A 71,340-nucleotide genomic window follows, 5' to 3' on the forward strand; every position below is an offset into this window, starting at 1 on the left:
TACCAACAGTAAAGGACACAAGGGCATCCACTCAGAAGATACTTTCTAAAACATACAAGCGTTTGAGGGTGATAATGAAGTAGTTCTATATTTGATGGAAGAAACATGAATCATTTCCCCATGATAGTGAGTCATTTCTGGTTGTTTTTCAAGATTGCAATCTTGTTTCCCCAGAGTTGCAATAGCACAAAAGACAAGACAGAACATGGTTTAACTTACCTCATCAATGTGGGTAATGGCAGCATAGCAAGTCATGGTCTGGCCTCAGTGGCCAGCCTATATTCTTTTGTTTTCTAAAGATCTTATGTTGTTCTTATATTGTAGTATTTGTATACTCAGCCTTTTTGACAGACAGTTAGAAGCTTTACAAGTGCACTTAAGGGCAAGAGAAAGAGAAAGAAAGAGAGAGAGAGAGAAACATTGCTGATAATATAAGGGTATAAGGGTGTGGATAAACTAAAATGTGAGAGATGGGGGAGTTGACGGATGAGATGGAACGAGAGAACATATGAATGGCCAGAGGGAGAGACCGAGGCGTCTTGACAAGTGACATAATGCACAGACATGTCTCATAAGTAGGATGGATAGAGGACGATAAAAACACTGTGTCTCTGCGTAACAAGACATAAAACTGAAATATGACAGAGAACTTCCTGCACAGGTGGTGGGCGTCAGACTTCTCCCACAGGGGGCAGCCTCGAGCTTGACGACGCTGGATGAGAAGTGTTTCAAATACAAAACTGTGTCTATTGCATATAAACAGTCTTTTCTGTACTTTATCTTAAGTTTTCTTTTTTTTAAATCAAAGTAAACGAAAGTGCTTCACAAGGGGAGCAAAATTAATCCAACTGTTCAGTATGCCATTGTAAAAAATATGTTCCAATTAAGCGTTTTTTCTGTATAATATACCAGTGTAGCCATTAAATAATTATGGTAAAATTAGGTACTAAACTAAAATGGAAACAAACGACATGTTTAGTTCTGTTTATATGGAGCTAAATGCGACCAAAATTATATTTAGTAAAACAGCAAAGGGTACTGTTAATCTTTTCTGGATGTTAGATGATGTCTAGATGTATTTATACTTCAGGCTTTTAAGTGTAAAAAACAAGTTAAGTGAAAAAACTTAAACCTGAAAGGTGAAACTTGCAAGTGGGGAATGGTTTAGCCTGCAGTGTAAGCTTTTGCAGGGCTTATTTCTGGGGGGAAAATAAGGCAAAAGAGAGGGAAAAAACTAAAATGTTCTACTCTTATCTTGATATATTGGTGGTTTGGTATTTTAACGCATGATTATAGAGACTAATCATCAACCTCCACTTACTGTCGTAAATGATGAACTTGTTAATGAGGAGGAGCTGTTGTCTGTTGTCTGCATTCAGCTGTCAGGTATTCAGCGGGTATCACCTCGTCTTCACAGCTACAATGGGATTTCAGTCCCTCTGTCACTCCTGTCTAAATACCCACAACGCAATCTGTGTGTGTGTGTGTGTGTGTGTGTGTGTGTGTGTGTGTGTGTGTTTCAAAAGAGAAAGAGAGAGAGAGTAAGAAGTGAACATGCCTGAAATTCAAAGACTGTGATGTTTCATTCATTATGTTGTCAACATGAATAATAGATAGCTAATTGATATGCAGTACATCACACACACACACACACACACACACACACACACACACGCACGCACACACAGGCACACACAGGCACACACAGGCATCCATGTGGGATCGAATTCTGAACTAATATTTGTAAGCCTCAGCTGTCATTTCATATTCAAATATATCACAAGAGAAAAAAGAACAGGAGACACAGTGTCAAGCGAGACAGAATGATCAAAAGCTGGAATAAAACAACACACATTCACACACACACAATACACTGCAGAGCCCAAAAACTGTACTTCTGTCTCAATCATTTTCTATAGTTTTTGCTCACTGTCGTTTTAAAACCTTCACTTCATCCTATTCAGCGCAGTTGCCAAACTCCCCCTATACACAATATTAAAACAGCAGCCAAAAAGCTCAAATGGCTATTTATGTCGTAGCGGTTGCAAATAGTTGTCATAGGGAAATTTACAGATTATCATTTCAGCTCTTATCTGATCAAACAACTTAAAAGACAATGGACAGTAAAAATAGAGAGAAATCGTGCCATATTCTAAACCAGGGATGGGCAACTTCGTTCACAGCAAGGGGCCACATTCATTTAATTCTGACTGCCAGAGGGGCCAAATTGTAGAATACAAAAACGATAACAGTCAATTATGTCTCAAATTTAACTCAACATACACCAGTGATCAAATATTATTACGGAAATATTTCTGGTTTTCATGATTTCATGGCAGATTTCGTCATGTTTTCTTCATGTTTTGATATATAAAAATTGACCTGAGGGCCACACTGAGGGTTGACGAGGGCCGCATGTGGCCCCCGGGCCGCCAGTTGCCCCACCCCTGTTCTAAACTATAACATAATATAAGATCATTCACCAGCTATCATTGTAGAACAGCTAACGTTAGCATTAAACTACAAGAGAGCAAAGGCGTAAAATTCTAAGCAAACTTTGATTGTAGCTGGCTAATCGTAAAGTTAGCCAATAAACTAGCTAACTTTAATGTAAGCTAGCTAAAGAACAACCACCGACGGAGACTGAAAACTGGGAATAGGCGTTTTTGTTTGTTTTCGGACAGTCCCTAAATGTTTAAGTGGCATTATCAGAGTCAAAATAGCCTAACTAGTAAATTTGAGTCACTGCTTCTTCTTTACCCCTCTTAGCATAGAAAACACTGAATCATGCTGTTGGAAAGAAAGGACTTAAAAGCAAACAATACTATCAACGAGATGATTAATTACATCTTTCTTTTTTTTTCTTTCGGCTATGTCAACACCGCTGTCGGTTATGTGTCAGTAAGCGATGCCAAAACTGCCTTTGCTTTCACCACTTCCACATGCAGGACAAGACTGGCAAAGAGATAAGACGTGGCCTACCGCATAAAACAAGCTTCTCGCAGGAGCTGTGAGAGCAAAATAAATAAATAAATATAATAAATTCAACCACAGAGATGATGGGAACAGAGGATGTGAGGAGGACGTTGCATCAGATCAACCACAACGAGCAAAAACAAAAAAAAAAATGTGTTAATGCAACCAAGAGCTGAGGAGCACTGTTAAGATGTGGTTGATATTTCTTGTTAGGTTCATGCCTATTTTGTGAGCCATGATGACATTATTTGCAGTAATTTGAGCCATTTAAATTGTAAAAAAAAACATTACAGCAGGTTTAATGTTCTGAAAGAAGAGTGGTGTCAATCTCATCGACTAAATAAAACGCCTCAAACACATTTCCGCATCGTATTTTTGAGCAGGGAGAAAATAACAAGAAACATTTCCCGGAAGAGTAATTTTAGTGAAATGGCTAACAGAACGACAGAAAAAGAAAGACGGAAACATGAGCCGCAGAGCTACTAAGGAAATAAAATTCAAGAAAACTCTTCTTTTTTTTCTTGGTGACAAAACACAGTTGAAGGACAAACACCGTCTTCTCAAAGTCTGAGAGCAGACTGCAGTCTGAATAACAACCCTTTCAAACACTTTGTGCTCTGTGTGCATTTGAACGCCCCCTCACTTAGATACCTGTCTCCTGGGAAACTGGTGTGTGCGGACCACTCACACCCCCACACACACACACACACACACAATAAAGGCACACTAACACACATACCCTCACACACACACACACACACCAAACACACGGTCGCCTGGAAAAGCTAAGGAGTAAACAATGAAAGAGATGTGGAGCAATACAACAGTAATGAGTTCAAACACTAACATACACACAGGTGCACACACACACACAAATACACACACACACACACACAAAAACACTTGTCTTACCTCCCTGTTCTGCAATGAAGCCTCAGCCAATAGAAAGCCTCTGCTCGTGTGATGCTGGCAAATCAGAACACAGCATGCTGACACTCCCACAGGAGGGTGTGTTGGGCGCCGCTGAGGTAGGATGGAGAGAGAGAGAGAGAGAGAGAGAGAGAGAGAGTGAGGAGAGTGTGTGCCAGTGTGTGTTTGTGAGGATGTGTAGAGGGCTTTCTGTGCTGGTGTACTGTATCGGTGTTTCTATATGTGCGTGAGTGCACGTGTGTGTGTGTGTGTGTGTGTGTGTGTGTGTGGCGGCTCCCAGCAGATTCTGGTGTTATGCTGATGTTGGTCCTTAGGGGGAAACAGGCGGCCGAACCCCTGACTGCTGCTCTCGCTGTGAAACAGGAACACACACACACTCAGCTCATGTCAGCAAAGATTTAATTACACATGCACTGCACACACAGGAATTCAAAAGCCACACACACACACACACACACACTCACACACACACACACACCAACACACACCTTTGCCAGCTCTTTGAGGGCAGAGTCATGAACGGTCAGCAGTGGAAAATGTGTCTCCTGCGGTCAGCTCTGCAGAGGATGCTGAACTTTCCTCCATTTTATCACAACCAGCAGCTTCATTACTGAGCTGCCAAAATGGAGGTCTGATGGAGTCCACTGTTGATTAAAGGGGCAGTCCACACAAACTGAACCCAGGCACACAAACACCATGAGAGCAGCCCATTTGGATTGAGTGAGCTGCTAACTCTGGCCATGCTGAAAACTGCTTTAGGCTAGACGAAGAGGTGGAGGAGAAAAGGGGAACTTGAAATTAGAATCCAATATTCAATGTGTGTTGCTCAAAACTGAGGACAGGTTTTTGTTTTCTGGCAAAGAGTTGGAAGGAAAGATTGATTCCATCCTATTGTACCTAATGAAACCCTAGCTAGCAAGGTTAGTTTAGTTAAGCACGAAGACCAAGTGTACATTTTATACAGATTTTGAGCTACACAACTCAATAGGTATCCTAGAATGACATAATTCATCTTAAGAGTGAGTCAAATATATTTTAATAGGTCCCCTTTAACGCTTCTTTTTCCTTTTGTCATGGGGTTTTAATGTATTTGATGTGTGAAGATCCTTGAATTGTCTTGTTGCTGAAGTTTGCTCTAAAAAATAAACTTTCCCTGGCTTTCCTAAATTATCTATACACATCATGTAAGACTTTCTAAAATGTAAATTGTAAGAAAACTGTTTTTGATTTTCAGTAAATGTGACTTAAGTGAATATAACATGAGAGGAAAGGAAATCAAAGATGTGTTCACACAAGAGACCCACAGATTACATTTCATACAGTTCCATCTGTTTATTGATTAACTATAAAATATTGAGTTACTAAAACAATTTAAAAGAAACACTGATAAACGTGGTTGCCGTCTGTAAAAAAAAAAAAAGAAGGAAAAACAGTTCCTTACACATATAGTATAGGTTGACAGAATATATCCGCGTCAGATTTCTCTCTAAAATGTATTCTTTTTGCATTTTTACAAGATTAGACATGTGTACAAAGTATATTCTGATAGCTTTATTCACCTCTCGACAGTGAAGGATCATTTACAAAACTTAGATGATTTTTACTTTTTTATTTTCAAAATAATCTTTTTTTTTAAAAATCTGTAACAGGACGATAACGATACTGAATGAACAGCAGACGAAGAACCAGCCTCCAGTCCACCTCTCTCTCTCTCTCTCTCTCTCTCTCTCTCTCTCTCCCATTCTCTCTTATGCTCTCTCTCCCATTCCTTTCTCTCTCTCTTTCTAGCAGCTAGCTCCAAATGCCTGTCAGCAGTATTGCTTTAGAGGCCTGGACGATTGTTCAGAGAGGGGAAAAAAGGGAATTTAAAAAATAAAAAGAAGAGGGAAAACATGCAAACCAAAATACAGAGTAAAAAAATAAATCACAGCAAAAACAAACATTTTGAAGACAAGAAAAAAGTCAAACCAACGGTGATAAAAAAAAAAGAAAAAAGAGAGACAACATCAGGCTCTGAAACAAAATGACGAATGAAAATGAAGGCGCAGTGGGCGATGTGTGTTGGCGTGTGTGTGTTTGGACCCTGTTTGAAGGCCTAAGGCTGGGCTTTGGATGGAGATAAGGGGCAAATAGAGATTAGAAGGCAATAACACACACCTTTAACGGTTACAAAGGTGTGTAGGCGAGTGTGTGTTTGTGGTCATACCAGGGAATAAGAGAGTGATGTCTTTTCAGCCTCCCTCCCTCTCACACACACACACACACACACACACACACACACACACACACACACACACACACACACACACACACACACACACACACACACACACACACACACACACACACACACACACACACACACACACACACACACACACACACACACACACAAAGTGCTTGAGCAGCTCAAGGGGTAAACAAACATTCAGATGGGGGGCTTTCACAAGTTCACTTCTGTGAACAAGTGGAAAAAAAAAAAACAAAGTACCCATCACACGCCCACGCCGAGATCCTTTTTTCGGCCGACAGTCACACAAACTTTGAACTTTTTTCGACAAAATATGTTCCAGGCAGAAGCTTGAGCAGCAGGTGGGGGGGATATCAAATAACATTTTCTGGTGATCCACCGGATAATCTTAGAAAACAGCACATGTAGTCACTCTGTACCGTGTTAAAACTCTTTCAATAGAACTTTTTAGCAGCTTTTTTTTTTTAATCGAACATATCTTTACTGTGTGGCTTTTTTTGAGTTTTGAGTTTTAAGTGTTCTTAAATGATTTTCTGTCATTTTATCGTTAAAATGTTGAATTCTTGGGGTCATCCTCCAGTCATCACACTTCAGAGTGATTTAAAATATGATACATCCTCGAAAAACGATCCCAAAAGATTAGAAAACATGAAACCTGTTGAGTATCAACAAGACAATCCTCAGTCTCTGCAGCGAAGCCGAAAAGAGGGAAAGGTGGTAAAAGAAACATAAAAGAAGATCAACATGATAAACCAACGTATTAACTACGGTATTTGCAGAACTCCATATACTCTATAAGGATTCTGATACAATCTCTACACACCAAAGTGTAGCTAAGTGAGTTAAGGGCTCTGGAACGGACACGTTTACACGCTATATCATCAAGAAAAAGGCGTTCCCCGTGTCATGCAGACTGGGGAAAATACGGATCTTAAGATGCAGGGGGAAGGGGTGGGGGGCTTAACCGAGATTTGGCGAATCATCTTCATCGTAAGGCCGCCCAATCGCTTACCAATCCTGAGCATAACATTCAAAAGTTTCACCCTTTTTAAAAAAACAACACAAAAAAACAAAACAGTTCAAATGAGGCACGTAGAACAAATTATTCTGAAGCAGCTAAGAGAGGCGAAAGGTTGAAGAGTGACTTAACGGTAAGGTGTGTTTGTTTATCTGCCTCTAAGAAGGGGGGGGGGGGTTAGTGAATACTCTAGGAAGACGTATACAAAACTCCTGCACACAGAGTTTCCTCTGCAGGAGGAGCTCGATCAAAGTGCACTCATGTCTAAGGTGATTGTTGAGAGGGGGAGAAATCTGGCCCAAAAATAACAGGGTAAAATAAACATCCATTAAAACAGCAGAAGCAAAAAAACAAATACAAAAATACATTGAACACAGGACGTTTAGAGGTTGAAAACACTGCAGTGCTAAACGGAGCCAAATAAGTGTTAAAAATTGAATAATGTTTATGATCTAATCAGTGCTGGCAGCGTCATTACTGATGATCAGCGCCACGACCTTGGTGCATCCTGGACACACTGCAATGTTTAAAACCATCCCAAAACATAAAGGAAGAAGCCACCCTTTCAAGCTTCTACACGCTCAGTGATTAAAAAAAAAAGTGTTGTTGTTTATTTTCCTTGGGTGTCCTACATCATTACAATAAAAAGGTGTCCCGTGTTTCCCAGAAAAATAATTTGTGTCTCTGCCTCCTCTAGAATCCATCTTCCCTCAAGTTCGACAAAAAGGACAAATAATCAGCAGCTTTCTTGTTTTATAGTGTCTGAGTGTTCTTTTAAGGGTGGATTTTTCCTTGAAGACAAAACTCTGGGATGAAAACAGGAAGTGCTTTAAAAAGTACAAAAGTCCTTCCCCTCTCTCTTTAAGCCTGAGTCTCTGAGGGAGTAAGAAGTTTGAGTAGCATGCGGACATTTGTTTTTCCTGCACAAGTTAGGATTGTCTTGGGAAATTTTAGGAGGGGGGGGGGGGGGGGTTACATTTTCAGGAGAGTTTTAAGTGTTTTTTTTTTTTTTTTTGTTAGTTTTTGATTTTTTAAGTTAAGTGCTTTCGGTTGGAAGGAGGCTCCACCTCGCTCTCTTCGCTTCTCTGCGTCTCCTTTCTGTCTTGGCGTCTGTTGTCTGTCGCTCCTGCTGTTCTGTAGATACATTTATAGGACTGTCACATGACTAACATCACCATGGCAACATCATAATCACAACGTCACATCACCGGCGTGCATGTCTGTCTCTGTGGGCTCATCCAGAAACGGACGGAAAACGTGCTTCTCTCGCTCGCTCGCTCGCTCGCTCGCTCTCTCTCTCGTATCTTCTTTCACAGTTCATTAAAGCTTCTCGGCTGTTTTTAGAAAAAAGTACTCTGACATAAATCTATTACATGAAAATAAAACACTCAAGATTTTCCTCGATATAACTGTGTGTAGTACACGGAGGTGTGTATTTACATGTGTCTGTGCAGGTGTGAGTTTATGAAGGGTTTTTATTAGCATGTTAAAGGAAACTGAAGGGGCTCGTGTTTGCTCCGACGCTTTTCCCTCCGATGAACACAACAGGCAGGAGTTTGTTTGTGGACTTTGTGTGTGTGTGTGTGTGTGTGTGTGCGTGTGTGTGTGTGTGTGCAAACGTTTCAGGAAGAAGTGTTGTAATATCGTCTGTAGATTCTCCCGTCTCCGTAGTAGAAAATGTTTGTGACAGTCTGTCAGTGTGTGTCGTTGGTGTCGGAGCGGTTGAGTTTGTTGAGCTGTGAAAGATCCCTCATGAAAAATAAAAAAGACCCCCCCCCCCCCCCAGACTGGTTTTTTGAGAAGTCCACAGTCGAGGTCCTGATTTTGGTTTTTTCCCGGGTTCCTGCGTTTCGTTCAGCAGATCACCGGGACTCCGTCTGTGTTGAAGATCATGCCGGTGGTGGGTTCGTAGGTGCCGGCCAGGTAGTAGAGGTCCTCGCTGTCGGCGTAGCGGCGTGTGTGCGTCATCTGCTCGTACTCCTCCACGCTGACCACCAGGCACTTGTGGCTGACCGTCTGCACGTCGTTCTCGTCGCTGTGAGACGACTGGTACAGGGCCCGCTGTGACAGAGGCAGAGGAGTTTATAAAAAAACTTCATTCATCTATATTTGGCATTAAACATCTGCTTCTTCTCTGATCAAACTCGACATTTTACTGCAATGTCTTGTCATCTAAAATACCTGAAAACACAGACGGAATGTAGTGCAACAAAATCTAGAGCCAAAGATACAAAACCAGAGGACTTTATATAATCAGTGTTTATCATTTATTATTTTAATAGAGTAAAAAAAAGTGTATGTAGCTTCAAGGCAGGGTTGGGAAGTTTCTCTAGGTAGATTTTGGTTGAAATGGTCTTTAGGGTTAGCAGTTGTAAGCCTGTAAAAACTTCCACCAATGTCTGCTCCAAGGCACCAATCTGATGAACCAATCACTGCCTCCCTGCTCGCTCTCTACACCTTTTGTACACTAGAACACGCTCAAAGTGCGTCACAGATAACAGAGTTTACACTGTGAGTTTTGTCATGGCCCGTTGTGAGTAGTAAAATAGTCACTTTATTTTTCACATGTATTATGATTTAGTAGTTTCTACACAATGCCAGTGATGAGCACGCTCTCGAGGAGTAAATGGGGCGCACGCACTAACCATTAGGCTCCTGGTGGCGCCCGCTAATTAGCTTTTTTATATAAATATTTAATGCCCATTTCATTAATTTAACAAATTGCATTTCTTGTGATATTTTGGTACAGTCAACACATCTTAGAGTCTGCTTTGTGACTCCGTGTTGTCTAACCTCTACATTCAGGTACTTTGACAAATTAATTTTGGGTTTTAAACCGTGACGATCAGAGCTGATATACACAGGCAAATAAAATAAAAACATATAATAAATATAGTAGATTTATTCGTCACCTCCATGAAGTCTTTCCTCTGGATAGAAGAGTGCAGAGCTGCTGGTAGAGACTGACCACACATCTGATCCCAGTTCTGAAGAGAGAAGAAGTCTTAGCAAAACGCCTCAAATGTATCGCACAGGAAAACATGCTTTCAGTGTGAAACTTCATTCTGTGACTTAATGTTCACATGTAACTCTTACATTATTATTATCTTGCTTTTTTTTTTTTTTTTTTTTTTTGATGATACAGCAAAGATGAAAGGATTGTGGTGTGACTCTTGTAGTCATAAAACTGAATCAGATGATTCAGTTTTCATGAATCACATGTCCTGAAAAGTAATACTGGTTCAAACATGTTGTGAGCATGAACTGATCCGATGATCTGTTTAGTCACATGAAACTATTCAACAACTATGAACACGCGGCTGCATGTTTGCCAGATTATTCTTCAGATTTTCATGCGAGTCATGCGAGAAAATCTTGACTGTAAAAGGTGTGAAGCTGTTTTGAAATATGAACTCTAATTCGATCATTTCAAAGAAAATCAGCCTGAATACTGTGTATATTCAGAAGCTGTTTCAAAGCTCCTACCTTCTTGTCGGTGAGTTTCTTGCCGGGGTTCGTCTCCTCCGGATGATAAAACCAGTTGACCCTGACCACCATGTTGCTGCCCCACGACTCCCACATGCTCTGGATGCGGCCGATGAAGGGCAGGTTGGGCCGGCCGGCCGAGAGGAACACGGCACAGTCGCCGATCCGGATCATCTCTCTGCCTCGCACGATGGCCTTGTAGAAGAGCTTCTTAGCTTTTCCTTTCATACCGCGTCTCTGAGGGGAGCAGAAGAGGATCATCGCACAGTGTCAACACTTCAATCAAATGTATTTTATTTGTATCATGGCTTTAATTCACGACAGATGTTCTCTCTGAAAATAACTAAGCTGGTTTTCTCATTATTAAGGATTAATTTGATCCAGCTTGTTTTCACTGGATACTTTCTAAGTCGGAATAGAAAACAAAAACAACAGGCTGATCACTGAGAGGACAGCTGAAGAGAGACAGGAAACATTGGGAGGGGAGAGCGTGGGATGAAATGCAGCAAAGGGGCCGAGGTCGGATTTGAACCCTCCGTCCCAGCCGCTAAGCTATCGGCTTGTTTCACACGCTTTCATAACGCTGAGGACACGAGGATAAACACGTCGATATCTCGGAAAATTACGCGGAAATGACTTGCTATCACGGGACACTGGAGTAAATAAAAAGTAAGGATGAATGTCCGCTTAGGGCTTCCGTACTCACTCTATCAAAATATCAAACAACACATATTAAAAAAATTAAATAGGCTGTAGTCTTCCATGCGGGCGGCCCAGGTTTGAATCCCACCTGTGGCTCCTTTCCTGCATGTCATTCCCCCCTCTCTCTCTCTCTCTCTCTCTCTCTCTCTCTCTCTGATTTCCAACTCTATCCACTGTCCTATCTCTAAATCAAAGGCACAAAAAGCCCAAAATTAAATCTTTAAAAAATAAAAAAATTTGACCTTCATGTCTCTCACCTGTGTCGGTTTCCCAAACCACTTCCACAGCTGCCTGGCTGGGAGGAAGGCGGAGATTTTGGGCCGGTTCTCCACGCTGGGGAGCCTCTGACGCTTCGCGAGCTCCTTGGTTGTGGGGAGGTGAACGCCCTCTCTGCGCTTGGGTCTCCCCACTTTCCCCTCCCCTCCGCTGGGCTTCGGTTTGGGAGGCCGCCCCCTCTGTCCCGACCCCTTCCCCGTCGCTGGTTTTGCAGGTTTGGCCGGAGTATCGGGGGTCGGAGAGGATGAAGGGGAGGTAGAGCGTGAGGGTGGAGAAAGCTCTTCTTCGTCTTCTACTTTTAACTCCGCCTCCTTCTCCGTATCGTCACTCTCTTCCTCCTCCTCCTCCTCCTCCGGTCCTTCCTTCTGTTTCTCCTGCGCTGGAGCAGAGGAGGCGGGGGCCGGAGTAGGGGTCGGGGTCCTCTCTTCGTCCGAGCTGCAGGAGGAGTCATCGGTGGACGACGACGACGACGACGAAGACGACGACGACGAGGAGGAGGAACCGGAGCAGGATGAAGAGGAGGAGGAGCAGCTTGACGTGCACTTCTTCTTTTTCTTCATCTTCCCTTTCTTTCCTTCCTCCTCCGACTCGGAGCTGCTGCTGCTCTGAGACTCCTCCTTCACCTTCACCTTCCTCTCCTCTCGTTTCTCCGGCGGCTTCCTCTCTTCCTTTTTCACTTTCTCCTCCCTTGCCTCCACCTCTTGTCCTCTTCCTGCACCGCCACGACACTCCGCCTTCTCTTTAGCCAGCACGGAAGCTTTGTAGGAGGAGTCTTTCTCCGGAAGGACGGCCCCGTGATCTGGAGCTCTCGGTTTGGCCTTTAACAGCTTTTGATTGGCCGTGGCAATTGGGGTGTGGTCTCGCCTGACGCCCCGCCCCTCCAGCAGCATCAGAGCCTTCGTCTTCTTGGTTTTCGGGGAGGTGACGCCTTCGTGGTCCAGCTTCACCAGGGGCTCCGCCGACTTGCGCCTCACCAAAGAGCCCATGTCACTCTTCCCTGATCCAGATTTGGGTCTGGAGACGGAGGAGAGCTGCTCGGACGGAATCTTCAGTTTGGGTCTGGGGGCCGACGAGGAGGACAACGACGACGATGAAGGCCTGTGAGTCAGCGAGGAGGAAGGTTTGCCTGCAGGGAGCCTGGAGATGGAGCCGAGCCCAGAGCCGAGGCTGGGTCTGGAGCTGCTGTGGTGGTCCAAGGAGGGTTTGGTTTTGGAAGCAGAAGAGGGTCTGGGTAAGGATCCAGGTTTGGGTGCAGATGATGATGTCACCAAACTGGGTCTGGATATTGGCCTGTTATTAGACGGACTGACGCTGCTTAGGGTTTCTCTGCGCTGGTTGTTGTACGAGCTCAGGTTGGGCTCGCTGTACAGATCCACAGTCAGGACTTTCCCGTAGGTGTTTGGATAGAGGGACGGAGGGAGAGAGCGGGTCGGCTTAAGAGCTGGAGGCTGGGAGGAGCTAGACTTTCTGGGAACGAGGTTGGGCAGGGTGGGGCTACTTGTCGGGGTCGGGGCGGAGTTGGTGCGGCCCGGCTTTGCCTGCATGGTCGGCCGTGACGCTGGACGGGGCTTCTCGTTAGCTGCTTTCTGGACAGAGGAGGACCGGTCCTGAGAAGGTTTGGAAGCAGTCGGGGGTCTGTCGGCCGGCTGGATGGAGCAGGATGGAGGCTCAGATTTCTCATGGCTTTCTTGGATCATAGAGGTGTCTAGAAAAAAAAACAAGTAAAAAGGACACATTTGAAATCTGAATGGGTTTACTCCAGATGTGCTGACGTTTTCATTGCGTGGCTGCATGATTTCTTTATTTATTTTTTCATGTGGTTTGCAGCGCTCGACAAATGAAAACTGCTGATGCAGTCGAAACAAAGCCACTACTGCAAAATCAGACATTCACCGTTGCCATATATCATCACAGCTAAAGTAATCAACCCTGAGCTACAACAACAAAAAGTGTTTCATTAAACATGACGGCCGCGGTCCAATATGAGACGTTGGATGAAAGAGCCGTCTGAGCCTCGATCTATTTTAGTGCTGTTGTTCTTTAAAGACCACAAAGACTCGTCAAAACATGAGCAATGAAAGAAAAGTGAAGTTTAGCTCTTTAATGGTCTCTATGATATCTTTAAGTTAAAATCGGGGGAAGAAAGAAACAGCATGTAAGTACTTCTATTAATACATCAACACAAATCAAGTCCATTTGGAGCACTGAGCCAAATCATCTGAGTGAAATCTTTCTCCCTTTTGGACTATGTTTAGACAATTAATAAAAATAATAATAATACATTGAATTTGAAGAGTTCACTTGCATAAACAGATAAATGCCTTTCTGATAAGCGGCTTTCTGATCCAAAATCTGTTCTGGTGCAAAACCCGAACACATTTCTGCCATCAAATTCCCCCGATGCTAAAGAGTTAGCTAAGCTCAGACTCAGAGGTTAGTGTTTGTTAGTGGGATAAGCAGCTGGATGATAACAACACGTAGAAAGTGAAGTAATGACGGTAACTTGCACATTAAAAAAAAAAAAGAACTAATAAAGTCGTTGCAGAGCGATCGGGCTGAGTCGCTCACCTGGTTTAGGTTTGGGTTTGCGTCCAGGTTTTCCTTTGATCTTGGGAGCGCTCTCCTCCGGCTTCTTCCCCGCCTCTTTGCCTTCTTTGCTGCACTTGCGGACTCGCCGCCGAGAGCAGCTGGCCACAAGCAGGGCAGGGGACGGCTCCGCGCCTGCACACAAGCACAGAAGCACAGAAGACAGCGGGCTTTAAGTTTCTCTGAAGAACTCAACCTTTATGCTTTTCATGCTTTCATCTCGGGCTGCAGGGAATTTCAGCTATTCCAACAAGTGAAAAAAAAAAAAGAAAGGGAATAAAGGCCTGCCCTTAACTGTTACTGCAGAACAATCATTTGGACCAAGATGATCAGCTCTGTGTGCGTGTGTGCGTGTGTGTGTGTGTGTGTACTCTATACTGTTTATACAAAAATCAACAGTTTGGAAGCACTTTTCTTAGAAAAAGAGAAATATTTATATACTAGCTTCTCAAGGCTGAAATCAACGAAAGCTTTCCCAGAGAGAGAGGACTAATGTTGTTCTTTTAGGCAGAGTGTTTTTCTCTCTCCACCTAGAAGCCTTGTTCTTCACTCTATTTGATTTGAACCATGTGAAACCAGCTTTAGATCTTCATTTGCTTCATTTACATCTACATAAACATAGATACCACAGATGTTTACTTACTGTTTTGTTCTTTCCCATATCATTTAAATACCTTTACTTACAGACTCTGATTCCAGTAATATAAAAAAAACAAAAACATTTTATCTTTTTTAAACAGCTGCATACGATATACTTAGCCATTGCTCAGAACTCTGAAGAAATTCTAACCAAGAAACAAGCAGTGCTAAAGTTAGCGGTTGCTAATCTGACGATAGTGCGTGTGTGTGTGTGTGTGCTCACAGTGGATCTTGTAGTCTGGGGGCAGCAGCCTGATGTGGGAGAGGGGGATGCGTCCCGTGTCGCCATCGTCAAACTCCACCGTGATGAGGTCGTCATTCTCATCGATATCCGAACTCCCTGTTTGCAAAAAAAGCAAAAAAAAAGTAATCAAAAGATGTTTGACATGTACTTAAAAGCCACGTTGTTGTAATGCACATTTTATGGTTTTTATACATGTTTTATACAACCCTAAGCCTGCAAAGTGGAGTGGTATGAAGGTATGCTGTATGGCATTAGCAAAAAAAAACACAAAATCAAGATATTTGTGAAATATCGCTCAAACATCCAGAATCTGTTTGGGTTTCATGCTCTTGTTGTTATTATTTTAGGGGTGCTGAGATGGAATTTAGAGCTGCCATAGAACCCTGACTTAAAGTGACAGCTATCGTTGGGTTACATTAACTAGCAAATGTTAGGTAATTAGTCCCCACATTTACTTTAATGATTAAGTATTTCTAACCCAGTCACACCAAAAATACAAATAGCTGTCTGTACTTTTGTAGGTTTTCATTTGAGCTAATCTGAGGCTAATTTTGTAAAGTTTTCTGTCTGCTATGTGGTTGCTTTTTTTGCACAATAACTCTTGAGATTTGAGTGGAAAAAAAAGCATGAGCAGACTCTTCTTTACCGATGAGAACACTTGTTGAATTCTTATTACTCATTGCAGTAAATCTTGCTGACTGGAACAAGAACAGACCTTCAGCGGTTCATGTTTCTCTCACATCTCTCTGCCCCGCACACTGAACGGGCAAGCTCTGTTAGCTTCGTTCACGTTTGTTTGCGCTGCCAGCTACGATTAAACGGTAAACATGCGAGAGTAATAATGAATCATAACATGTAGGTGTTGGGTGTGTGCGTGTTTGCATGTTGCTGCCGTACCGTTGACAACAGTGCCGGGGTAGAGGCAGCGGTACTGCTGGCTCCAGTAGGCAGCGATGCGGGTGCCCTCTGGGAGGTAGCGCACGGACGGAGGCTTCACATCGATGATCTGCGCGCACACAAGGAAGAACTTTTAAGATGTCAACACAAAAACACAGCGTCCACCCTCCTCACGCTCAGGCAGAGATTATTTCAACAGGGGCCGACTTTGGATAAAACGCTTTTTCTAACGCCTGTTATGTCTCACAAACATACGTCACAAAAACCAGAGATGTAGAGGCTTTGGTAATCTGACTCACCGCCTCCTGCAGCAGTTGTTCCAAGCAGTAGATGTGCGGCCGGTTCCCTCTCTCCCCTTCCACCACCACGCTGTATCTGCACACAGATAAAATGTGAGAAAAGGGGTCACTGGGAGGTCAGGGACACAGCACTCAAATCTGATCTTTGTTATCCGTTTTGACGTGTGGCAGGCTGGGTATGTGTCGTCTTCAGTTTACAACCTCCACAATACTTTGGCTCTATGGAACATGTTGTCCACAGCAGAGCATCGGTAACACCCTCCTGTTTATTCTGAACACAGTTGAACTCTTTTGGTGTCTTTTAATTGAGCCAGTTTGATTTGAACGTCAACTTTGATTGGAATGTAAATATGAAGCTTCAGACAGCATCATGTTCGCAAAAAAAAAAAAGAGTTAGCCTGGCTCAGTCTAGATGGTAGCCTCCTTAACTTGTTTTGTCCTTTTAGGACAGCCTGTCGCTCAGGGTCTAGATGACTATAGATGACATGCACATTTATATTCCTGATTAGAACAGATATGAGCTGCTGATACCAGATTTTGTTTTTTGTTTTTTTAACCAGACTGTTAACATGTTTATTTCTCCTGCCAAAATGGACATTTTATTATGGTTGTTAAAGCGACTTTTGCAGCCGGCTTCAAGTGGACAGGTGAGGAAGTGCACCACAATTGTTTACTTTTGGTATTTGTAAGCAGTACACCTTTCCAACGTTTCATCGGTGTGTGACACTTCCTCCTGTTCAGTTGAAAATCCCTGCTCTTTGTCTACTCACATGTCGGGGGAGTGCACGGTGTTCACATGTCCTGCATACAGCAGCTGGTCGTCCATGGGGATCAAAACTCTGAGACCGTCCACCAGAGAATCTTTATCCAACACGCACTGCACCGGAGCTAAAAACAAACACAAAACACATGTAATAGATGAGCCTCTCAGTGCTGAGTGTGTAGAGGAGGTGTTAGATTTTCGTCTGGTGTCTGTACCAGGTGTGGAGGAGCGCTCTGAAACACTCTTCCTGCACTGTGGAAGGAGTTCATCCTCGCTGAAGCTGCTGTCCTGGTTCGGCTCGAAGTCTTCGTCTGCCGCCATGCTCTCCATCAGCCGGCTCACCGCTCCTCTGGGCGGCTGCAGAAACACAAGAGGGCTTTCATCATTAACTACTAGTAATTATCCGTTTTTATTTCAATAAATTTGATCTGAAATTCACTTCAACGGAATGTACTTTAAAAACCCACAAACTAATTAGCTCAAGACATATATTCACACATTTTGAAAACACCAACTCATTCATCACACACACATGTATCCTTCAAATAAAGGTAAGGTAGTCTTTTTTCTTTTACTTAAACGACTATTAAAAGGGGAAACCTAATTGCCTGAAATGAGTTACTTAGTATCTAACAACCACGTACACGTTTCTTTCCTCCAACACTATTAATTATCCATTTAAAGGGGTAAAATTATCTTGTATCCTGAAATGTGTTCCTTCATGTCCCAAAAACGAATAAAAAATGATGATGTTGAAATGATCCTGCTACTTAAGGTCAATTAAAAGCGCAGTTACACACCACTTATCAACGTATTACAGCACTAATGCTGTTGAGTACACATTCTTCTTCCACCACCACAAAGAGCTGTGCACACACACACACACACTGTAGCCGCCTCGAGTGTTTCCAAAACAAACTCAAGTTGTGGCTGCTGGCAGATGGAGTTTATTATTTTTTCTATCACTAACACGATAAAAGCAGATCTGAACAGAAGCTAACAGTTAGACTTTCAGGGTTTATTGTGTGTGTGTGTGTGTGTGTGTGTGTGTGTGTGTGTGTGCATGTGTTTGCAAGCCAGTCAGTAAGGCAGAGTGTGAGCGTGCCAATGCAGCGCTAATAAACTGAAAGATTCTGGTCTTGTCCTTAACCAGGGTAATTAAGTTCACATCTATAATGGTTCTGCAGCTGATCCATCATCCCACTGACCTCTCTGGTCTTGGTTTTAGCTTTCGGTTGGCTCTTGAGTGCCGGGCTGAGGCTCAGTGGCGCGGGGACGTCTGTGATTGGACTACACAGAGAGGATGGGCTCAGAGGCAGAGGAGAGTCCTTCAGCTTCTTTTTCTGAGTTTCACAACACACAGAAAGGTTTGCATATGAACCACTACACTGAGGATGTACCAGATAGATTTATGTCTTTAGACACACACACACACACACACACACACACACACACACACACACACTGAGGGTGGGACGCTGCCTGCAGTTGTCCTTTCTTGTCAGCAACACGACACAGACAGCAGGGGAGTGCTGCAGTGACTGAAGTAGTGGGAAACCCTGCTGGCACTCTGACACACACACTTAAACGCACACTCTCTCACACACACAGGGGTGTCAGGGGCATCGTGAGGGTAGCAGAGTTTAAGGAAGGAGGAGGAGGAGAGAAAAGGAGTAAGAGGGAAGAAAAAGGAAGATGTCAAAGAGAAGAGGAGATCAAAAACACCGCAGGCTCTTTGTTTTCGTCTCAGCTGGTGCATAACAACCCAATAAATTATTGACGTACTTTCACCACATCTTTCCCCTCTCTGCTGGGTGCAGTGGGTTTGGATTTGGAGGCGGGCTTCGGCGTGAGAGACGGGAGGCTGGAGGAGGAGGTAGAGGAGGACGAGGAGGAGCTCTGGCAGGTGGAAGAGGAGGAGCTCTGGCTGGTGGAAGACGGGGTCGGTGTGGACGTATGGCCGGCCGTGGTCGTGGCGTCGTGAAGGAAAATCCTCTCGCTGCGTCGCCTGTTCCACCCCTCATCCTCGCTGAAGCCCCACAGCCCGCTCGCGTTCAGGTCCAAGCTAAATCGCCGCGGGGAGCGCGTTGAGGGGCGGGGTTTGGGTAAGGGCTTGCGTTTGATTTCGTCTCTTTTTGTGGGGCTGGCCTGGTCGTTGCGGCGGGTCACGGGGGGCAACAGGGGGAGCTCAGGGGCGGAGCGTTTGCCGTGCATTAGAGAGGGGAACTTCCTCAGCCGCAAGTCCGACCCAGAGTCCGACCACTCGCACTCTGAAGACCCTGAGGTAAGAGAGCAGAGGGTCACGTAATGTTGTCACACACAAACACACACCGTACAGAATACAGGCCCCTCCCTAAAACATGCAGCCAGCAGTAAAGCCAGGTGTTAGATTCTCTGAAATCAATAACCCGGGAACAGGAGTATTGACCAAATTTCAAATCCATACATAATTTCAAGCCCGGATCGTTACACGCACCCTCGTGTGACAATTAGAAATAAATTAATATGTAGCCGTGAATCAATAACACAATCCTGGACAAATGGTCAGGCGGAGAACCCGCTCAACCGCAAAAAAACACAATAATGTGCTAAAAGCTGTCGGGGGGGAATCTGTGAGAAGAGTGTAAACAGGAACACACTCGCCTATAGAATGTGATGAGGAAAACCAAGATCACTGTGTTATCTATAATTCTCCAGGTATGTAATTGAATAAATGTTTTAGATTTTCTTTCATTCCAGCTACTTAAATGTCAAAAATATGTTCCTTTTTGAGAGTACACTGAATATATTTGAGTGGTGGAAAAAAAACAAGACATCTCGTTATGATCTTGTACGGAAGCCTGAAGAGGACACGCGTCCATACATTTCATTTATTCCCATTTATAGTGGGAGTTATCTCTGGTTGTTTTCTCAAAATATTAACTTATTTATCTTGTATCGTCAGGGAAACAAGCATTGAAAAAGTACGGTGGCTGGGAAGTGCAAAACAAAATTACAAATGTGAGACAAATTTACATTTTGAAAAACATTTTTACATTTTTAGGAAACACTTACACCAAGGAAAAAACACATTTACACTTTATAAAACAGATTTACAAGATGTGAAACACTTTTACAATCGATGAGACAAATTTACAAAACGTCAGAATCTTGACAAAATGGGAACGTACCAAATGTCGGAAGTGACCCGGTAGGAAGTGATCGAGTGAGGGGTCATTTTGTTTGTTTTGTTTTGTTTTTATTGCGGTACATTCCCTTTCCGTCAAGATTCTGTCGTTTGTAAATTTGTCTCAGCGATTGTGAAAGTGTTTCACATCTTGGCACATCAATTTTGTTTTGTCCTCGATAAGTGTTTTTGGTTTTGCAATTTTGTTTCATAAAATGTGAAAATGTTTTTCAAAATGTAAATTTGTCTCACATTTTGTGAAAGTGTTTAACACTTTGTAATTTTGCTTTGCACTTCCCAGCCACCGTACAATAGCCTTTCTATTGGGTCTTAACACTCACCCGCCCTGAAGAAGAAACTGGTCAGCATTTTTCTCCTGTTTGTGTTTGATTTTTATTGACATAAGCCCTCGTTTATTAAAGTCATATTTACATTATCCTTGTCTCTAAGCCAGTGTGCCTGAAGATATCCTTCCTTAAGTTTAAATGCATGTCTGCTTCGGGCTTCCGTAGATCAACTTTTTTTTAAACTTTTTTCTGACATTAGTGATCAAACATTTCATTAAGACGATTGAAGCCGGATTAATCAACCACTAATGCTCCAGCTTATTTACACAAGACACATTTGGATCTCTCTTGTGTTTGAGTTACCCAGAGTGCTCTGCAGGCTTCGGTGTTTACCATCGTGGAGAAGGCTTAACGGCGTGGAGCTGACAGGGAGCGCGCTCGCCGCAAACCTAGCCAGCAGACCCAGCCCGCTCTCCTCACAGGCGCCGTCATCGTCCGAATCTGTCTCGTCTTCCTCATCATCATCATCTTCCTCAGAGGTTTCTGAGTCAGAAGAGAGATTTTCAGCTCAGAGAGACATGTGACTGGAGAACGGGTCAGGGTTAAGAGGCCAAAAAAAACACTTCCTCGACACACAGACTGGACCGCGGAGACAAAGAATGCAAGACTGTCAAGATATCACTTCTTTTTTTTTTAAAGTACAACTACGCCTGAAATGAACACTGTAGAAAACAGAAATACAGTAGCCTAGATATTGTAATACCAGGCCATCTAAAACACACACACACACACACACACACACACACACAATCCCATTAATCTGTGTCTTACATGTAGGCTGAACAGACAAAAAAGTGGAAAGAGAATAAATCGACTGTCCAAACCACTGCAGCTTCCACTTGCACTTAAACGCTGTGTTGGCAAGATACAGCAGGAAGAATTGAGATTTACACACACTTACACACACACACACACACACACACACTAAGCCACACACACCGAAACACACACAAACAGAGTCTGGAACATTTCAGCTGAAGTGGACTCAGATGTATTTCATTATTTAAGAGGAAAAACATCAGAAACTGCACAACAAAACACACATTAACATGCTGCTGTTAGCTCTGTCTCGCTAGCAGTTAGCAGTTAGGTTCATGGCAGCAGAAGAGCAGGAGGAGCGTCTCCACAGGGGTTAGTGTTAACATCGAGGGTGGATACACAGTACAACACCTTTCAACCACTGGCTGGCATTCACTCGTATTGTTCTTTAGTCTTACTGTGGGGAAAAACTAGGTTGTTGTAAGTTAGCCACATTTCTCTTCAAGCAAATGAACAATACTCGGTGTAATTTGACGCTTCAGTCAAGTCAAAAAAAAAGTAGAATTTGAAGGTTTTTTTTTGACATATTGTACTGTGAATCCACTTTGTGTTAACGGCAGCAAGCAGAAGACAAAAGGAGGCAGGCACTGAGAGGACAGCCCTGTGAGGCCCCCTTGACATAATGTTCAAATGACGTTTGAGCCATCATGCTTGCACCCTCAGTCCCTTTCAAAGCCTCTTTCTTCAACTTTAAAAAAAAAAAAAACATGGGACAGGGGAGTAACCATGATTCTTATTAGAGAGCTTTAATTTGTGAGATCAATAAAAAAAAAAAAAAGTTTTATTCTGTGTGTTCAATTTCAGCATAGCCCATGTTAGCGGTCAATAAAGAATAGAGGGAGGGGCACTTCCTACTTACAGAGCAGGTGACAGGGGTGTGGCCTCAGACAGGGCAGGGGGGCAGCGCGGCGGCCTAGCCAGTAGCGTAGCTTGGCCTTAACGCGGTCAAGCTTAAGCAGAGCTTTAGCCACGGCAGCGGAGACTAGCCGTAGCGAGGTAGCGCTAGTCAAGCTTCTGTAAATGTTGCAGCGGCACAAGCACATGGAACAGGAACAAGAGACACTCAAAGCATCATGGGTAGGAGCAGGAGGTGGGGGGGGGGGGAGGGGGGGGTGAAGGTGAGAAGACAGAGCAAGGTGTTTCTGAGAGCAACGTAAAAGGGGAGAAGGGTTATTTGAAGGTTTAGTAGACACACAGGAGGAGCTCTATTGTCCAAATATCCCCAAAAATCCAAGATTTAAAAGTTTGAATTGAGCTCTAGTGCTTTTATATCAACAAAAATAAACTGGACCACATCATCAAAAAAACAAACACTTAATTGGATTTGAGTTAACCAAACGATGCTTCAAATGAGAGTTATTTGTCTTTACTTACTTGCCAGGTTACATTCAGCTCTGTGTTCTCTGAACTAATCGCTTGCATGTGTTTCAGTTTACCCAAATGTGAACCTTAACCTGAGGAGCGTTTTTCTCTGGAGGGATATTTGACAAACAGAGCAGCCTAAAGGATGTGTGAGGTGCTGCTGGACAGATCGAGACAGACAGACAGATGAAGCAGACACAAGGACCACAGCGCTTCACTTTCTGTGCCAATCAAATTAACACCTTTAATAAATCTTATAGGTACCAAAAAAACTGCAATACAACTTTTATGAAAAAAATCTCACAATTCACACAAATAGTCAATGTACAAATGCTACAAATTTGCAATCCAGGCAATAAAAAAACACCATAGAAATAGGTCAATCGTTTTTTTTTTTTTTTTTTTTTTTTTTTTTTAAAAAGGCAGCTTTGCAGAAAAGCAATAGAGGTAGGGACGGTCGAGCTAACGCACAGTCTGAGAGAAGATGCCATAGCGAAAATGAAAACAAAGACACAAGCTGTGACAAGGCTCAGACACACACTTCTGTTTGACTCTACAGCGTGGGGCGGGGTCAGGGGGAGCGGGAGGGGGAGCGGGAGCGGGGGGGGGGGGGGGGGTGCTGTGAGATTTGGTCAGTAACCTTGGTCGAAGGAGTCGTCAGAGGAGCTGAGGCCAGCTTCCTCCAGCAGCAGCGATAAGTGCTTGTGTTTCTTCTTCTGAGACTTCTGCCTGGACAGCAGGGAGGTTGGCGAAGACTCAGGCCGCCTCTTCCTGTTCGGGTCTCCGTGTGGATGCGTCCCTGAAAGAGAGGGCCAGCCCCCTCGGGCAGAATTGTGCTCCTCTGAATCTGAGTCTGGTGCAGAAAAGGTTTGGTTAGTGATGGAAATCCTTAACGGAGACTAATCTTCAGATTTAACCTAAACTCACTTATTCTGATTTAAGATCAACCTAACTTGAAGTTCACATACGTTCGACCCTGCCATCGAGTGCAGACATGAACGTTTAAAAAAAGGATAAATAAAAGAATAAATATTTGTCATTAACTAGCCTCAAATGTATGTTTAAAACACATTTATGATCTGTGTTATTGTCTACTAACTTTGTCACATGGATTTTGAAAAAGATCTCTAAACAAAAGGTTACAAAATTCTTCATCAGGAAACTCAAAGAGTGTTTGTCAACTTTAAGAGGATTTGTCTTGACAAAAAAACTCTGCAGCTGAGGACAAATGAATGTTTTGGCTGCGTCTGAAGAATGACTTTGACTCAATTAGTTTGCATCGGGAAGTGCGAGATACAAAGCTGTCGTATCAAGATTGTTGCTCATTGTTGTGTACTCACTGTTGGAGCAGCTGCTGAGCTCTGACCTCATCGGAGAGAACAGAGCAGTCTTCTTCTGACCTTTCAGCTTTCGGACGTTCTCCGAAGACGAAGGAGAAGGAGCCTTGGCGGCAATCTTGTGTTTCCCCGCCTTGGCGGACGAATGGACGCTGCGCTCCTTCATCCGACTCTCCGTCGACTTGCCTTTGGACTTGTCCGACTTCGAGCTGGAGGAGAGCTTGCGAGGCACGTTCAGCGAGCTGAGCTGCGAGAGGGAGAGTGCTCTGTTGAGGTCTGACGCCAGCTGCTCTTGCTCACACAAGTGGCCGTGCTTCGACTTCAAAACCTGACCACCAGTGAAAAAAAAGAAATATTAGTAAATTGGATTAAAAAAAACAACACTATGATAAAATATGGACCTGAAAAAGGCCTACCTCCAAAGCATTACTGGTTGACGGCTCCTGGTCGTTCCAGCTCTTCTTCTTCTTCTTCTTTTTCTTTTTCACCTTCACTCCTACACTTCCCGTCTCGGTGTCCTCTTCTTCTCGGGACAGCCCGAACCTTTTCCTCTGTCCATCCCCAGCTTCAGAGTCCTCAGAGTATTGCACTGTCCTACTGACCCTGAGACGAAAGAATATTTTCACTGTGTTGCACACGCAAAAAAAAAAAAAAAGACCATGCAATAAGAAACACTTGGAAGAAATGGTCGAAATTGGGGAAAAAAAAAATCTCACTCACTTTGCAGGCCTGCTTTCCAGCTTGGGGGGTGTGGTTAGGTGTTTTCTCTTCCTGGGTCGTCCTCTGCCCCGTCTGGTCAGACTCCGCCTCTCATCCTCCTGTTGGTGCCGCTCACTGGAAGCACAAGAGTCAGGGGGAATGATTGAGTGCAACGTGAATTTCCAGGTAAAAGCAGCCATGTGAGAGCGTTAGGATTTACTCACCACTTGTCTGTGCGTCTCTGCAGCTTGCTCAGATCTCTCTGCTTCTCCTTGTACGTCTTCTGCAGCTCGGCTAGGCGGACGCGGTATTCCACCTCCACTGCGTCCATTACGTCCAGAGACATTTTACTGAAGAGCTGCAGAGAGCGAGAGAGAGAGAGGAAAAAAAAAACCAGTGAGGACATTTCACAAAAAAACTATGACACATGTTAACTTCTCTAGTGACTGTGACGTTTGTCTCCATCTTACCGGCTCCTCCTTCCTCTGCCTCCAGCTGTACTTCTTGTTGGGGTCCAGTGTTCTGGACAGGTCGATGTGGGACTGTTTCTCGATGGCCTCCAGCAAAATCTGTCTGCTCGCTTCCAGAAGACAGTCCAAACCCTCTAAAGTCAGATCTGAGTGGGATGCAGACGATAAATCAGAAAAAAAATAAGCATTCACAATATTCATAAGACTCGACTGTATTTGAGCTAGGTACCCTGAGAAATATGTCCATGCTGTCAATCAAACTTAATTGCCTCTTTTAAAATGACCATAACAACAACATTTTCAACATATCTTCTGGACTGGCTTCATTCCTTCCTGCTGTAACGCCTTCAAATGTACTCACCTTGCCCTTGGTTCATTTGCTCCATCTCCTTCTGGGCCATTTGGCTGAGCAGCGCCATCCCTTCCAGTGCCACCAGCTCCAAAGCACCCGTGCTGCTGCAGTCTAAGCCTAAAAGAGAATTTTCTATGTGTGGTAAGGGTGCCGGGGCGGGCGGCGTGCTGGGGTGCGCCTGGGCCATCTCACTGGCTGTCAGCAGCGCGAGCATCCCGGCCATGGGATCCTCTGGACTGATGAGCAAGGGGAGCCGGGAGTTGGCGTGGTGAGGAGGGTAAACAGGAGTTTCAGTGACACTTTCTTTCTGAACGGGAGTTTGCGAGTTGATGTGCGTGTCTGGCTGTTCTTGTTCACACCCACTGGATTGTACCAGCGGCAGAGCCGACTCCTCGCTGTCAGGGTCTGAAGCCATGCGGGGATATCGTTCTGGGTTCTTGTCTACCTCTGGTTTAGGCTCCTCTACGAGCAGAGGAGGCGGGGGGAAAGCTGCCTGACAGGAGTAAGATAAAACCTCCACTTTGATTTCACCTCTGTCCTTCTCCTCCTCCCTGTGTTCTTGAAGTCTTTCCGCCTGCTGCAGCGGAGCGCTCGGAACAAGCAGAGGTAGTGGTTGGGGAAGAAGGGGCTTCGGGGCGTCTCTCCCCCTGTCCTCGGCGGCCAGAGCTGGACTGAAGCCCCGCCGGAGAGGACTCCTCATGTCGAGGAGCTGCTGCTCGGGGATGGGCTCCTGCTTGAGGAAAGATGCCGTCTTTGAAGGCTCCAGTTGCTGTGGCTTGACGTCTGCGTCCAGCTGCCGTGGATGGAGGTGGGCTAAAGGAGGAGGGGCTGAAGGTGCGGGGGAGCGGGAGTGATGCGGTGGTAAAACCTCTGTGTTTGCTCCAGCGGGTGCTGGGATGTGATAAGGGGGGAAAGGCGAGCCAAATGGGGCAGTAATGGACTGGTAAGGGTAACTTGGAGAGAGATCTGTAGAGTGAAGAAGAGGAAACAGAAAATAGTGAACGACAGATCAATCTGACCAACAAGACCTCTGGAGCTTTTGCTGCCAGCCTCCTGTGAGACGATAATGTTCCTGCATTTCTCAGGTAGTCAACAAGCTGATAACACATCAGTCAGTAATTCAGCGTCTCTACACTTCTCATGCTAAGCTAACGCGAGCGTAAGCAGCCGTCTCACCAGAGTAGATCCCTTGAAACGCCGCCGAAGCCGACTTCTGCCCACACCTCTGCTCCCGCCGCCCCGCCTCGCCCTCCTCGGTCGCCTCCTGTTTAGGCCGCCGCGGCGAGGAGGGGGGCGGGGAGGCGGAGCGCGGGGAAGGCGGGTGAGGCAGGGGCATGGTCGACGGGCGCGACAACGCCCTCTGCCCGCCCTCCTCGGACTTCAGGGTGGTCACGGGCGAGGGGAGCAGCGGCGGCAGCGGCGTGAGGGAAGAGGACGACGGGGTTGGAGTGCGAGAGGGAGCGGGGTGCTTGCGGGGGTGCAGGATGGGCGACGGGGAATGGGACGATATGGAGGAGGGGCGGGGCTTTGGCTCGGCGTTCCGCTTGTCGGCTTTGTCTTCCATCTCCGGCCGGTGCTCGCTGGCCTTTAAACGCTCCTGAAAACACAGAGAAAGAGACAGTTCGGTGTAAGCTGTTTGGATGATGTGACAGATTCTTCTTCTTCAGGGTAAAAATATCACACTGTACTTGCTTTGTTTAGACTCCCTTCACTGGATGAATGACCTATTTATCCGACAATAAAGGATGTGCTAATAAAACTTTACAACACAACCAAACCATCAACTATCGCTCATGTAGTGTGTATGTGGTATATATATATATATATATTTGAAACAGAAAAATGCACGTGTCACTTCTGTGTTTTTTTTTTTTTTGGGGGGGGGGGGGGTTGACCTATAAACCAAAAAGTCCACTTACGACAAACTGTGCGTTCCTCTGCAGCTCGAGGACTTGCGCTGTGTGCTGTTGGATCATGAGCAGCTCCTGTTGTCGGAGCATCTGCTGCTGGGAGAGGAGCTGAAGCTGGGCCGCGTGCTGCAGCGAGCTGCTGGTGCCGTAAACCCCAGACCACACCGGGGCTCCACGCTCCAGAACGTCACCTCCTACAGAACAACACAGAATATTAAAAAAATAATAACCTACAGCTACCTAAACCCTTTATCTTTGACTTTTAGCGAATGTATTTACACTGTTGGCCTTTTTTACGTTTTCGCTCACTGCTTCAGCTGTTTGGCAATAAGCACATGATGATTCTGTAAGAACTACAACCTGTACTTTAGGCTGACTTCCTCTATCCATTTACAAGGTAGAGTAGACATCTGCAACTATTAACAATGACTTTCAGCTAACTATTAACACTTTTTTTTTACCGACAACATGTAGCTAACCTTATCTTCTATTTAAACATTACTCTTGGCTAACTTGTGTAGTCATAACTTTAGGTTACTTCTTTTTTTTTTTTTTTTTTACTAAAACTAGCTAATTATTGTGGATATTTATCCAATTCTTTCAGCCAACTATTTCCACTGTTTCTCTATGACTAACTATTTTAGACAAACATCTCATACTTTTGGCTTCAGGTCTTTATTGACATTACTTTTATAAGCTTACTACTTCCACTGTTTATCCATAACATCCATAACAACTATTTAAGCAGTTGTTCGCCAAGTATATCAGACTAATGTGCAACCTTTTTTTTTTTTTTTTTAAATATCAATTGTTTAAAATTCACAAGCGCATTCATATAAAAGAGAGATGAGCTTTTCACACCGTAGTGAGGAAGGTGTTCAGTGGGGATGACTATTAGCTGTCCGGATTGAGGGTCCCTGGCAAACTGGTACGGCGGGGGCATGGAGCCTTGCAGAGAGGGTGGGTATCCTGGGGGGAGGGACTGGTGGAGTGAGGACGGACCCAGGCCTGATTGAGAGACGAGAAGGAGAAAAAGTGTAAAGAAATACATTTAAAAAAAAAAAATGGCACCGACGACAACAAAACAATAATCTCAGCCAAGTTAAAGCATCCATTCACTCAGCATCATTCTTCAGTCAGTATTTAAACACATATTCAATCCATAGTGGAGTTACATCAGCAAGAAAACATGCTGGATTAAGCTTCTTTTAGAGCTTTTCTTTATTCGACATCAGTGTCTAGACAGAGCAGGCCCTTGGGGAGTTCTGTGTAAGCATGCGTGTTGTCTTGATACAGTTTCTTATTTTTATTTGACTTTGACAGCGAAGCGCTGAAGGGGAAGGAATGTCCTGCAAAGATCAGGAATGTCCGAGCAACTCAACCCCTGGAGGCTGCTGCTGGACGAGCCGCTCGACAGTCAGACGGACAGAATTTACAACCTCTTTCTGCTACAACAATCACAACAGGCTGCAGAGGTTCAAGGGGAACTTTGAACATAAACCTCTCCATGGTGTTTAGAACAGAGGGAAGGAAAAAGATGCTAACTGAACAGGGCAAGTGCTGCTGGGTTTATTATATAACACACTGTACTGCTAATGGCATAAATATATATTTGTTTAATTCACAATTAATTCTAAAGAGGAGAGGTCTAAAAACTGAATATATAGACACAGATATAAAATCATCAATTTGAGATGCATACAATCTTACAGATGAGAACATGTTACAGAGTTGTTGATCAATATTTCAGCTGATTGATTTCTCGATTCTGAACTGATTGGATAATTTATTTCACCTATCAATATTCCCCAAATACAAGCGGTTCCATTTTTTGACATTTAAGGAGAGTGAAAATATCTCCACATACTGTACGGTGAGCCGGGGAGCCAGACTGGAGGGGCTCCAGGCCGGGTCATCCAGGGATGAGAAGTCAGATTTGAGTGGTCAGGAGGCCATCGCCCTGCCCCTGCCAGGGCGGCCCCTCCCGTCACCATGAGGTTAGGGGTCATGAGGCTGGGCGTCATTATACTCGACGTCAAGCCATTGGACAACGGGGTGGGGTGCATCTGAGTGAACTCTGCCAGCTCCTTGGACTCACTGGAAGGTTAAAGACACATCTTTATTTAATACAGTGAGTACAAATGATCACAAACAGTATCTGATAACCTTTCAAGCCTAAGGTTCAAAAAGTGGATTAAAAAATAAAATCCGCCACTCCCACACACCTGAGCACTTTCTCCTGCTCGCGCTCCAGCCGGCCTGCCAGCAGTCGCTCATCGTGGTGGCGAGCTCGCTCCTCTACTCGCTCCTCGTCTGCTCGGGCAAAGACGGCGAGAGAAAAATAAAATAAAATACAATAAAAGTGTTGAATGTTTATTCAGAAACTTCGATGTCAGTCACAACATTGGTGCAAATGGACAGCAGTCATTCGCACTGACCGGGTGACGAGAGGGTTCCTTAGAAATTGTCAAGAAAAATTATTGCTGAAGAAGTTGGAAATGTTTTTTTTTTTTTGTTGTTTGTGGACAATTTTTTTTATTATTTTAACAGAATAAGAAGTTGGAAACGTTAATGTATACTACACATATGGGACCAGGGTTTTACGTATGTGCACCCATGTGCTGAAAAGAGGAAAAAAAAGAAAAAGGATGACACTGGCTAGATAAGGGTGACACGGCAGAGCAAAGCTGGTAAGAGAGAAAAGCTAAAAAAAAATATATACAGTACATGTCGGGCCAAAGAGCGTGTGCACACACTCTGTACGACACGCATACACAGAAATAGAGTGACAGCTCTCACTCTGGGTGTCAGCTCTTATCAGTTATTAGTCTAGAGCCACAGGAGACGTGTGAACATGCCACTACTGCCTCACTTTACACACACGCGTGCACACACACACACACACACACAGAGCCTTAAACCCATCCAGCTCGGGTTATAAAAGAAGCAGCACTCAACCAAGCACAGCAGAATAAACATGAGGAGCTTCTCTTCCCCCGTTATTCCGACTCATCCACGCAGGCTGAAGGTCCCCGAGCAGCTGGAAGTGTGCTCAACCCATCAGTTCTGCTCTAAAAGTGTGCGTGTGTGTGTGCTTGTGTGTGTGTGTGCAGCCTGTAAAAGGGACAAGAGACTTTAACCAACCCTGACATGCTCTGCAGGAAAGGTTTCAAGACTGTTTCCAAGGTTACGGGGAGCCTGTCCCACATGCTATCCTTTCTGCATCAGAAAGCCAGTGATTAGCGCTGCACGCCCCCTCTCTCTCTCTCTCTCTCTCTCTATCTTACACACTCTTTTACGCTTCCTGACACACCTCTCTCTTCCTGTCTATCAACCAATCGATCTACGTCTATCTCTTATCATGAGCCTAGCCTTCTTTTCCTCCGTCCATCCAATCCGCTCATTCATATGCTTGTTTGTGTCGCTCTGTAAACCCGCCGCTGTTTTTATTCAGAGCTCCTCTTAGCGTGATAGTCTGATGCTAGACCAATCATTCTGCTCGAGCAAAGGAATGAATAAACGCCCACAAACACAACAGCAGCTCTTTCACACTCACACACACACACACACACACACACAGTCCGTCAGTCTCAAGACTGATCCATTGCTTAGCAACACACCCTTTGGTCTTATTGTAATTCAAAGCTTGTTTGTAGCTTTTAGCTGCACTCGGTAATGATATGTTTAATGCAGAGAGGGTGGAGGTGGTCGAGCCGGAGAAAAGAGTGGAGAGGGGAAGGGAGGGAGAGAGAGAGAGAGGGGACAGAAAGGGGAGAGTGAAACAGAAACGAGTGGAAAGACAAGAGATGGAGCGAGAGCAACGTCGCTGAATGACCTTGACGTCCAAGAATAGAGCGAAACAACACACCGGTCCAAAAAAAAAAAAAAAAAGAGCGTTTCAACGACTAAAATCCAAGACGCAATCAGTAGTGTGGAGTGGAGGGGAGGGGGGGGGGGGGGAGGGGGGGGGGGTGGTTCTGCCCTCCAATCATCCATAAGCACCTCAAAGCCATCAGTGCTGAGGAAACACGACTTTGAATCCAAAACAAAATGAATGGTTCATTATTCATGGAAGCCAAAATGAGGAGTCATTTGCTCTGGGTTCATCTAGCTGTGGGGATCGACGCTCCCCACAGTGTGATGCAGAGGAGCTGAGGAGACGGAGAACGAAAGCAAAAGCTGCAGAAAACATATTAAAAAGGCGTCTCGAATGAAGAAAAGTTCCCTTTATTTAGCTTCCCAGAAACGATTAAAGATTAAAGGAGACAGAGTGAATGGTTCCCTCGAGCATTTCAAACCTCTCCTCAACAAACCAGCGGCAAAACATCAGAACTGTTTTCTTTTTTTTTTAAACACGATTATAACAAATAAATGATCCTTTTTTTTTTTTTTATCAGTTTCTTTGCACCTCTTCTATTCAAATGAAAAAAAAACAAGATTTTGGGAGATATATTCTTGGAGCGTTTGCAGAAACGGACCGAATGGAAAACAAGCCATGTGAAGGTGTTACCTAAGACATGAGCCAGAAAGCTAACAGCATGTTAGCGAGATCAAGAAGACCGTCTACAGTTTTTCAGCACATTAGTGTTTCCAGCCTTGAAATTCTCCGTTTCTGTTTCATACTCTTTCGTAAAGTGTTGCTGGCATCAAATTCCAAAAATGGGCATTTCGTTTTCCCACAAACAAAAATCGTTTCTCAGCATCAAAATTTCACATGTGGCTTTTGTGCTATTTTCAGTTAAATATAAGGTTTCAATGTTCTGCCAATCATCACAATGTGTTTTGTTTACGTTTTGCACAACGTCTTAACTTCTTCTCAGGAAACAGGGTTTGTATTATTTGACGGTTTGTTTAACAACAATGACTCGCCAGCTTATCCGGCCGTGTCTTTGTCCCGACTCTCCTGCACAAATGATCGGCCGTGTTTACTGTCAACGCAGCCTGGAGTAGCAAGTGATAGTACGGGTATGTTTAGTGTGAGCGTAGAACAGCTTAGGTGTTCTCATGTCGTGCATAGAGGAGGAAGTCATAAAGCACTGCATAGATTAACTCTGTTTGTATTTCTTCAGATGAGTCCAAGACATCAAATTTCTCATGATCTCAAAAATAAGCTTAAATATAGAATCAGTAGCTTTTTCCTACAAAAATAAAATATAGATTAACGCTAAAATAAAGCCGTGCAATCATCCCTTATGGGCCTCCATACATGTGAGGTGGTGACTGTTTCTGCAGAGACCCTGTCTAATGCCTGGATTTGGATGTTTTGGTTGATTCAGGAACGATTCTGGTGTATTTTCCTCCAGCCAATGACAGCGCGCAGGAGACTTTAGGAGTGGATGCTGTTTAGGGATAGACGCGATTCTACCTGGAGAATATGACGGACGTGGACGTAGCTGCAGTGAAGCGCTTCAACTCCACCAACCCCCCCCCCCCCCCTTTTTTTCCTGTTTCTACATTTTTCAAAAGTTGAATGCCTCTTCAGAAACCAAAGGGGGACGTCACAGAGACTACTGACTACAATGTTTGTAACTAGATGCTCGTTGGAAACATTTCGAATGGGGGCTTTAGCTGTTGAAAATTAAATGAAGAGAGAGAATCGACACCGTGCAGGATGGAGCATCCCCCCAGACTTTGACATAAACACTGCACAGCGCTGAGTTTTTCCCCTTTCTTAAGGTGTCAGGTTTACCTTTGATGACAGTTTGCAGCAGAGTCCTCTGTGCGTCTGAGGGTCCACTGCTCGGTTTGCTGCTGCTCCCGCTGTCTCTCTGCCGGGCCACAGCGACCGCGATGCCCACCGGAGGATGCCGCACCTCCCCTTCGCCCTCCCGGCCGAACGAGCGCGCACTGTCCGGACGCTCCTGCTCCCTCTTGAGCTGGGGGGGCACCCTCAGGGACCCTGACCCCATCGACACCCTCTCCCTGTCTCTCTCCCTCTCTCTCTCCTTCTCCCTCTGCCGTTCTCGCTCCCTCTCTCTCTCCTTCTCCCTCTCCCGTTCTCTTTCTTCGGGCCCGATGTGGCCCAGGCCGCCGAAGGGTCCCCGGGCCTCCGCGGCGTGCCGGGATGAGCCGGGACCCTCAGCAGCGAAGTTCCCGCTGTATTTAATCAGACTCTGCATGGCTGAGACCTCTGTGGGATCCGACCCCCCTCGCTCTCCACTACTGGACCCTCCCGCTAACGACCCCCCCGGTCTGTAGAGCGCTGCCGGGTCAAGGAAGCACCTCTGACCCGCCTCCTCACCTGTCTGTCCGTGTTGGGGAGGGTGCGTGTGTGGGGAGTGGCTGTGGGTGGAGTGTGTGTTGCTACTGGGTCGATGGGTTGTGTGCGGGGACATTTGTGTGTGTGTGGGAGAGATGGTGTGTCCGTGTTGGGCTGCCAGAGCGGCCATGTGGCTCGTAGCGTAATTGGCTAACGGGCTGATTGTGGAGTTCCACTTTGGCTCCGCCCCCGTCCGCTCTACGCCCAATCGTATGGAGTGTTTGGAGGCGTCCCGGCTCTCTGGGCTGAACCTTGATTGGCCGGAGGAGAAAGGCGTGTCCTGGCCTCGTTTCGCGTTGGAACCGTTCGAACAAATGACAGAACCTTCCTCTCGATGATTGCTTGTGTCGCCGGAGAGACGAGGATGCTCCATGAGGCTCCTCTCGGGAAACCTGTAGCTCTCCCGCTCCCTGTTTCTCTCCCTCTCTCGCTCTCTCTCCCTCTCCCTGTGTTCTCTGTGTTTCTCGGCGTGTTTGTCCCGGGCCTGCGACGCGATCTGAATCGGCCCGGCCCGCTCGTCATAAACCTCCACAGAAGGCACATACGTCGGTGCGCTGACTCGTTGCTCTCGGATTGGGTCTCTGGGTGTGGAGGGGTGGGGCAGGCCTGCTGGGGAGGGGTGAAGTGCAGGAGGGTGGGAGTAGGAGACATGGAGGTTCTGGGCTGACGCGGCCACAGAGTCGTTCCTCCTTTGCCTCTCAGAGTTCGAGTTATTGGAGTTGTGGTTGTGGGGTCGAGAGCCCCCCTCCTCATCTCGACCCCCTCTGTCTGTTTCCGGCCCATGAAACCTGACCCCGCCTCCACCTGAAGGAAACGAGGGCCGAGGAGGCGACGGCCTGGATCTGTGCTCCGCTACCGATGGTTGTGACTTGGGCTGGTTCAGGTGAGGGTTAAAGGACCAAACGTCTCTGTCCCTCTCCGCGTTCCGGTCCCTTTCTCTATCTCGCTCCCGGTCGCCGCTCCTCCCCCGGCGCTCCTCCTCGCTCCTCGCGTCCTGCGTCAGATCCACCACGCTGTGAGGCCTCTGCTCCTCCCTCGACCGCTCCCTCTCTCGCTCCCTCTCTCGCTCCCTCTCGCTGCGGATATGTCGCTCCCTCGCGGCGTCCCGCGGCGTCCTCTGTGGGGGGGTGGAGCCGGACGGGGCGATCTGGGGAGCGGATGAAGGGTGCAGGGGCAACTGGCCAAATGAGGTCGGCATGTAGAAGCCTTCTGAAACAAACACAACATCATAAATATAAGTACACACACGCGCACACACACACACACACACACTGGGGCTGAGAACACACGGAGGCAATCAGAAGCGACATCGATTGACCTTTGTGAGAGTCGTAGAGAGGGTGCGAGGACAGTGAAGGAGGATCCAGGTGCCCCAGGGAGAGGTACGAGTTGGAGTACAGGCTGCTGGGCAGATGAGAGTACCCTAAAGACAAACACACAACGTGTTAAGCACTGAAGTTTACTCAAAAAAAAAAAAAAAAAAAAAAGAGACTATTCAATGACGTCCTCTGCAGCTCTGTCATGTTTCAAATTGTGCTTGAAAATTTGATATGAGGAGCGTTTGGAGCTTCTGAAAACCCCCTGGAGAAGTTACGCAAGATTATTTACATCAAACAGAAACAATGAATCTGTTTAAAAAAAAAAAAAGAAATTTAAAGTTCCATTAGTTCAAACGTCTATTGTTCTCGTCATTTTCAAGCAGAATTGGAAAACAGCTTCCACTTCCAGGCTCGCAAATTTAAAGCTTCTCTCCATTTTACCTCAAACTACTTGCATTGTGCTGTTCCTTTCTGTATGCTTTAAGTTTCAACTTTTTTTTTTTCCATCTTAACTTTCACTTATCTGACTCCATATGTATAACTTTTTTTTTCCTCCTTTGTTTTCATTCATTTTGCAGGAGCGCTGCCGTTTACTCGCTTTCTTTTGACAAACATTCTGCATTTATTGTTTGCAACAAAACACCAAAACACAGTAGTGCTTAAGTGAAAGCCTGCACAATATGAAACAAATATGAAATGTGCTGTAACTGTGGTTTCCAAAAGGAGGCTTCGAGACACGCTGGGAGGTCACGAAACACTGGGGGGGGGGACGTGAGATTCCTTCCAAAAACATGTAAAATTGTTGACAGTCGCAGAGTTTACCCATTATTCTGAAAGTACAAAAAGTCATTAAAGACATGACTTGTGTTCTGCTTCTAGCGTCTCTAACATAAGTGACTTAAATGATATCACAGTGTGTAGGCGGTTGTGTTCCATTGTGTTGTTCTAATGCCAGAGTTTAGAAAGGCCTAAGAGTGTGCACGGCTGTGTACAACGGTTAGTGTTTTAACCACCTCCAGGGGGCGATGGGGGGTCCCCGGTCTCTAGCGCCGTTACTTTCGGCGTCATGGGCTGAAAAGGTTTGAGAAGCCCTGTGTGGTAGCACAGTTCAAACTCATGATGCAGATACGAAATGCAATAAATGAACCCACTTTAAGAAGTGCATGTTGGTGTAAGTCCAAATCTATGAATGAGGATAACGTTAAACTTGTTGTTGGCAGCGTGTTTCTCCTGACTCTAAATAAACCCTCAAAGTATTTTGATTTCAACACCGAATTGGCATCAGTTCATCGGGCAGCTAGCTTCATCTCTCTGCATATAACTGGTTTAAAAAGCTCGGCCTTGACACCCAGACCTCAAACAAACATAGGTAAACTGCGTCCATGCTGAGTGGGAACGCATTGCATGTTGACTTTAAATTATTATTTTGAATGCATGGCGATAGCTTCAGGATGTTGCTTTGTGTTTTATTGAAATTAAGATTGTGCAGCCATGCTTATTTGTGTAAAACTGCTTGGCAATAAACCCAAAATCTAACAGTGACATCACCTATTAGTGATTCATTAATGTGCACTCACAGCTGTTGAGTCAGCAGATTTGACCAAATGGAAATATTCAACCACTTTAAACACCTACACGTACACTCGACCTTGTGTCACCTGCAGACTGGCGTTGTCCATGAGGTCAGTTAGAGGTTGTGGTTGGTCTGGAGTCTGCCTAACAGACAGCTGCTGCTCTCAGAGACAGACTCTTAATATAGACCGAGCCTCGTGTCTGATGGTGTAATACTCTGGATTTTTGTGTTACAGCTGAGCTGGCTGCTACTGTGACGCTGGACTGGTGTCACCCCCCCACACACAAAAAAAAGAAAGGGTCTGCCACCCAGAGAGGGCGAGACATTCCCTGTTCCCACACTCGGGCCATTCCAAGAACTATCAAAGACGCCGCAGTCATTCCAGCACGGAGCGCCAGGGAGCACGGGCCGAGAATAAATCTGTCTCCTCGCTTGCGTTCTCAGAGACAGAAATGGAGAAGCAGGAGGAGCTGGGAAGGGCGGTCGGTGGTTGGAGGGAGGCGAAGAGAGAGACGGAAATACAAGAGGAATGATGTGACGAAAAGTAAAGGCATGCAGGATGGGTTTCTGCAAAGCTTCCTTCACCCACCGCGAACAGCCAACCTTGATCTCTCACAGCTTTGATACGGCGTTCCTCTGCAGTTACGGCCTGAGCTGCAGACGGAAACATCGCCATCCTTTTAGTAACTTTAACCGCTGTTAAAGCGCAGCCACCAGGTTTTTTTTTTTTTTTTTTTTTTCACCAGAATCTCTCTCTGGCCGTGAAGACTTCTTTTCACATCAAGAGGCTTCTGTAAGTCAGCGGGAGGTTTGATCCTCTTCAGCTTTAGATAATCAGAACTTCAGTTATGGCTTAACTTGAAGTTTAGTCCATCCATCATATGTCTTACTTCTCTGGTTGGATTCAAAGTTTGTGGGATTCTTTTTGGAATCCTGATCAAGTGTTTTAAAATTAAAAAGTTTGACTCAGATTTGGTGTTTGTGCCTTCTTTTTTTTTTTTTTAATTAAGCACATCTCTAATGTTTTTATCAGTCTAACTACTTACTCAGTGTTCTAAGTCACAGGACTGTTGTATCAAACTGTTTCAGATGTCGTAACAGCAGCATATCGTTGTCCTGACTCTTGTGATACAACTACCTAATCGATGGTTCCAAATATCCATATTTTAATTTTTTAAAATATGCCCCCTTAGCAAATTTCCCTGCCAATTTTTTTTTTTTTTTTAAGATTTATTTTTGGGCTTTTTGTGCCTTTAATGGAGAGATAGGACAGTAGATAGAGTTGGAAATCAGTGAGAGAGAGAGAGTGGGGAATGACATGCGGGAAAGATGCTGGACTCGAACCTGGGCCGCCCGCTTGGAGGACTACAGCCTCCATACAATGGGACACTCGCGCACTAACCACTGCGCAACCAGCGCCCCCCCATTTCCCTGCCAATGTGACTCGCCGCGTCACTACTTCATGACTCCTCTCAGTGGAACTCAAAGACATGAATGAGGGTAACACGAGTAGAAGTCAGCAGCGGGATAATGTCAGCCAGCAGTGACGAGAAGTTTAGAGGTGAAGCATGATAAGAGGTGAAACTGAAAGTGTAGTGAGTAAATCTGTTAATCCTGCACTTTGCTTGTTTTAGGGGATATTAATGTTCTTCAGTCACTCGATGCTTTCGTCACGTCATCGCAGAATCGCTGTTGGTCATTGTGGGCCACTTATCGCATATCTTATATCAGGAGTTACCCAGCGACTCCTACTCCTGGTATCAAGTAACCAGGGGGGCCTCATGTATAAACAGTGTGACACACTGAAATGTTGAGAATCTGTGTTTCAAGCACACGCCGGGATGTATGAAAATCACTGTGAGGTGAGCACGTGCGGACCCTGCCAAGAAGTCGAGACCCGCCGTGAAAATGTGCGGCCCGTCGCGTTAACTTCCGATTTGATGGCGCCAAGCTACATAGCTGTGAAACTCGCCAGATATTCTAGTGTGAGCTTCAATCTGGATCACGTTTGACATCAGAGGGGTGAAACAAAAACACATCGGAACCAACTGAACCACTGCGCCGAAAGAAAAAAAAAGAAAAAATCACAAGTAAACTGGGAAGTATTCTCGATTAGTGTGACATGGGAGATGTTAACACACATCAGGGACTGTACAGGTGCAGAGGCGCACTCCCACCTGCTGTGTAAGCATGTAGCACGCTGAAGTTGGTTTGTTCCACAAATAAAAGTGTAAAAACATAAATGCAGTCTTTCGGTGTTAATAATGTTCTCATACCTATTCTGCGCTATGAGCAGTTGCCAGGGAACCAGAAGAAGTTACCACTCAGAGTATGATACATGATAAAAGGCAGGAGCAGGAGCAGGAGCAGGTGTCGCTTTGAATCGAAGAAAGTCACATTGAGACTAAAATCTTTAAACTAATCACACACACACACACAACCTGTGTTTGCAAAGCACTGAATAAGCTGTGTGTCACACAGGCGAGGCAATCAGTTCTCAAACGAGTCCCTAAATTGAATCTGTTCGTCCTTCTCTTTTTTTTTTTTACAGCGACAAAATGCTGCTGGATATACATTTCCCTCTGAAGTGACCTTCTACTCCAGTAAGATTTGATAAGGAGACACAAAAGAACGAGAGGGAAGGAGGAGGAAAGGACAGAGATTCAATCACTTACTGAACAGAGAGGACGGAAGCGAAGGACAAAAAAAAAGAAAACCACACAAAGAATATATGCAGAGTTTCTAAATATGTCTTTGGAAGTTAGGTCAGGAGAGGTATGTTGTTGTAAAGTGGGACAGTAAAACCAGAGAAGGACAGACAAAGACAAAGTGCATACTGGACAGAAAGCTGAGAGAGAGAGAGAGAGAGAGAGATGGATTACAGTAATGTACGACAGGCGAAAGGAAGACACCGGGCAGAGACAGAGGAGAGGAGACGCATATAGGACAGAGCCGGCAGCACAGCTAGCAGCAGAGACAGAAATGGAACAGGATCCCACCGGAGTGAGCAATGAGGAGTTCGAGAGGAACGAGCCTCCTGGGCTTTGGACGGGAGCAGACTGTGAGGAATCTCGTGGAAATGATGTCGCTCCTGTTCGCAAGACTCCCGAGTTAAGAGACCCAGAACCATATCAACAGATTGCAGGACAATTATTTAATGACGCGTCACGTCACCTGAGATATGAAGGAATATCAGGAATAAGGAAAAGAAAAAAAGAGTTATGTTTTTAGTCATTAAGTTTCGGTTTCACCCATGATCAAGCTTCATCCTTTCACTTCTTTTCACCGCTCTCTGAAATGATCACCTTTTTTTTTTTTTTTTTTTTTAACCAGCTTCTTCTGTGCCCCTTTAACCTCTGTTCATGTTACACTCCATTCATGTCATAGCGCCCCCTTGAGGAGTCGCAAAGTGGCGATGTGGCGACTCAAATTGGCAGGGGGAAAATTGGTTTGGAGCGCTGTTTTTATTTTTAAAAGTGGAAATGTTGATATTTGGAATCGGTTATTGAATATTTGTATTCCCCCGACTCAGGAAGATGATTCAACATGCTACATGTTTACTGTCACTCTGGTTCAGAAGGTACAATAGTGTGAAACTCGTCGTGTAGCCAAGAGTCTTGACCGTCTCACTATTTGTTTGGTTTCCTGAGATGACTTGATGATGATTTGACGTTGAATAAATGAAAAACTGATGTATACATTGATTGGTGTAGCGATGTTCTGCTCCGTTCACTGCATACAGTGCTTCGAGTATTGTAAACCACGGGGTAGGAGTGCGCTCTGTTGGACAAACTGCATGATTACACCGTTACATGATTGCATGATTACAACGATACACTTTATTGTTCCCTTGAGGAAAATTGTCTTGGACCAAAAGTGCTGCACACATTCAGCTGCCTCTCCAGTAGAATCAATCAACCAATCAATCAATCAATACCGATACGTCCGCGATGGGCAAATATCTGTCGATAATATCGGCCACCAGATGTATCAGTCGTACTGGGAACTGAATTATCTACAGAGAGCAAAGGAGGTTAAGAAATGTTTGTTGAAGCCGAGTCGTCTTTTACCTTCATGAGCGTGTGATGCCCAGAGCTGAGCCATCTGCAAACTGCTGGGATTGGCCGTTCTGTACGTTGGGTCAGAGGTCAAGGAGGAGGGGCCTGGATAGCCCGACAGGAAGGGACTGGAGCCCGCCTGGAAGGCATCACCTGGGAGGGAAGAATGAAGACCGTCAGTCACCGTGGTAACCACAAGTGCAAAACTAATAAACGACAAAGATGATCGATTAAGACTGCATAAGCTGTCACTGTGTGTGTGTGTGTGTGTGTGTGTGTGTGTGTGTGTGTGTGTGTGTGTGTGTGTGTGTGTGTGTGTGTGTGTGTGTGTGTGTGTGTGTGTGTGTGAAATCGATGCATGCTGACGGTTCTGTGCTGAAGCAGTCTGTTGTAATCACATTATTACTGAGCCACCATGCACTCCGTTTCCACAACACAGACCGCGGACAGACTGCGCTGAAGAAAAGGACAGTTCATGTAACGGCCAAACACAAACCACAATCATCACAGCTGGAGGTAAAACCTGAGCGCATCATATGATGTAATGCAGCATCATGGGAGAGGCAAACATGGAACAGACTGGAGCTCCTTCGACAGACTCCGGCGTCTTCCACTTTCTCCACAAGACACAACAACAGGAAACCTTTCCCCACGTTATTTTAAAATCATGAACATCATTTCTGTGCCTACTCTGGGTCTAACTATTAATCCAGGCCGTCGGCTGAGAATGATCTCGTGTGTGAACTCATCACTCATTGATGATTCATTGTTTCAGTTATTTTCTCAATCAATCACCTGCTCAATAAAAAGTGAAACAAAAAAGGAGTCAGATAATGTCTTCAGGATTTCCCAGAACCAAAAGTAAAATTGATCTGAAGACACGAGTGACAAGAATCTGACAAACAATAACGTCTGAGGACGACGACTTTTCTAAAAAGGACACTTCCCTTTCCTTTGCATGGGAACTAAAGCGAGACGTTTGGTAAAGCTGTGCAAAAAAACAAGAACAAGGAAAGTACCAAAAATATTCTATATATTACATTCTGTGGATTAAACATGTCCCGTTATTTCCCTTCCATTAGCGTACTCATAACCTCCGTGCCTGTAGATGTCGCTGTTTAGCTCGTAGGCTGACTCCCAGAGCCTGAAGCTGCTGCAAGCGAAGAGGAGAGCAGAGAAAAAAGTAAAGTGAGCGAGCGAGGCTTAGGTAAACAAAGCAGTAAAAGAAATAAATTATTTAATGATTGTTTCATAGACGTTACACTCTACAGAACTAATAAACATGTCTACAGTTCCACAGAAACGTACAAGAAGGAGCTGCAGACGGAAACATCTCCTTCCTTTAGTATCTTTAACCGCAGTTAAAGTGCAGCCACTGGGTTTTAAGAATCTCTCTTTGGCTGTCAAGACTTAAAAAAAAATGTTTTTATTTTTTTTTATTTTTTTTTATGCCTTGTGTAAACAGTATTTCAAATGAGTTGGTATTTGTTCAGTCACTTTTTCTGTGCCAGCATTTTGTGCCAGTCGGTAATTAAAAAAAACAAGTTAAAACATTTTGTGGTGCCCGGGGCTTAGATTTTTGTTGCTGCGGTATCCAAACAGGTATTCACATTGTTTATTTGTACTTGTTTGATACTGAAGTTTATGTCCTGATAGTTTGGATTAAAAACGGATTGACAACAGACTCATGTTGATATTTCCATGTCGCTTCAGTCAACTCAACTTTATTGTTATTAAGCGTTTTTCATACAAACATGCAGCCCAAAGTGCTTCCACATGCGAGTTGTTCTTCTATCGGTATCCGCCCTAAAATACAGTTTCTGTAAGTATGCCAGTCGATGCATCCATCCAATCAGAAATCAGAATGGCTGCAGGCGGAGACTTACACTGTTTGTCAAAGATTGCAGCATGTCAGCAATCATTGGTTTTCACTAATACGGTATTTACTTTTTAAAATGGTATTAGCATCACGGGGTACTCTACATCACAGACCTACTGTAGGTATCGGCATAGGGAAGAATAAAAATCAATCTTTACTCCACGTGGGAATAAACGCAGGGGGAAATAAAGACTAAATTGAGAACAACAGGCAACAACAAATTGAGAATACATGACGTAAAAGTTACAACCACAAAAAGCGATGAACCGTCACATCAAAGAGAGTTGACGTCACTCAAACCGTTCAAACCTGCTCTATTGACTAAATATCGAAAGAGAGTGGCTCCTCATAAATCATTTCTAATCTAAACTATATCCTGCTTATCATTATCCATTGAGTTTATTAGCTCTGTTTTTATATCACTCTACTCCCTGCATGTGAGTCATTAGTCAAATTTCAACCGTAGACCATTACCGCCTGAGCCAATCACAACCACCTAAGAGCTGGAAAAGATTACACACGCACACGCACACACACGCACTATACATAGACGCGCACACACACACACACACACACCATACATAGACGCACACACCCTCTCCCCATCCCCGCCCATTACTGGACACACTGCTCAGCCATTACCCTGATAAAACTAACCATGTGTTTAGGGGAAAGGGTGCAGTCTGTATATAGACGAGGGGGAGGGGACAGTGTGTGTGTGTGTGTGTGTGTGTGTGTGTGTGTGTGTGTGTGCATTAGTCCTGTGGGAATCTGAGAAACATGCTGTGCTCGCTGAGTTTCCTCTCCATCTAAATCTGTACATTAAAATCAAACACACACAGAGTGCATCTGTAAATCAATAGCAAATGCAGCTTTCCAATTAATCACAAACTGACGAGTGCACACACACACACGCATGCAGCATTAATGTTGCATGCCTGTGTGCGTGTGTGTGTGTGCATGTGTGTGCGTCTCCTCCGTGTTTAAAAATACTGTGTAGGAGGATCTTTCCACCCTCAGCCCGCTCTCACACAGATTTATTGAAGCCTTTCCATGTTTGCCTGCGTGTGTGTGCCTTTGCTGCACGTGTGTGTACTCAGGGTCTGTGTGTGTGTGTGTGTGTGTGTGTGTGTGTGTGTGTGTGTGTGTGTGTGTTTTTCTGAAGTGGCTTCACTGCATCACTGTGTGTGACCGCGCTGACATGTGTAAACAGTTGTGTGAGGGTTTGCAGTGAATACCCGTTGAGTCAGAGTCACTTTGGGAGCTTCAAACACACACAGAAAAACAAAACACACACGTAATAACAGAGATATGAATCCCACCACCCCGTCAGTTCCTGGTAATAATGTAAACACACACACACACACACACACACACACACACACACACAGCCTGTGATTAACCTTTAGTTAGTCTCGGTACGTTAACTCTGCTGGAACCCCCTCCCCTCCCCTCCCTTCCCTTCCCTTCCCTCCCCCCACCCACACGCACGCACACAACACTGGGTCTTAAAGTGTCTTCCATTATTTATAACAGCTGAGACATATTATCACACTAAACTGATTATAGTCCACCTTTCTCAATACGGTGCTTAGAAAAAAAGAAAGCATAAAGGAGTGAAAAGTGTTCCTTTTTTTTTTTTTTTTATCCGTAGGGCTGCACATGAAGAGAAAAGTACGCAATGTGCGACATCGTTTACGTAGAGGGATAACGACATGAAGTGCGATAAGAAAACTAATATTCCATCGCACATTTCAGATTCAACTAGGTTTGGGAGTCACTGAATCATCTGTATTGATAAAGACTCCTTCAACAGTCTCACGATGCGTTCCACTGACCTCGAGTCTGAGAGCGGGGAATGACGCCACGCCCGAGTTAACCAATACCTTGGTTAGCTTCGTTTGTTTGTTTGTTGGCCGATACCTGACGACAACAACACGCGTCGTGATAGTTTGCCTGTGAAAATAACTTGAATAGCTGAAGTCGTTTTGAGTTCAGAGCCGGATACCCGACTTTATCGACACCACTAAAAGATACATTTCTATTATTTGGTGGAAAGACGAGAAAAAGTACAATTTATTTTGACTTTTAGTAATTTAATTTGACTTTTTAGCTTTTAAAAATCTTGGCGACTGTGGCTTCAATGATTTGTTTACTGATTGAAGCTCATGTTAAAAGTTATTCTGTGATATCTATTTTAGGGCGTCCGCTTTGAGGAGCTAACTAGTGGTTATCCTTTCGATATCGACACAGATCCCCCCCCCCTTCTCTCTTATCTTCTGCTTTGTATTCAAATGAAGACAAACTTTGGATCTCTTTGCACATTCAGTGATCTGAATTGAATGACGTTATGTAAAAGGACCCCTGCAGGAGGCCACAGCAGCAGTATCGACGAGCTTAAACAGTATTGATTTCTGGGTTTCATCCCAATCCCTCCTCGTGACTTTTTCATGATGTCCATCATGACAGTTGTAACGTAACAAAGCCTTCAAAGTGTAAACAAAGTAAATGTTAGTGCCAGCTTTCAAGCATTCATTTCAGCATTTGTCCTAGAAACAGGATTCTCACACACACACACACACACATATTTTCTAATTGTTACCTGGTGTGTAAAAGAAACTCAACAAAGCAGAGATACTGTTTCAGTTAAGAAACACACACACACACACACACACACACACACACACACACACACACGCACACACACACACCACCTGTCAACCTTGTAAAGGCTCTCATAGGATGTCAGCAGTTTCCATTCCTTCAGGCCAAACACCAGGGTCACACACACACACACACCACTAGGGTATGGATCAATTTCAGCATAGTGGTCGCCCTTAAGGCCCTTTAACACACACACACACACACGCACACACACACACACACACACACACAGGTTCCAACAGTCTGTGCCAGTTATCAGGGAAAAAAAAAAAAATACAACCCCAAATCCCCAGTTCCCCTTCCTGAACAGTCTGAGGGAGGAAGAGGAGGGCGTTGGTGGATCGAGGGGAAAAACATTTTCGCTCCCCGTTCCAGAAAAAAACCTCCGCACGCTGTAGCTGAGAGGGAAACTGCTCTTTAAATGATTTTGGAATTACTCTTTTATTGCCGCCCTCTCTCTGTTTCTCCCAGCACCTTTCCTTCCTTGCTTCCTTCCTTCCCCTCCCTCTCTCGCTCGCTCGCTCGCTCTGCCTTCACAACTCCGTACCGCTTTCCCGACCCCCAACACACACAAACACTTTGGCTCCCGTTTCACAAGACAGTTTGTTCGGCGTATTGGGATAAGGAGGTTGCCAAGAAACACGCTCTCTGACTCCCAACACGTTCTGAGTCTCTATTTTCAGATCCTCATAAAAAAACAATGTCAGAGAGGACACACACACACACACACACACACACACACACACACACACACAACGCAGTAAAAAGAAAAATCAGAGAGTGTAAATTCTGGTACAAGAGCCTCGCTTGTAACTGAATCTAACTGGACTGAACACAACAGAATCCAAAACAATACCAGAATAAGTTTGAAAAACAGGAACACAGTGTTGAAAACAAATCGTCCTCATAAGTGTCCCCACCAAACACACACTGGTATTAAGCGACAGTTTGGCAGAGAGCAGGAACAAGTTTTAACACGTGAATGTTTTTTTTTTTTTGTCTGTGTCCCAGAGAGTCAAAAGACAGGATCAATGCAGGATCCCCCTCCAGCTTGATCAGCTCACAGTCCCACTGATAGAGAACAGATGAGCGCACAGAGCCACTCGTCAAACCACGCTGACCCGTTCATATCTGATGCGTCTCTGGTTTTGCAGAAGTTAGTGACAAAATAATTGCACAATGTGTCTGCAAAAGAAACCGACAGCAAAACAAAAAAAACCAAAAAAAAACAGAACTGCTGAAGTGTTTTTCATACATGATAAAGTTCCTCTTCAGATTTGACGATTCTTTGTCTCGACAGAAAGTCAAAGTGCTGATCAAAGGGAGATATCAGGCCAATCATTAAGCTAATAATACTAACAAAGAGCTACAATAAAGAAGTATGGGAGGAGTCCGACCGATAAATCAGCCAGCTGATAATATCAGATATTAGCATACCCAGCAACTGTCTGTATCTGCTCATTTTATCGCAGATATAATTAGATTTATTCACCTGTGAAATAGCCTTTTAACAAACATCATCCCTCTCCAGAGAGTCAAGCGGTGACGCACAGTTACTTTCCATCTTGTCTTTGTTATATATCTCTTCTACAAATGTTATGCGACTGCTTTGAGGGATCAGAGGAATAACAGTGTACATCTATCTGTATCTATCCATCTCTACAGATCTAAGAAAGACATCGGCTGATACATCGGGATCGGGTTTTTATCTCCCCAATTTCAATATCTGTATCGGCGCCAGAAATCCCCAAATCTGTCTGGCCCTAGAAAGTCACTTGCATGACACGGGGCTTCAAATTGTTGAAGAAATCGAAATAGATATTTTGTTTTAAGACAACAGAATATGCAGAATGTCTAGCTCTGCATTTATGCAGAGTTTACTATTACGCAGGAAAACGAATCCAAGAAGATACAGCCTACACTAATGGCTGCTACACTTTAAAATACTATTCACAACAGAACAGTTAGTTTAACAGTCCTTCTCTATAACAGACATTTAGACTCGTCTTCGCTGGTAAATCACAGGTGTTCCTACAAACAAACCGCGACTGAGTGACAATCAGGCAGCAGCATTAATAAAAAAACAGATTTCTGAAACTGCAGCAGTGGAAAAAAAAAGCAATTCAACCGTACAAACAGAAAAGTCAGAACTAGGAGTTTATCCTCCTGAAGATAACAAACTCTCTCTGACAGTCTGATGGAAACACACCTCATGAGTGTGTTTGAGCCTCACTGTGCCTCAGAAATCTCCCGTGAAGATGGCAGGTGTTGTTTTGACAAACTCCTCCATACCAGTGAATGGAGACGCTCTCACAAACAGGCAAACACACCCACACACACACACACACTGTGTCACACACAAAGACAGACTGGCATGCACAGTTGCATGGTAACACAGATGCAGTGAAACAATCATGCACACCTACTCTAGAAAGTGTTGACAACCACATTTCCACTTGCAGCTCAGACAACTTTTTGCTTGAATGTTTGTCTCAAAAGAGGAAGGAAAACAAAAACCTCTGAGGTGCTGACTGACAGGGGAGTTCTGATCTTTCCAAGAATTTAAAAAAAAAAGGATAGAAGTTAACTCCACAGTTTTCCCACGATGCATCGGCCTCGAAGTAGTCAACAAATTGTGTTTTTTTGAAAGTTATTTAGGGGCTTTTTATACCTTTATTTTTAGAGATTGGACCGTGGATAGTCAGAAACTGGGGAGAGCGAGAGGGGAATGACATGCGGGAAAGGAGCCACAGGTCGGATTTGAACCCGGGCCGTCTGCTTGGAGGACCACAGCCTCAGCAAATGGGGCATGCACACTAACTACTGCCCCCAGATTTGTCTTTTTAATGCACTGTGTGAATGAGTAAAAAGTCATAAAAATGTAGTTCTTTTTGTAAAAGTAAGCAACAATAGAGCAGGCTCAAGCTAACTGAATCAGGATGACCCCGGTTCAGACCGGACTCTGTGCCGGCTTCATTTCAGCATGAATGTGTACAAGTCAGAGCTTTCAGACTGCCAGCGAGAGCAGAGTCTCAGGCTCAGCCGGTCTAGTGACATCACTTACTGTTAACAGTGATACGTAAATAAACGATTGTATTTTATTTTGTACATTTGAAACATCTGAAACATTTGAAACAGCAGTATTAAATTTGTAAGCTCATTAGAGGTGGTGTTAGGAAGTTAATCAGCTCTTAATTCCCTTCATAATATCTCATTTAAATCGCTGGGGAAATTATTTTCTTCTCCAAATAATAACATCTTTAGTTTCTTGCAAAGACTGATGATGACATATTTACCTTTAACTAGTTATATACTCATTATGTAACCTCATGTCTTCTCATTTAGTCAGCGATTTCTTTTTAACCCCGCCGAGTTCGTCACTGATTTCAAACTCCGATTACTATTTTTTAACTATTTAACTACTATTTTGAATTTAGGGCAGGGCAATAAACAACCAAATTATCATTTTGGACCCCCACGATCAGAAATACAAGACAATTGATTTCAAATAGATTCATAACTTTAAAAAATATGTTTTTTTTGTTTTTTTTTGGGCGAATCAGTCACTCCCTGCTAAGTGCTAAGGCTAGCTCTTTAACGCAGTAGAATGCCAAATAAACAAGCAGCCAGTCTCACAGATGACTGGAGTTAGATCCTGAAGTATGTGCTCGTTCAAAAATAGACTTTGAATCATGAATCCAGAATCATTTTTGAATCGTGACCCCAAGAATTGCAATCGAATCGTGAGACACACAAAGATTCCCAGCCCTACCGCTCAGTACATCCAGCCACAAGCAGCTGACCCTTAGAATTCTTTCTTTGTGTAAATAAACACTTGTTATGTTTACCTTAACAGAGAGTTACAGGACCCACGGGACCGGATAGCAGTACCAATAAGCTCAAATGTTGATTTTCAGGTTTTGAGAAGTGCGACACAGAGTCCTCATTAGAACCTGGTGAATGAGCTGTTTGTGCAGATTAAGAAGTATTCATTCAGCAGAGCGTAGGATTCTCTGATGTCACCACGCTGCTCGCGTTCAACCTGCTCCGCGTGTCTGCTTTCATGTCACCACACAATCTGCAGCGGCCACGCTCGGAGGAATATCATAGAGCTTATGTAACAGGCCAGGCTCGACAGACAGATAGACAGACAGAGACTAGTGTGTGTGTGTGTGTGTGTGTGTGTGTGTGTGTGTGTTCGTGTGTGAATGTGTGTGTTTCTGAGTGACCTTTGAGTGTTGTTTGATTTAAAGAGAGGAATCTGGCACATAGAGAACATCTTAGCTAATGCTTCAGGTATGTCGACATGCCACTGCTCGTTTTCTCGCCGAACACACACGCCTATCACTCTCGTGTTTGACAGTTCAGTGTGTGTTTTGTGTGTGTGTGTGTGTGTGTCGTATGCGTGAGTGTGTGACTGTGTGACTGTGTCGTTTGTCTGACTCATGACAGGTTTATTGTAGCAGGGCAGCGGTGCCTTGTGCTTTCTCTTAAGGAGCCTTTTTTTTTCTCTGCTGAAGGATTCAATTAATCTGAGAGGGGATGTGTCCGAGCTGTTTTCTCACACACACACTCACTCACTAACACACACTCACTAACACACACTGGGGAGGAGGCTGTGTCTTGAATACATATAAACACACACTCGCCACATTAATTTTAAGGTAAACAGACACACTAACCAAGCAGTGTGGAAGACAGGCTGGTAACCCTGCCCTGCCCTCTGCATGAATCATACAGATACTCCTGTGTGTGTGTGTGTGTGTGTGTGTGTGTGTGTGTGTGTGTGTGTGTGTGTGTGTGTGTGTGTGTGTGTGTGTGCGCGCTTGAAAGGGAAAACATTTGAAGGGCCACCACATTTATCTACCCAAGTACGAATGTGTTGTGGTCAGGATAAATCTCTTCCTCTCTCTCTCGCTCGCTCGCTCGCTCTCTCTCTCGGGTCTCAGGGGGAAACCCCGGCTGTAACTGCACTAAGCACAATCACATGGTCCCATTCCCATACATAAGAACCCAATCCTCTCATCTGCACTGCACACACACACACAGAAACACACACCAACCTCAGCTCTTATCCGTAAGGAGAGAAAAAAACAAAACACCACTCCCCCCCCCCCCTTTGGGATTCTGCCCATTAAGTTCTTCTTTACCATTTGTCTCCTTCTATTGACTTCCTTTCTCTGAAATCACTACAGCATCTACATTCAGCGCGGTGCCCCCGCTCGTATCTTACTCTTACCTTTAGTGAACACAGAGAATGTTTGTGAGGTACACACAAAAGCAGCAGAAAAAGGCTACGGGTACAGACGTGTTACTCTTAAGTCTCGCAGATTAGGGACGCCGCCCTGAACGACATCCTCGCCTCATTACGCCTCCGCTTGTCCCGTTCTACACACTTGAAATAATAATGCAAAAACAATGGCCGATTCATGTAACACAACAAAACAAAACAAAAAAGGTTCCAACTACACCCATTTGGTGCTTTGCTTCCACGGTTACTTTCTACCAGTTCATGACGCAGTTTAAGAGCTGCCGGTTCACAGGATGTGAAGTGCTTCATGATTTCACCGCAGCTGCAGTTAACTTATTGTGTTTGTTTGGAAGAAGGCGAAGAAACGAGATGTGAGCTGGTTATAATCCGGGGGGGGGGGGGGATGATGTCAGGTGTTTTATAGTGGAAAAATCTGTCCGCAAGGAGCGCTTAGCACAAGTTATGTTACATAGTTTCAAAAATGTATAATTGTTGCTCTTGCATCTTTTACTTTTTCCTCCATCTGTAACTCTGCTCTCCGGCCACTTTCAGGTTTTTACAACATCCACATACTTGCTTCTTTATTTTCCTCGTGTGCATTTTGTGGCAGGAACACAACGAGTGATCCGATATAAAAAAGGTAAATAAAAAGACATTAGGTATCTCGAGCATGCTGATCTACACACCGAGCTGACCCTGTCATTAATTGGAGCTGAACACAACGGCTCAGTTCACTTGGGGGATGATTCATAGTCATATCAGCAGACTGGCCTCCAAAACGAAAACCAGGCGACAACCTCAGGCGTTGGAAAAATAAACCCAATGACCATGATTGACAGGTGAGCGCGATGTAACGGGGTTTAAAACCCGCCTCAGCTCCAGCTCTTAGCCTGTTGTTGTTTGGCTAAGAGTTAATGTGAGACAGACTTTCCAGCATGGGGACGGCCATCAACGGGGACCCCCGAAGCCCCCTGCAGTAACAGATGGATGGACACTCAGGCTTCAGCCATTAATATTTACACTCTACAAACACCGACACGCCGGTCGTGAGTCGTTTGAGGGAATGAAGGAACATTAACTTAAGGTGATTTGTCATTTAAAGTCAGCATACAACAACATTCTTTTATGATGATATAGCCTCCGTCAGAGTTTCTCTTTTAAATGTTTATCTGACCCTTTGGTCGACATTCTCTGGACTGCCGCCTACATTAGCTTAGGTTTGTTTGCTTTTTGTTAAGGGTTGGGATTCTTTCAGTATTCATTGGTCACAGGGTTATTTTTATCCAAGATGAATTCACTGGAAAAAGAGTTATTTTAATCCAAAAGCAAACAAACCACAAGTTACTAAAAAAAAAAAAAAAAACACAGGTCAAAAGATGTAGAGATGTGTTCGCATCCTTCACTATTCATGCTGCATACCGTCTGATACTAATGTAATTACAAACATAAATGCAATTTGTTGAAAAACACAGCTGCTGATCATTTGCTAGCTTTGGCTAAAACAACACTCTCCTCCAGCGTTGCCATGTTTTTCTTTGTAACTGTGAGAGAAGCAGTTCATATCGAGTAGCCTGTTGATGCTTTCCCAGAGACACAACAGACAGATCTCCATCATACTTATTTCTGTTTTTTTCAAACACTGACTGTCAAAATAGATCATAAAAGATGATCGACAGCATGAATTATCTTATTGTATGATGTCGTATATAACCTGAGCCAGGACATATTCAGCGTATATTAGATATGTCACATTTATATAAGGCTAATAGCTGGTGTTTTTTTTTTTTTTTTTAAAGGCTGTCACACTATTTGATACTCATTATCTACTGATTGGCACGTTCAGGATCCATATCAGAAGATCTCCTAAAAGAATGCTGTCAGATAATCTGCAGCCTTCAGCAGTAACAGTGAAGGCTATTCTCCTGCATCACCCCGAGGTGCAGCCACATTTCAGCGGGTCCAACCTCCGCTGTGCTCAGAGGCAGAAAAGGAAGGGGGAGAAGAACAGATGGCCTCAATCTGCATATGGAGGGCTCCGGCAGACCTCCAGTAGACAGAGGACCATTTTATAAACAACCAGTAAGACCTTATCGTGTTTAGATTGAACCTGTGTGTTGTTGCGGGAAAAGGACTGGAGAGGCTCAAAAAAATATATATACGTCTGTGCTGAGAGAGGCACCCCCCCTTTTATTTTTTTTTATTTTTTTTTTTAAACCATGGTCAACAAACTTTTTCCAACACAAAAAAGGGAGAAATGTAGACAGTCTGCTCCTGTAAGTGAGGTGGAAAAAGGAAACTTCAAAATGTAGAAAGTCGTAGATCCTCCTGGGAGGTGAAGTTGTGTTGGCTGCTGAACTCTGCTGTCAGGGAGGTCAGCCAACAACAACAGTTCATAAAAAACAAAACAAAAAAAAAAAACAACACACACATGTAAACAAAGACAGCACCAGGGGCGACCTTGGCTGCTCCGCGGGGTCCTCGAGCGCCGGGTTCACACTGTTTATTGCGAGTAAAATGGGACCATTATGAACATAAGCAATTACTGGGTAATTATCATGTAACAGGGCTGTGTGGTGTTATTACAGGCGGGGGGGGGATCTCAGTTGAGTTTGGTTAACGTAATGTGTGGGGGGATTTGATATTAGGAGGGGGGGGGGGGGGTGTCATAAAGCTAAATGACCTGCATCGTACGTTAGCTGTGATGATGTGTGTGTGTGTGTGTGTGTGTGTGTGTGTGTGTGTGTGTGTGTGTGTGTGTGTGTGTGTGTGTGTGTGTGTGTGTGTGTGTGTGTGTGTTTCAGTGGGTGGAGGATGAGAGTCCTGCGTAGGGGAGATGATGAGAAGGTCAGTGTGTGGGATGAATAAAATGCATCCCGTTTTATAGAAGGAGTGTTTAAGCTGACAATCCATGCTGGAATAGTGGTTGGGTCAATTCCACTTCAAGCGCACAAAAAATAAAATAAAATAAAATGCACACCCACATGCAGTTTCCACAGCCACGGGAGGGGACATCATCCCTGCGCTGTTGCTACACACTCCGAGAGACGGTATTTGCACGGTTTAAGAGTAAATCCAAACATCTAATCGCTCCTCCTGAAAGAAACACTTCCACGTTCCACCTCAGCCGCAAAAATCACATCAACTCGCTGCAATAAGCTGCGCCCTGGCCCGTCGCCTGCGATTCACCCATCAATCATCCCCCACGCCCCCCTGCTGTGAGCTGATTTCATCTCTGACAGTTTTTTCATGTGTGTGCACATGTGTGTGTGTGTGGACTCTGCCCGTGTGTCAAATTAACGCTTCATCAGAGTCCTGCCCTGGGAGCACTGCATTGCTTTACCAGACCTTCTGATATACCCTCCATGATCTAGATGACAAGTGCTGCATTGAACCCACGCTCTGCAATAACACCGAGAGAGCAGCTACAGAGGAATTTGAATGTCTTTAAACAACTGGAACTGAATCACTACTTCTGCAAAGCTACACGACTTCCTCAGAGGGGAAGTAAGTCAGCGTTTGTTCACACTCTCCAGCAAACCTCTCGTTCCCCTTTCGTCTCACCACAAACCTGTGTGCAACCGTGCAACACTACCTTTGATACAATCACAATGTTATTTCAAGACTTCAGTTACTAATAGCAGGAGCGCACATCACCGTGCAGAAAAAAAGTGACAGTAAAAAAAAGGGGAAGCTCAGCATCTCAGCAGTTAATAACATATACTAGACGATCAACAGGAAAACACACACTCCTACGAGATTCATCCAAACACATGTTGGTTCACTTTACAGAGACTCTGCTTCTTTAATGGCCAAAATAAAAAAAAAACATGGAAACGATCCACCTCTCACACACCCTCTCATGTGATTCGAAGCAGCAGAGGGGATTGTCAAACAGACTCTGTGCAAATGCAGCAAATAGCAGCATCAGTCATTCACCAAGTGTGTCCAGGAGAGATGCTTTTACTCCAAACACTGAACCACAGCACACACAAACACTCCAGCAATTTCCCTCCCGAAAAAAGGGGGGGGGTCAGAAGTGTTCTGTCATCCCTTGCAGGGTCACAACTTTACCACCCTCCCGTGCACACATAGAAAATGTTTCTTGCTCTCGCAGCAATGACGGTGAGATTGTCCACATGCCTTCCAATGCCATTGCTCCCTGACCTGCATACTGCTGCAGCAACACCCCCCGCCTCCAAAAAGCACCAGGCAGCGACAGTCAGCTCTGATCGAGCCTTTACACCCACCAGTGTTTGTGTGTCTATTTCCCCCTAAGCCGTTGCACATTTCCAAAGCTAAGTATCTTCACCTTGATCCCATAGCTTGTACATCTGTAACTTGTCTTAACAGCCACACCTCCTTACGAGACCTACATCTGGGCTTATTTCCCCCACACACACACACAAACACACACAAACACCGAGGCGACATCCAAGAGATGACCGCACATGCTGACACAAACTGTGCGCATTTTGGCGCAGCGTTATTTCAAGTTAATATTTGACCACTTTCAGGGGTTGTATCATTACATCATTCACGCAGTGCAAACAAACAGCGTACACTTACTGTGGTGTGGATGCAAGTTAATGGCCGTTGACAAGAATTTTCCGGAGTGGAGAGGCGGCGGATGACTCGCGCCCAAGTGGCCGGGCGAGGGAGGGATCCTCCCGGTCGCTGCTGCTGCTCCGAGTCGGTGAGACTCCATTGCGAGCCCGGCCAACAACGGAGGTGGTACGTGGACAGATCGGGGGGGTCCAAAATCTCTGCCATCCATTATACACGGAGGGGAAAGTTAGGAAAAGAAATAGTCCGCTCGGATAGGCCCCTTGTTCCGAAAAAAAAAAAGAAGAAGAGCCAATTCTGGCTATAATAATGTCTTTAGTTTCCTTGGCGTGTTGGGCTCCTTTTCAGCCATCCTGCTGACCTAAAAAATACAACAAGAAAAACATCGCTTGGTATACAATCAAAGGGCACACTGAGCAAACTGTTGGGGAAGTGCTTGTTTTCGGATTTCTCCTCTTTCCAGCGAAACAGGCGGTCCAAACGTGCAATGACGCAGTTTGGAAATGCACTTCAGAAACTGAACGATGCATACATGAGCTTGTCGACAGATGGATAATATATTGTGTTCTTACTGATGTATATCAAACTGCGTGACTAATGGGAGTTTTAACTTATATCCACAACACTGTTATCGAACATTTTTTTTTAGCGGACAAGCAGCAGCACTCCACCCCCCACCCCCCCCCTCTCTCTCTCTCTCTCTCCCCACACCGGGGCTCCTCTTCCCGGGGAAACACATGCAGGAGAGAGGGGCGGCCAGCTGCTCTGCCCCGGCCATCAAAACACCCTCTTGTCCCGCGATAGAAACGCATACCGTCCCAATTTGAATAACATTTTCTACATTTTCCGATTGCACAGCTGTTTGTTTTTTTTTTCTTCTTCAACCACAAACCAGCAATAGGTTTTTTTTTCCGGTCGAGTCGCCCTGTAAGCCAATACACCACCTCACTGAAGGCGGCATCAAATATAAATTTCAAACGGGTTAAAAATAAATAAGGTTGCAAAAAGCCTGCATCATTCAGCAGCGGGGGTCAGCGGTGTTTTGTTCCCCTACGGAAGCGAATTTAAGTCCAAGCCTGCTACTACTTGGACATGGGGGGAGGCTGAAATCAAAACCTAAACATTTAACACTTCCACTCTTTAAAAACTAAAAAAAAAAAACACAATTTGTCCGCACCCAATCGAAGGTTTGACATCCGGTACCACGCTTTAAATAAGTAGTATTAAAAATACATTATAGTGTGTTATTGTAGGTTTAATCTGTAATAGCCTATCGTCTTGAACAAATGCGCCTAAAGCTGTTAAAATGTCGATTTTAATCATGGGTCTAAATACACCTGATTGTCAGCAAACGTTTTGCACACATCGATAACTTTGTGATATTATTATTATTATTTTTATTTTTTAGTAGCCTAACTTTAAGAAAATAACAACATTTGTGACTTTCTCCGTACGGGCAGGATTTAAAAATGATGTCATGTTGAGTCTATTTTTTTCTTCTTCTTCTAACTACGCCCAAAATAGGAAGCATTTAAAAAACAATGTTTGTTCTTTGAATTATAGATAAAACAAGGCGAAAGTGTTGATAACCTTCAAAAAGCTGCAAGCACAAACACATGACTCGTGATATACAGGCGGGCGGGATGCGAAGAAAAGACCGCTTCAGTAATCACAATAAACCCATTTTCCTTCCAGTAAAACACACCGGACACAATGTTGCATTCAAGCCCTTCTGAATTAGACCTGGAGGGTTAGTTATAAAATCATCCTTTCCCCCCCCCACACCCACCACCACCCCACACCCCACTGGTGATCCATGCGGCACGGCAGCAGAGGAGCACGGCATTTCAGCCACGTTTCAAACTTTTCACGGTTCCATTCACGACACGCGAAAACTTTCTCAGCGGAAACGTCTGCAGAAAATGGACTTTTCACAGCGACAAGATCCCCGTAAAAATCCAAAGTAATGAACGAAATAATCTCCGCGCCCTTTTCGCAATTAAGTTTTTTTTTTTTTATCCATATTTATGTTGAAAACGACCAACAACTTCCCGAATCTTGAGCTAATAAAAGTAGACAAACAAGGAAAAAAAAAAAAAAAAAAAAAGCATGCCGATCGCTTACTTCAAAGTGGAAAATCCTGAGGAGCAAGCGAAAAATATGTTTCTCAAAATCCGTCCTGGCTGTTCGGAGGACTTGGGTAGTCCATAGCAGGCTAGTCCGAAGGTAAACTGAGGGATAACTGGGGGGTGGGGGGGGAGAGAATCAGACCCTGACGCGTCCGTAAACTCTTCAGCAATGAAACGCAGCATTGTTTTGCAGGCCCCGCCCATCTCCCTCGCTACCGCCCAACCCAGGATGGTTTGCACAGCTGCTGTCTGATTGGCTGGACCAGCTGTCAATCAAAGTCCCCAGTATTAAAAAGAAAAAGAAAAAGAAATACTGGCCCCGCGCCAGTACTACAAAACCAATTATGGAGCAAGGAGGTTGAGCCGTTTCAAGGTCCCCTCTCCCTTCAAGACTTGAGTGATCAAAACAACAGTGGGTTTCTGTTTTTTTTTTAGGAGGGACGATGTTGGTCGTGGTGGGGGCGAGTTTCAAGGCGAACCCCCCCCCACCCCATTGCCATTTTCATGCTTGTTATAATAGACGCTATATGATGGTGACATTTGTTTGGAAATACTGTGAGCTTACGTTTACAATTTCTCACGGGAAGCATTAGTCAAAACAGTCAAAAAAAAAAATACTCTTTTATTTTTATTTCAACAGAAATGAACTTTATTGCAGATTTAAACATTTAAAAAAAAGTCAGTTTCTTAAGAACAATCTGTGTAATAATAACATTTTATCAGGCTGCTGTTTCCCCATTGGCAAGCCACAGAAAAAAACTGATGTAAGCCAATCTTAACAGATAGCCTACTGTTATGTTAAAGGACATAAAGCAATTAACAGACTGAACATAGGAAGGAACAAATAAGTTCAGCCCTGAAGAGTTTGAGTAAGTAAGTGTGCAGAATGTAGAATATTGTTTAAGCATAGTGAACTTTAATTCCATTAAATAAAATGGATTAGTCTTAATATTGTTTTGAACTGGCTTAATCACTGAAAGCTATTACATCTGCCAGAAAACTATTTATATTTGTCGTGGGTCTTCATGACTGCTACAGTTCTTTCTGTAGGCCTATGTAAATGTCCCCAAGGACGATGAAGCTATACGCTGCATGTCTCCCAGTGTTCAGTCTGCCGGGAGTCTTAGCAGGGACGGACACAGATTTGCATAAGAAGAGAAGGGGAAAGTGGCGCACTCATTTAGTGCTTTTTTAGCTGAATCTCAGAGAGGAGGGGGGCGACCTTAGGTGTGTGAACCACCAGATAGTAGCCTATGTGAGAACTAGGACCCTGATAGGCCCTCTCACATGACCTCCCCCCCCCCCCTTGGTGAACAGTATAGGCCTACTGTCTTACTCTCCTGGGTTTTTTTTTAACGATTTACATTTCCCTTTGAGTCAAACCGCTCATAGTTAGAAAAAAAAAATGTTGATTAAAAAAAAAAAAAATCTGAGGCGGTTTCAAGCTCCCCCCCTCCCCATGTCACCCCCTCCTCCTTCGACGTCTCCAGCCCCTCCTTCTTCTTCCAGTGAGTCGGTTTCAAGGACGCCCTCCGGTAGGGGACAGAAAGCCTTCAAAGCGGAGAATAAAACCGCGGAAGGAGACGAAGGGAGGACGGTGTAGTTCCTTTCGAAGCTGCGGACAAAAGCGCACACGTTTGGCGGAAAAACTGACTCGCTGTGTGGTTTTCCGATGTTCCACGAAGCCCTCCATTAAAGTCGGTGGGTTGTTGTTTTTTTTTTTTTTTTATGTCGTTTTCAAACCTCAACCGTGCCACCGAGCCGAGCAGAGTGAAGAGGCCTCTCAGCGGCCGCCCTCACCCGGCTGACCTGTCTGACTAGACCCGGGGAGGGAATTACCAGGCGGAGATCAACGGCGAGGTCCCGTCCGAGGGGACCAAAGCGGCCCCTTTGTTCTCCAAATCGCTCCGACTGGGAATTCAGACAATGCCTTTTAGATTAGAGCTCTATTGTTGCTTTCTTTTCACCCCGCAGGCTGGAGGCAGGTTTCTTCTTCTGCTTGTTGTTTTTCTTGTCAAATGCCGCCGTGGTCGTGGGGGTTAAACCCACTTTGAGGGTTTTCCTGCTGTAGCTAGTGGTTGTGTTTTTGTGGCATTTTATTGAACAGATAAGACATGGACCCTTTATATAAAAAGGAAATAGTAGCCTTTTTAATTCCACTGTTAGTTAAAACTGTGTAGACTAATTTTGAACTTTATTACATTTTGATTTTTTTTGCTAAATTAACTAAATAAGCCACATTTTTCAACCACATAACCACATATTTAGACTCACATCTGATAATATAACAGATACAGTCTGTTTATTTCTAGGTTATCCATGTCATGCCTTACAGCAGGAGCAGATGGGACCATTTGGTAGATAGTGTTTTTTTTATTTTTTATAGCCCGTACACCAACTGCGCTGTTTGAGGATGGTCCAACTTGAAGCTCCAAGCTCGTCCTCTCTTTGGGACTGCAGTGGAAAAGTACAGAGATTTATAGCCTAAAGGCTGCTGAGTCAATATGAAACCACAGCCAATGTTTCATTACAGGAACATTGGTTTTTTTGTTTTTTTTTATTACTTGTTATCTGAGACTAGGTTTTGGCTCTTATCCTTGCCAGAACAACATGTCATCTCTGCTTTACCCTTAAATCCGCTCAGCATTCCCGAATATCCTTGTCGGGTTCGTTGGTTTATTTCTGTCCTTATCTTTTCAAGGATCAGGTAAATGATTTGATTTGGCGGGCAGACTGTGAAATGTTTGCCCACGGGGGATAGAGCGCAGGGACAGAATTGATTAGTCCAGCTGGGGGAGTTCAGTCCTCTCTGCAGAAGAAACCCATAAATAAATAAATACAGAGAGATGTTTGCAGCACAAGCACCCAATCCGACTCTTCAGCAATACCACAGTTTGCACATTGACATATGGGCTGGTACCAATAAAGCCTGAATGTATGTCCATCTTCACAGTCAAAAACATCCACTACAATATTCCTTAATGTGTTAACAGTCCAGTTATATGTGACCCCTCCCTATCTCTCCTCTCACACACACACACACACACACACACACAGCGCCTGCATGCCCACAGGGTTAAATCATTTATCATACATTGTCTCATGCTCAACATAACTACTGTATTGTTTTTATAATGCCTGCTTCAGTTACACAAACCCACAACATGATTGTGTAAGTATGCTAATTGCAATGTCATGTTTCCTGACAGAGGGAAACAAACATACAGTGTAAAAAAAACAAAAAAATGCAATAAACAAGTCTGACATCACCACAAACATCAACCCCCTTGAACACACACACACACTCATAGACACACATGTACATACACAGAGCCCTCATGGGGTAGCTGTCAATCATCACAGCGCCTTGCAGGGTTTATACGCAGAACACAGCTTGAGGTTGGGGGAGGAAAAAGCACAAGCGTGAACACCAATCCTGGCACTTAAACGACAGAATGCTACAGCATGAATGCACAGATTGTTGTTGATCATGATCAGCCCTGATATCCACACTTTTCATGGCCTATACAGTCAGTTCATTCTATTCACTGGGTGGCCACTTTCCCCGCATTAAGTGTAGCAATAATGCCCCCCTGCAGCTCCATGTTGTGAGTCTCACTAAATTAGCAACTAAAAGACAATGGTGGGTGGAAGTTTGTAGAGACATTGTGCAATATTTCAAGTTAAGACAACATATTGGATAACTGCTAGCTCACATCACTATAGCTCATTAAGCTAATGAGTAAACAATGATGTTGTTTTGATACCTGATTGGCTACAGACAGGTACGTTACATCAGCTAAAGACTACATTCAACCAATAATATTCTTACTGTTAACTAGCAAACATGAATATTAGCTAGACGTGGTGAACCTCCAATCGTGTTGTGCATCACTTTCAAACAGTCATTTAGACTACAGATGTATTGAATACCAAGTCGGCTTTTGTGACTCGTTGACATGTTGGAATGAGATCATAAATAATGCTCGCTCACCGGCGAACAAAAGATAAGTTGGGACAGCGACCTCGTGCAATCAATCAGTTTCCGAGCTAATGTTCCTGTTTTAGTCAACGTTTGACGTAGGCTAGGGTGTGGCACGACTTCTGTTGTATTGTGTGACAGTAAGCTACCGACAGCTAAGTAACAAAAGCCAACCAAGCATTCTACAAAGTCCTAACATCACGTTAAACTTTACTTTAATTAGCTAGCACAGTTGCGTAGATGTGGCACCGTAAAAGTAGTTTTGTATTCTAGTTTGAGCATGACACCAGAGAACAATGGTTCCCATGTCAATTTGGCAATGTGTTGGTTTCGTAATTCTGGGAATTTAAGAAAATTTGGTTGCACAATGTTTCATTTTGATCCAATTTATTGAATATGGTCGTATATTCCCATTCATTAAAAGTATAATATTTCATCAGTATAGCATGACTTATACACCCCACATGAATAACATCATAAGTAGAATACATAAATATATGATTCAACCCAAATTTCCAGCTGATCTAACCTATTTCATAGCCTATAATCTGCTTTCACACATGCACAATACTCCTAGAAAAGTCCAGAATGTTTCTGCATGCATGTGAGAACACAAACAGCCGACTTTTTCACTCCAGTTTTACCAAGAATTTTCCCCGCCTTGCACCCATAGGCAATTTTTCTGCTTGAAATCCAGTTGAGCCAATGTGAAAACACAGCAGGAACATGTGATGGTGGCGTTCTCCCTGCACGTAATGGAACTGCTTTTTTACAAGCTACAATAGTACTGTTATAAAAGCATAAAATGATCGTTGTTATAACATTGCTCTGTGTTGTTTTGTCTGCCTCTACTGCATCATTCTTTTAGGCCATGCCTTGCCGCCTGAGCTCAGGCTGCCAGAAAAATCCTTGGCAGGGATCATATTTTATGATACAATGGTTAATTCTGACCAATTCTACTGGCCATTTATGCAGCAATCTGTCAATCGGGGGAAAAACACTTCACATCTGCTGTCAATCAGTCAAAGAAGATTATATTCACAGAAAGAGAGGAGTTTAGGGGGGTGCATCACCTCCAGTGAACATGTCACCCTAAGGAGAATGCAGATCACTCTGAGGCACACAGAAAAAGAGCTACTGTATAAATATGATCAATTATTCTCTGCTGGCCTCTTTCTGTCATCACTGCTAGCCTCACTTGCCTTTCACCCAGTTTTTGTGCTAGACAGATACAAGTAGCTCAGCGGCCCCACCTGTTGGAGGGAGATGAAAGCTGCAGGCAGGTTGAAGCGGTGACCTGGCTGATGGAGCCAATAAAAGCTGCACAGCTGCTGCAAATGGAGGAACACGGGAAGTCTCATTTTCTGACAAATTGTTCGTCCTCTGTCGGATTCCTTCACAAACACCTGCAGTGCTTACACCTGTGCTGGAACGTGCACACCAACAACCTCGCCAAGCACTGAAAAATGGCTGCACTCACTCTCACACACACACACACACACACGCCAAGTCTTCCTGCCAGTGAGTGTTTTGCTGGCGTGGCAATAAAAGGATATCAGAGCAAAGCAGTCTCAGCAGAATCATAGGCGGTGGGGGGCCTGAGATGGAATACATTTCTAGACACACTTGATCTTCAATGTGTGTGTGCATAGGGCAGACATGGGCTTAATACATTGCATGCATGCATATATGAATTCATATCAGTGCAAACACACACTGCCATATGCGTGCACACAGGCCCGTATGCCCCTTAAATCAGCCTTCCAGTCTCTTCCTCATATATCACCAGATGCAGCTCAGGATCCTGCAGGAACTGGGACAGTCTAATGAAAGGACACAGCAGGACTTTGGCTGCAGCTGGATCCTCGTGACACACACACACACACAGAAACAGGATATGGTGCATAGAACATGAGGGTGTGGCAGCTCCGTCCACAATCAATCTTATCCTCTTTCATCAGTGTTATATGCAAATGTTTCAATCCGTTTTTAGATGTGGACAGGATGTAAAAAAAAAAAAAAAGTGCCTGTGTCAGCAGGGGATCACATTCTAGGAAAGCTGATGGAAAACACAGAGCGGCTCAGTCCCTTTAATGGCAGCCTTCATCGTCATCTTCATCCACCTCATTGTTACTGCTGTAATGGACACACACACTCACATAGTCACTCTCCTCCATTAAATAGATTCAAATTGTACGTCATTAACCAAAGATGAAAATCCCCCTACATTACACTGAGTAAGATTAAAGGCATTGTTCCAGATTTAGCTCTTTGCATCATATTCAGCAGCAGTTCCAGATGGTTTTATGGCACACAGTTACATATCCCATTTGGAGAGGAATTGTCTTTTACATTATAAGCATCTCAAACAGCTGTCAGGGTGGAGGGAATAACATTTATCCAGAAAATAACTCATGAACATATTGCTAAGTTTGCAGACGTTGTCTCCTCTTGTCCCTCGTGTGAACTGAATGCAGATACGATGTAAATGGTAAATGGACTTGAGCGCTTTTCTAGTCTTCCGACTTCTCAAAGCACTTTTACAGCACATGTCACACCCACCCATTCACACCCTTTCACACACTGTTGGTAGTGATCGCTATGTAGTATCATCCATCAGAAGTAACTAATGCCATTCATTCGCCGCCACTGAAGCAGCGGGAGCATGTCTGTCTTGTTTTTTTTAATGTGAAAATGTGAAATATGTGAAATATCCCCAAAATATATAGATAAATACACTGTTTCACATTGTTTTAAAGGTTTTGACTCAATGAACATACATGTTTGATCTACTAACTCAATGAGAAAAGTATTTAATTCACACTGGAATCTCTTTCTCAATACCTTATTTCTTATATTTTCTAATATAAATAAAGTCTCTGCATGATCTTTGTGAATATGTCATATTGTTAAACAATAGGAAGACTCTGCTAGAACATTACAGAACCATTCCCCCTGAAACCCCTCACTCATCATGGTTTTTTTTGTTGTTCTTCAGTGAACCCCCGCCTCAGTTTGTTCCCCTTCCTCTGTTTTCTTTTTGCATTCCACATTTCTCTGAGAAAGGTTTTTGTAATCATTACGTTTAGTCACCCTCCAGACTTGGCGTTATATTGTTTTGCCTCTGTAACCTTTTTGAGTCCAAATTTAAATTGACCTTTACTGCCACCTTCTGTCTGAACTGTGTAACTGCTGTAAACGAACTAGCAGTAGCAGCTGGTGATTTCAGTATTTCGGCAGAGATTTGACAAAAAGTAAGAAATGAAAACTGATGGTCATTTTCGTGTGCTGGAAAAAAAAAATCTAAACTTGAAAAACATTGTTGTGAAGTCTCTGACAATGGGGTATCTTGCTACCTCAGCAGAAATCATTTCTTATTTGCAACGTAAAGATATTTACCTAATAAGCATGTTACATATTAACGCCCTTTGTTCTTCTTGCTTATCTGCTGTTTATTTCTCGCTGATAAACAGCACTGTGACCTCATAACCCCAGAGGAGAGCGTGATCTGAAATGACATCATAATGAGCGGCTGGAGAGGCTTTTTGGGACAATAAGAGGCTGATCTAAGCTCTGATCTACATCATGCATGACTGAATGACCTCATTGGGGTCAATCCCCTGAGTCCGGCGCTGACCTTTGACATGAGATCATAATTTTACATCTGCTCAGCTGTGCAAGAAAAGTACAACAGCAAACAGGTCTAAATGAAGCCTGAGGCAGAACACAGACAAGAGTGAAGACTCTGCTTTGCTGCTGTCTAAACATTTACTTCTGCAATCTCTTTTGAAAATGTACTAATTACTGCCACAGTTAACAATTAATTACCACTCTCAGAGGAAATACCAGTCGTGAACTTCACCGGTTATCTTTTTAACACATAGATGATTAAAAAAAGGAGAGGGAGTGCAGGAGTATCAGAACAGCTGTGAATCAATAGTAGGCAAAAAGCAAAAACAAAATCCTCTCCCCTTGCTACTGTGTGTCTTATGTTGAGCAGATCAGCTACTTTGGATTGTACACGGCCCTTTTTTCTGTAAGTTATCATTTGTTGTGTTATCAGTGAAATAAGAGTTGGTTGACTGTTGCTTTCCTGGTAAGAGTAATTCAGAAGTACCAGTTTGATCAACCTGGACAACACCCATTGACTTTATTACTAATTAGCTGTATTAAGAGTATTCAGGAATGAAAGGAATTCTGAAATGGTAACAAGGTCCAAAAGGCAAATATCATCATGGGCCCTGACAACACGGCTAATGCTGACTGCACTCACACCTGACTATACATGACTTACACCTGACTGACGGGAATGTCATTGTCAGATTACACTAATCGGTATCTTGTTGCCATTTGATGCATTGTACCAGAGTTAACTTTGAGCTCCTTAACATCTGCAGGTCACAATTAAAACATCACAAAAAAATTCACTATAACAAACATAACACAGTATCCCAGAGCATTACATCATAGACACAAAATACACACACGCACGCCCGCACTCAATCATCCAGAATATATTATTCAAGTGAAACGCAGTGATGTAAGATCAGTGGTTACAGAACTGAATGTCTGTAAGCAGATTGTTTCAGTTGGTTTTTAAAAACTGCTGATAGAATTACAGTTCTTCATATTGTCTGGCAAAGTGTTTTACTAACAAATAATGTGTTTTTAATACTCAGGGATGTTGCATCAAATGCTAAAGAATACGTGGCTGAGATGCGGCCAGTATGCTCGGACAGTTTGTGTGATCAGATTTATGATTTAAACAGAACACAGGTTTTATATTAGGAATTCATTTCTGTCGAGCTGAAAGCATTTTCTCCCTCATTTCATTCAGGTTTTAAAAAGCTGCTTGTAGGGGAACAAAAAAGTTTTACTTCCATATTTCAAAGTAAATACTTGTAAATTAGTGTCACACAGTTGATGTTTGGGGATTTTTTCCAATTTGACCTCACAAGTCACTCACTGGCTTCAATTTGAGCTACATCTCATTTATATCATTTCCTTTTCCAACAGGGTGAATCCAGAATTGCTTCACTGCATTAAGACCTGAATGAGAAGGTGAGGTAGTAAGTAATTAACTTACAATTACTAAAATAATTATATATAATTGAGATAAACATGTACTTGTTCTGTCTGGAACACTTTCTATGCATGTAATGTCACAAAGATTGATTATCTATCCCTTACATAATCCTATGATGACACATCTCAGATTATTATCACAGACCACTTGGCCCTAATTGATATTTAGCTTTAAGTGGACTGCATGTTTTTCATGTTAAGGATAGGAAGCTAAACTCCAGATTCAAAATGGCATTTGAGTTGAAAATAGTAAATCTCATTTAGTTCTCCTTAGCATGAAAATGTTAGGTATCAATATTTAAAGTGAAGTTAATTGTTAGTCTCTAATCTGTCATATTTAGGTTAGAGGTTTAAGTGTCAAGACTGAAAAATTGGTTCTCATGATGCCCCATGTGCTGAGTGTTAAATCATCTTTTATACATAACTGGAGGACAAAATAAGCAGTGCTAGCTACTGAAGTAGTTTTGTACCCACTTAAGGCAGAAGTAATGGAATCTGGAAGATTTAAATTAACCTTATCTTTCCATTTATCATAAATATTCTAACTCTCATAGTCAACACACTTCAATTCACATTCATAAGACACTGTAGAAAGGACAAGAGTCAAACATCATGTCGGAACACATGTGCACTTTATTGGGATTGTTTAGTCAGTGTACAGGTTGGCCCCACCGGTCTGGCACCCCATGTTACCCTATCACTTCGAGACCCCTTGCCCCACCACCCCGGGGATGAAACCTCCAACAGGGGGAAGAAGAGGTCACGATTGGGTTTTGCATAACAAAAACAAAAAAAATTAACAGGACCAAGATATTTTTAAGGCTGAAAGTACAAAAAACCCAGACATAATTTACATACAAGCGATACTACAACCATGTTTAAGTATGCGCCAACCACTGGGCAGCCTTCACAGAGGCGAATACGTGTCTGAACAATGCAGTTAACATTTGGAATCATGTGTCTGAACAATGCAGTTAACAAACATTTGGAATGACTCAAAGAAAAACAAAATGTACATTTTGTAAGTCCCCAGATGCAACTGCAGAGCCCTGGGGTGCTTTTTTTTTTAACCTAGCCATAACATTACTGTTTTCTTCATTGTTCCAGTTTTTTAAAATCCTGAGTCAAGCGCCAAAAATAACTGAAGCCATGCCAATGAGTTGGTCATCTAGGCTCTGCGCCTGAGTGTGTATGAGAAATGTGTGGTGTGTGGTTGTTTTGCACAGAGCTGAAGTTGTTGGGCGTTTGGTCGGGGAGGGGGAGAAGGAACAGTCTGTTTAGAAGCATTTACGGTGGACGATGGAGGGGCCGGACTCATCGTACTCCTGCTTGCTGATCCACATCTGCTGGAAGGTGGACAGAGAGGCCAGGATGGAGCCTCCGATCCAGACAGAGTATTTACGCTCTGGTGGGGCAATGATCTGCGGGAAGACAAGAAAAATGCATGAGGACACAGAAGCAATACGATCATGTACACTTGTATGCAGCAACCAAACACTGTTCTGGGTTTGTAGCAGCTCCACTCACCTTGATCTTCATGGTGGATGGGGCCAGGGCTGTGATCTCCTTCTGCATGCGGTCAGCGATGCCAGGGTACATGGTGGTACCGCCAGACAGCACAGTGTTGGCGTACAGATCCTTACGGATGTCGACGTCGCACTTCATGATGCTGTTGTAGGTGGTCTCGTGGATTCCACAGGACTCCATACCTGAGAGCAAAATTAAGACACTGGTCAGAAATTTGAAGACTGGGGTACCCTTAGATAGTTAAAGTATGGTTAAGCATATATTGTGGATTCAGCATGGAAACCTACCGAGGAAGGAAGGCTGGAAGAGGGCCTCTGGGCAACGGAACCTCTCATTGCCGATGGTGATGACCTGTCCGTCAGGCAGCTCGTAGCTCTTCTCCAGGGAGGAAGAGGAGGCAGCAGTGCCCATCTCCTGCTCGAAGTCCAGGGCAACATAGCACAGCTTCTCCTTGATGTCACGCACGATTTCCCTCTCGGCTGTGGTGGTGAAAGAGTAGCCACGCTCTGTCAGGATCTTCATGAGGTAGTCTGTGAGGTCGCGACCGGCCAAGTCCAGACGCAGGATGGCGTGGGGCAGGGCATAACCCTCGTAGATGGGCACTGTGTGGGTCACACCATCACCAGAGTCCATCACGATACCAGTGGTACGACCAGAGGCATACAGGGACAGAACAGCCTGGATGGCAACGTACATGGCGGGGGTGTTGAAGGTCTCGAACATGATCTGTAAAAAACAAGATAGTCCTTTTAGTATTTATTTTCATAAAGTGTTCGCAGCTTGTGTGCACACTGCACTCACGACATGCATAAGAGTGAAGATTACATTGAAGTTAGTTGGGACAAAAGTGCAGAAAGTCAACATCCCGTCACACTTGTGCATGTCAGATGTCTATTAATAACTCAGCTAATCAGACAAGTGCAGATAAAGGCACACAGTAGAGAGACCTGTTTATGATAGATCATCTTATAGGAGAGAGGCCCTGGGGGAGAGGTAGAGGAAGGAGCAGGTGAAATTGAATGAAGGAGGAAACTTAGAAGGAAATGAGGTAACTAGTTTATGACAGTAAATACCTAAATGTACTGTGATTTATACAGCTACAAGTTCATACCTGGGTCATCTTCTCCCTGTTGGCTTTGGGGTTCAGGGGGGCCTCTGTGAGCAGGACAGGGTGCTCCTCAGGGGCAACTCTCAGCTCGTTGTAGAAGGTGTGATGCCAGATCTTCTCCATGTCGTCCCAGTTGGTCACAATACCGTGCTCGATGGGGTACTTCAGGGTCAGGATACCTCTCTTGCTCTGGGCTTCATCACCAACGTAGCTGTCCTTCTGGCCCATACCCACCATCACTCCCTGAACAAGAGATCACAGCATGTTTAATGAACTGAATCCTGCACTGAAACTTTTAAGATGTGCTTTCAGGAACACATGTCACCTACAAGTAATTAAGTAAATTACAACTTCCACTATATTTCCTTTATGGCTTTTTTTTTACCTGATGTTAAGTAGATAAGCCAAAACTGACTATATTTAATTAATTCAAGAATTTAAAAAAAAAATTGCTTGAATGTTATTATATACATGTAAAGTGATTATGTAAATTATTAGCATTATTCTTGAGACTTAATTCTGAAGTAGATCATTAACCCACCTGATGTCTGGGGCGACCGACGATGGAGGGGAAGACAGCACGTGGGGCGTCATCTCCGGCGAATCCGGCTTTGCACATACCGGATCCGTTGTCAACAACCAGTGCGGCGATTTCATCTTCCATGGCTGAACTGTTAAAGAGGGGAGAAAAAAAAAAAAAGTTACTACAGAGCTCTACATCCGCATAATACTTTTTAGCTCTCACTTCCTGTCAACCAACTTAAGCAGCAGTTCACAAGCTCGCCGCTGGGTGGAGCCCGTGCCCCCACCCCCCCCCACAAAAAAAAAATTCCGACCAAGCCAGACAAAAGGAAGTGGCGCTGCATTCTGTTATTACCATATAAGGACATGGTTCGGATTGGAGCAGCTTTGAGTCTACCGGCGCCATGGCGGGCGGCCAGAGCGACACAGCACATCAAGAAAAAAAAAAGGAACATTCGACATTATGTGACCACTCCCTTTCTGCTCACTACAATTCACTTCCTCAACTGCACCCCCCCCCCCTTCTCTCACTATTTCACAATCATATTGGGTGTTTTATTTAAATGCCCATCAGAAATATTCCCTTCAATATCACTGCGTCATTATCAACCATGGACAAGTTTCATTCATTGTGTCTTTTGCACATCAGGACTACATTCATTGTGCAACATTTGAGAAACTCTATTTTTATTTTTTTGTTTATTTTTAAGGCATTAGTTGCAGAAAAAAAAATTGAAGTTGCATAATAATTTTTTCTGTTGACTCATGTATGGGGCAGACGTCCTTTACTGCTTGCTCAATTTCCTGAAGGCCACGCCTTTTTTTAAGAGGAGATGATTAGTCACTCGTAATTTTCCCCATTGCCTCGTGCAAAAAAAAAAGACACGGAAGTAGTCACTGGACAGGTGTATTAAATTAAATTAAATCCTTATGCAAGAAAAATGTAGGCCTGGTTTATCGTCACAGTTCCCCACTAAAGCCAATTATAAGAAGGTAATTTGAGCATGTTAAAGTTAAAGACACTACAGAATCAAATGAGAAAAAATAAAATAAAAAATAAATTGCAATTGTGTGAAGTCTTAAAGGCGGTGTTAGCTTTAATGTGGCTAAGCTACTGTGAAAAAGTAGGTCACACCCCGCCGCATCGGGCGCACAAAGGGAGCAGCCGGTATCCAGACGATCTCAACTCAAGAAAAAAAAAAACTCGCTTTCCAACCACCCTGTTAACGCAGACGTGTGAAGGTAACATTGCACACAATTGCAATATTTTTTTTTAATCCTGCAAAAACGGAATAAAGCAGATTTGAGTAAAGAGGTGATAGTCACCATGAGCCGATAACTGTGAAGCCAAAAAAAAAAAAAAAAAAAAAAAAAGCACCTGTCAGACGGAAGTTTAGCGGCCATGTCTTGCTGTAACATCACACTTTGCAGAACAGTAAAATACAGACGCTGGTTTTTTATAATCACAGCTTCTCTTGTTATTCATTAAAGGCAAATTGGCAGGACAAAGACCCTCGTGGTCCGCGACATATTTTCCACACTTAAAAATGGCATTTCCTCCGATGATTGCAATCACCCACACACACACAAATCGAATGATTGTTTACTTAATAAACAGGAAAAAAACAAAATAAGAAGTTCGAATGTGCGTCTTACCTTTGGGTGGGGGGGCTTTTCGCTTTAAGGGAACCGGTTTCAGGCAAATGATATCCCGCAGGAGCTGCGTTATGACGGCGCTCAGAGTGAATCCGTTAGCTGTGGGCGCATGTCTTTTATACTGCGTCAGCTGCCCGGCTCTAGCCATAAAAGGTAAACTTTCGGAATTGTGCGCTCTGATTGGTCCAGCGTCATGCACTGGGGCACGTCGCGTGCACACTGTGCTGCACTGGGCT

The 71,340-nt window shown here is 44.1% G+C and overlaps 2 protein-coding genes and 1 long non-coding RNA gene across 6 annotated transcripts in view; 1 reads left to right on the top strand and 2 right to left on the bottom strand.

The window, feature by feature from the left end:
• Nucleotides 1-5,218: 5,218 nt before the first annotated feature.
• tnrc18 (trinucleotide repeat containing 18) lies at nucleotides 5,219-57,370 on the bottom strand. Of its 4 annotated transcripts, none has more exons than XM_065964923.1 (30): nucleotides 57,220-57,370; nucleotides 55,099-55,456; nucleotides 40,751-40,891; nucleotides 35,107-35,211; nucleotides 33,219-34,994; nucleotides 29,755-29,842; nucleotides 29,397-29,626; nucleotides 28,391-28,537; nucleotides 27,539-27,723; nucleotides 26,796-27,216; nucleotides 25,629-26,585; nucleotides 25,268-25,413; nucleotides 25,022-25,155; nucleotides 24,819-24,932; nucleotides 24,515-24,701; nucleotides 24,102-24,426; nucleotides 23,402-23,614; nucleotides 20,884-21,063; nucleotides 18,853-19,346; nucleotides 18,276-18,410; nucleotides 17,283-17,424; nucleotides 17,075-17,192; nucleotides 16,305-16,380; nucleotides 16,006-16,114; nucleotides 15,088-15,204; nucleotides 14,208-14,360; nucleotides 11,621-13,344; nucleotides 10,662-10,898; nucleotides 10,088-10,162; nucleotides 5,219-9,236 (listed from the first exon to the last, which is right to left on the bottom strand). In XM_065964923.1, the coding sequence occupies exons 2-30, from the start codon at nucleotides 55,304-55,306 to the stop codon at nucleotides 9,030-9,032; spliced, it is 9,144 nt and encodes a 3,047-aa protein (XP_065820995.1). In that variant the 5' UTR covers nucleotides 55,307-55,456; nucleotides 57,220-57,370; the 3' UTR covers nucleotides 5,219-9,029. The 4 variants fall into 4 exon arrangements, with proteins under 4 accessions (XP_065820995.1, XP_065820997.1, XP_020506965.2 ...); XM_065964925.1 differs by having other exon boundaries at nucleotides 20,914-21,063; nucleotides 33,219-34,997; XM_020651309.3 differs by having other exon boundaries at nucleotides 33,219-34,997.
• Nucleotides 57,371-66,901: 9,531 nt separating this feature from the next.
• On the bottom strand, nucleotides 66,902-71,257 carry actb2 (actin, beta 2). The gene is made up of 6 exons (XM_020651307.2): nucleotides 71,105-71,257; nucleotides 69,468-69,597; nucleotides 68,930-69,169; nucleotides 68,106-68,544; nucleotides 67,819-68,000; nucleotides 66,902-67,712 (listed from the first exon to the last, which is right to left on the bottom strand). Exons 2-6 carry the CDS (start codon nucleotides 69,588-69,590, stop codon nucleotides 67,569-67,571), a joined length of 1,128 nt encoding a protein of 375 aa, XP_020506963.1. The 5' UTR covers nucleotides 69,591-69,597; nucleotides 71,105-71,257; the 3' UTR covers nucleotides 66,902-67,568.
• A 13-nt stretch (nucleotides 71,258-71,270) lies between these two features.
• The window catches only part of LOC136182998 (uncharacterized), an 11,431-nt gene continuing 11,361 nt past the window's right edge, over nucleotides 71,271-71,340 (top strand). The window contains exon 1 of the long non-coding RNA XR_010668842.1: nucleotides 71,271-71,340. This exon is cut by the window's right edge and continues 283 nt beyond it. This is a non-coding gene — a long non-coding RNA (uncharacterized lncRNA).

This window comes from Labrus bergylta, chromosome 16, assembly GCF_963930695.1.
Source record: "Labrus bergylta chromosome 16, fLabBer1.1, whole genome shotgun sequence".
Taxonomy (NCBI): domain Eukaryota; kingdom Metazoa; phylum Chordata; class Actinopteri; order Labriformes; family Labridae; genus Labrus; species Labrus bergylta.

What these genes read in the sequence shown, in the direction of transcription:
- tnrc18 (XM_020651309.3), bottom strand. Translation starts at nt 55,306, where the DNA reads ATGGATGGCAGAGATTTTGGACCCCCCCGATCTGTCCACGTACCACCT. An exon ending in CAACCAGTAATGCTTTGGAG is followed by an intron (nt 24,427 to 24,514) that starts GTAGGCCTTTTT and finishes ACTGGTGGTCAG; the next exon opens with GTTTTGAAGTCGAAGCACGG. An exon ending in AGAGCGCTCCTCCACACCTG is followed by an intron (nt 17,193 to 17,282) that starts GTACAGACACCA and finishes GTTTGTTTTTAG; the next exon opens with CTCCGGTGCAGTGCGTGTTG.
- actb2 (XM_020651307.2), bottom strand. Translation starts at nt 69,590, where the DNA reads ATGGAAGATGAAATCGCCGCACTGGTTGTTGACAACGGATCCGGTATG. An exon ending in ACAGGGAGAAGATGACCCAG is followed by an intron (nt 68,545 to 68,929) that starts GTATGAACTTGT and finishes TGTTTTTTACAG; the next exon opens with ATCATGTTCGAGACCTTCAA. An exon ending in CTTCCAGCCTTCCTTCCTCG is followed by an intron (nt 68,001 to 68,105) that starts GTAGGTTTCCAT and finishes TTTTGCTCTCAG; the next exon opens with GTATGGAGTCCTGTGGAATC.